This window comes from Tetrao urogallus (assembly GCF_951394365.1).
Source record: "Tetrao urogallus genome assembly, chromosome: 7".
NCBI lineage: Eukaryota > Metazoa > Chordata > Aves > Galliformes > Phasianidae > Tetrao > Tetrao urogallus.
Window position 1 is genome coordinate 36,708,021 of NC_136820.1, and position 72,089 is coordinate 36,780,109.

Sequence of the window (72,089 nt, forward strand, 5' to 3'; positions counted from 1 at the left end):
TGCCAAAGAACTGAGAAACATCAGATTTGCTGAACAGGAGGATGAACCTTACCTGCCCATGCTAATGCTCTGTTGCTGGGATAGAGCCTAGGCATCCTCTGTCCTTACCTAGGCAGTATTTCCTCACATTTTCCTTCAGCAAGAAGGCCTACTTTGGTAAAAATAATGATTGTCTCCTTTTCATGGTCACTTCAGTACAGATTTGGTGTTAGCCTGTGGTCAGGATGGGGAGGGGAGGGGCAGATCTGATGATGCACTGCACACTTCTTGCAAAGGAGCACGATGGCTTTTTCTGCAGAGCAAACGTGTTTTCCAACAACAACGTGAAGTGTGGAATTGAAACTGAAAAGATTGTTTAGGAGTAGTGAAAGGCTGTAGATTTTTCTTTATGTTATATCAAATGCCTGTGAGGAATTCATACTGGAATAGGCCAGTGCAGAAGTTATGGAAGCTGCTTCAACGGATGGAGTTTTAGGTGATATCCAGTGGAGTTTTATGGCCACAGAGAAGGGTTGCACAGTCCTGGCTGTGCACTGAAAACAAACAGATGATTTAAGATTTTGTTCTTTAAGGACAGTCTGGGGATATAAGACCTGAAGGAGGCATTCACAGATTGAAATCTATCCACCTGGAAAACTGAGCTCTGGATCTGAGCCAAATCCAGGATGCTTCAAGTTAAATAAATAAAAAAATCCTGTCTGGGCAGGGAATTATCCTTGCAGCTCATGTTCTGTCATCTGGGCCACTTCCCATTCAGCTCCAAATTTTAACAGTTGAAAAAAGCTTATGCTTGCTCTGCCTAGTCTTACAAGACAGGAAGAGGGAAATAAGATAGAGTAGGGGATACAAGAAGAATGTGTGTCAAGGAGAAAGGAAGTATCATGCTGATAAGGTCACTTATTGAGGAAACATTACAGTAAATGAGAAAATTGTGTCTATTTCCACTAGCATGGTGATGACAGGCAAAAAGAATAACAACAAAAAAATAACTTCAAGAAACTGAGGAGCATTACACATAAACAGCCCAGGTAGTAAAACAGAAGAAATGAGGAGAACCTTGATCTTCTGATAAAAGATATGAAATCAGCTTGTGTGGTATAACAGCAGGGAGAGTGTCTCTTCAGGGCTGTATGCTTGATGGAGGGCAGGAAGGAGAATGGTACTGCGGTGGTGATGGAAAGCATACCTCACTTTGGCAATGGGAAAGAAAGTAATTTTGATCTGTGTTTGTTGAACTGGTCATTGAGAATTTTGTATTGTGATGGCAGTCTCTAAATACGATTACAGCAGGGGTAATAATGACAATTTCGGAGAGGAACTTCAGCTCCTGTATTACTGAATGGGCACTGGCAATGGCCTACCTTTCCCTGGAGGTGGTAGCCAGCAGGCTTTTCTCCTTGACTTCATGAGCTGCAAAGCAGGGCAGCAGTTCTGCTGCAGAAGCAGACACGTGCTTGTGTTTCCCCTTGTCTTGTCTCCACATACCACTGAAAAGAGACTGGCCTCACCACTATGGCCCCCACACCTCAGATACTTATAGACCTGGATTAGATCCTCTCTCAGTCATCTTTTCTCAAGGCTGAACAGACCCAGTTCACTCAGCCTTTCTTCATAAGAGAGATGCTCCAGGCCCTTCACCATCTTTGTGGCCCTCTGCTGGACTCTTTCCAAGAGATCCCTGTCTTTTTTGTACTGGGGAGCCCAGAACTGGATGCAGTAATCCAGATGAGGCCTCACCAGGGCAGAGTAGAGGGGGAGGATCACCTCCCTCGACCTGCTGGACACGCTCTTTTTAATGCACCCCAGGATGCCATTGGCCTTTTTGGCCACGAGGGCACACTGCTGGCTCATGGCCAACCTGTCGTCCACCAGGACACTCAGGACCCTCTCTGCAGAGCTCCTCTCCAGCAGCTCATCCCCCAGCAGCTCATCCCCCAGCCATTTGCTAGTATGATGCCTGCATGCATGGACACAGGCCCCACAGGAGAAAAAAAACAAACAGACTCCTTGATAGCAAGGGTGACAGAATGGTCTATGGGCTGGCAGGGCCTTCCCCTGTCAGGGATAAGTGGCAAGCTTGTCGAGAATCATAGAATGGCTTGTGTTGGAAGGGACTCGAAGATCATCTAGTTCCAACCCCCTGCCGCAGGCAGGGTTGATGACCACTACTAGATCAAGCACTAGATAAGATTGCCCTGGGCCACATCCAGCTTGGTCTTGAACACCTCCAGGGATGGGACATCCAAAACATCTAAAAAGGGCACAAGCAGCCCGGGTTTTTGCAGTTCCTAGTGGACCATAGAATTTCGAATCTCTCAAATATTTCTGGATAAAGAATGGGAAAAATGGCCTTCTCTTTTAAAGCTGAAATACAGTCTGAAAGGCCATCCAGGGCATCAAATCATACCAAACAATTGATTTGCACTGGATCAACATCAGCCAGACTTGAAAAAGTTTTCATTCAGTCCTTAAGATCTCCCTTCAACTCATCCTCCTGGAAATTTATTGGTAGATGACTTCTAAGAGTCCTGCAGTTCCAATAACTCTCAATGCTCTCCTCCTCATTAGATGAGGACGATGAGGAAAGGAATGGTGAGGATGTGGCATCACTGTTGTGGGCTGCACGTCTCTGTCTCTTACACCTTCCTTTTGCTGTCGTCCGTTGAGCCACTGTTTTGTGTTCTGAGTAGCAAATGCAGAATCTATTTGGCCCTACGAGACAAAGAATAAAGTTTAGGAAGGCTTCATCTCTGATGGGATGAATTAGTGAGCTTTCAGGTGCAAGAAGAAAACTGCAGAAGCTGGAAAAAAGAAACTGAGCAGCTGAGGGACATCAAAACAAAGAGCAAAGCGTGGGTTAAGTGGAGAAAGAACTCACCACAGGAACCTTCCTCTTTTGTGCAAGGTCTGCTTGCAGCAGTGCTGGGGGTGTTGCACAAACCAAGACAGTGCAGACATTTTCCCTAACAGTGTTTTTGCTACATCCTCTCAGTTTGTTCAAGTTTACCTCCAGTTTCTAGGGAAGTATATGCATAATGGAAAAAAAAAAAAATAGAGGAGGAGCCCTCAGACATGATGTTAGCATGACATCAGCTGATCAGTTTCTGACTTCAGTTCCTAAGCCTTTTTTAGGACCTGATTCCAGACACGTTCCTCCTTCAGGCTCTCAGGAAATCCCCCAGCTTCCAGTATTTAAAATAAAGCTAACTTAGATGTCCCAGAGTAGAGAGAAGTGCCTGAGAATGTCAGAGTTTTTCTCTGCATTCAAGTGAAGCCTGAAAGTTCTTTTCAAATTCAACTTTCCAGTCTGCCAGCTCATTTCTGCACTGTTCTTGTGCATAGAGAACTTCAGCCCAAGAGCCTCAGATTTTCCAAGAAAGTTGTTGAGGAGGGCATGAAATGGAGGCGTTCCCCATAATGGAGTCACCACCCCATCTCCACCTTCATGCCCAAGGACTGGCATGATGAGGAGTTCATCCCCATCTGCTCCAGGGAGCAGGGCCAAGAAAAGGAGCGGGGGAACTTCCTGCAAAGAGGCTCCTACGTTATGTGACACAACAAGTAAAGCAAGGTGATAACTCTCCCTTCCAGCTTGAAGGTTTCTGAACCACTTCCTCTCCATCTCATGTGTTCTCACTGTTTGTTTTGCCCCACACCAGAGCTCCCCCTGGGCCTGCAGCTGTGGAGCTGGCTGCCTGTGGTGAGCTCTGCAGCCAGGCATCTCCTGCATCGCACAGCAACTGCACAGAACCCCACTAGGGGAAGCCCCCAGGGGCTGGGGAACCACAGGGCAGGGCAGAGAGCGCAGAGGAGAAAATGCTGCTCTTCTTTTTCACTCTGTGAAAGATGAGCTCAGGCACAAATAAATAATCACTACACTGTGCTTAGCTCTCAACAGCAAGGAAATAAGTGGAAGCAGCTAGAAGCCCTTTACAAACAGGAAGGCATCCCATCCCTGGCAACGTGCCATATGGTGAACAGTGTGACGCTGGGAACAGCTGAAGTCAGCCTAGGGGGGCTGCAGGGTTGTGAAAGAGCCGACATGCAGCTCCCTGTGATGGGAAGCTACGTGGAGCTCATTGCCAGCGGGAACATAGCTCCCAAAATGCACGTGGCTATGTGCTGGCCCAGCAGACACACAGCAGGCATGCTCTGCCTGGAGTTTCTGAAGAGCGTGCCTGGGTCTGCAAGGTGGAGGTGCAAGGTGGAGTCTGGATGAGATTCGTTTCACTGAAAAAAAGCACCTGTGTGCATGTTATAGATAAATGCATTAGGGAAACAAATACAGCTGGTCTACACTCCATGCCTTTCTCCATTTCTACCTTCTTGGTGCCCTTTGGGTGGATGCATCACTCTATGGCCTTGACTCATGAGATGGCAGTGGAACGATGGCATATTTGGATTTACAGCCTCATGGTCTGAGAGAAGAGGTGGAGTCACTGACAATGCTGGGAAAGTGGAAATAAATCATCTCTCATCCTTCCGCCAGCACAAACTGCGTAGTGGGGCTGCTTGGTGCTGGCTCATGAGCAGTGCAGGATCTGTCCCATGGTGGCCAGCTTCCTTGGGTACTCGGCATGGAAGCTGGTCCCAGCACAGGCCAATTCTGCTCTTCAACTCATTTTGGTGACTTCTTAGTTACGACAAGTCTTGTCCTGCACCAGCGGCTCTGACACTTCCAGCCTTTCTGCCTGGTTCCTCTCTCAGCAAAACTTCCCTTGCAGGGGCTGTAAGGAGGTAGAGCCATGCTGATATCACAGTGTTTGTGCTTATGTGATTATTGCTACTTGGAGAAGCACTGACATGTTGTGGTCCCTTCTCCAGGGAGAGGGGACAGCAGATAATTAAGCCATGGCTATTGGGCATGTCCCTGCCCCACAACACATCAAAGGATGCCTGAATGGGGGGAAAAAGGCTTCCTTCTTTAGTTTTTTCTAGGAGTAGCCTGGAGGGATAGAGAGGAGAAGACTCAGTGTTACAGGAAGGTGGAAATAATAGAAAACATTCCTGTGACGTAGCAAGGCTAGGTGTCAGAGCACTGGTGAGCAAGCCAAGGAGGATGGGTCCCACTTCTTGGGCAAATCAGCCAGATGTGAGCATGCAGGCTGAAGGGAGACAAGGTCTGCCACGGCTTTTATCTACCAGCCTCTGCTCTCCACCAGAACCGTGTGTCAGTGGGCAATGGGATGCAGAACAGCTCTTCTTTCCCCTGCTGCCTGTGGCCCCACAACACTGAGGTCAGGCAGTGAGCAGGAGGTGTCGCAAGTCCAACCTCTGCTCCACACGAGACAACTGTGAAGTCAGAACTGGTTCTTCAAGGGCCTGCACTTCCATGCTTCAAAAATTCATCAATTTATCTGTCCAAATACAAGTCTGCAAGCATAAGGTGACTGGCTTTATAAATTAGACTGGAAAATGTGCATGCAGCCTTATGTACCAGTTGGTCGCTGGTATCTCCAAAAGCCAGTTATGAAGATGTTATGTCATGGCAAGTGTGTGACTTCAAAGAAACAGTCAGAGCCTCGCGGGCTGGGGCTGGTGAGAGGAGAACCCAACAGGGATTGCTGCTGGGCTGAATCACCCATGCAGGCCAATATTCAGTCACTGCACATATTTCCCTGGTGCTTAAACTCTGCCTCATTTTGTAATCTTTCTAGGGCAGAGGTGATGTGGTCTGAGACAGCATGTGCAAGCAGAACACCACATTATCACTTCTGAGAAGACAAAATGTTTTCAGAAGACAAGATGTCTTCAAGTCTTCTGGTGCCAGTTGCTCCTGTGAGCACCTTGACTGCTATGATGGCTTTACACGTAGCATCAGTTCACTAAAACCACTTCCTAAACATAGATAAGACCTTTCCTGTTTAAAAAGGCATGATGAAGTACTGTAATATCAGTAGCAGAAAACCTGGAAGGAAAGTACCAACTGAAATATAAAGGCTGAGCACACAAAAAGTTGAAGTCTAAGAGAAAGCAAGTTCCAGCTTACGACTGAAGTTCACAAGGAGAGCCACGCTGCCTTGCCTGAATCCAGAATTTTTTGCTTTCCCAGGACACTGATGCATGAATGGCCCATTGCCCACCGTCTCCATCAGGCCTCCCCACCTTGTTTCATCCCTTAGGTAAGTGGGCTTTGTGACCATGTTGGGTCTTCTTTCACATGTCCTCCAGAGGTCTCTTCTGACCTCAGCCATTTAGTGATCCTGTCATTCTTAAGCCCACAGAGCTTGTGCTACCCAGAAGCATGCATGAGAAGAGACTCATGTCCACAAGCAGCCTACTCTGCAGCCTGCTGGTTGGCTCTCCCCATCACTGCCAGCAGATGAGGTGTGCATGGACACCTGCTGATGAGCACATGGGCCAGACAGATGCCAAGTCTGGCTGTTGGTGGCTGAATGTGCACCACTGCCCAAGTGCCTGCCCAGTAAATGCCATCTGAATGTCACCCCACACTCGTCACTGAGGCAGGAATATTTTGGCCCCATGTACAAGCTAATGGGTGCAGGAGGAAATACCAGGCCTCTCCGTAAGGTATGCACGCACAGTGACACACCTCGAGGCTTCCTCCTTCTATCTCATCTCTGCCTTCTTATCAGACGTGCTTATTCACATGCATTACACAGAAGAGATGGTTCTGCAGTCAGTGCTGGAGAACTGCTGCACAACTGGAAAACAAATCCTGGCTGTGATAGCAGTTGCATAAAAGTACGAAGTGAGCCAGAACTTCCTGAGCCTTTTTGTCATTATTTGTGTCATTTCCCTTCCCCAAAGTGTTGCTCTTTTGGCAAGATGAGTTATTGATGTGTTGCAGCCAAGTATGTTTTCATATTTCTGTGGGGAAGTCAGTCTGCCTCCAAGGGGTAGCCTGCCTTGCTTGAGTTTTTACTTTACGCATAAGTTTGTTCGATCGTCCCTGAAAATAACCCAGTGTGTACCTGGAAATGGCTTATGGCTAACTGCATGAGCAGTGACACCTGCAGTGCCAAGGGAGGGTGAGCGAAGGGAGAGCTGCAGGCAGGGGTGATGGGAAAAGCCTGGCAGTGGGAATCCTCACACTCATTTTGAGGACTTCCTTTTGCCACAGACGAGCTCACCTTCCTGTAACGATACCACCCCACTGCCCACGTTGCACAGGCACTGCCAGCTGTGGGTGTTGTGGGGTGGCCGCTTGTCTCCTCCCCAGTGAGTCACTGTGCCCCAGCACCATGCAGCAGGGCTATTCCTGAAGTAGCATGAGCACAGCCCAGGATCGTAATGAGCCACTCCCACGGTCTGTCTGAAGTTTTGGGGCGTTGTTGAGTTTTGTTGGCACGCAGTTTATAAAGGAGTTGTTTATGCATTGTTCCAATTATTAGCTTTGGATGGGGATGGTTTTAGAAATGCATCTTGCTGAGTTTTCCTCAGAGAAGAGAAATGGATGCTCTGGCTCCCAACAGTGCTTTGGTGCTTGTTTAAAGGGAACAGGTATCAGAGAAGACAGGCAAGAAAGCCCTTATTTCTGCATCATCCAAATGCTCCTGCAGGGCTCTGAGAGAGAGCATGGGGAAACTCTGCAAAGGGCAGCAGTGGAGGCTTCAGTCTCAGGTTGATCTCAGGACAAACTTGACTGCTAGCTCTTCTGTTCCTATGCTACCTGCAACCCAGAGCTGTGTGTTCTCTACATACATAATTTCCTCTGCAGCTGGTGTCAGTCTCCTTGCAGGTAAAAATGAAATGACACAATAGGAATTAGCACAAAGGCAACCTGCTGGCAGAATCCCACTGCATGGGACACAATAGCCATCCCTCTGGGTGGCAGTGTTCCTACCACTGCTTTTCATTCCTTCCCCATCATCGGTTCACTTCCATCGCTTCAAGTGCATGGGGAACAATCCCTGTGGGATACTCCTGAGAGATACAGTATGCAATGCATCATTCTGGAGAGAAATCCCTGCTTAGCTGCAGCTTGCAGCTCATCTAAAATATCATCCTCAACTATTAGTGCCAGCAGCACTGGTTGGTGTTTAGTGTACCTGAACAGCCATCTGTTGGTTGTGTACCAGGCCTCTGAAGGGGTGTTTATCATACAGGAAGACCACATTAAAAAAAAAAACAAGCAAAAAATTCAGCATAACACTTTTCAAGCAATAGTAAAAGTTTCGGTGCAACCTTTAATTCTTACATGCACCTCATTTTTGCAGTATCTTAGCACTCGATAAGCACTTGCATAACATCCAGCCACTATTTGGCAATGATAAACATCTTAACTTTATACAATGGAAACTGGGGAACATATTTTAAACTCACCACCCCCTAAAGTTGTTTCCTATTGGTTCTGTAAATCTCAGAGATCAAAAGGCAGCAGCAAGGTATCAGAAAATTGAACACTGTTCTCTCAAGAAAAATGTGAGTATCCAAACCATTATGGCACCTCTTCTTTAAGTCAGCTACATTGGAAATCTGATCCTCAAATATCCTGATAGCTGCAGCCAATGTAAATATGAAGGGTACTCCCCTGAACAGCTCTCCTCAAAGCTGATGGCCATCTAGAGATTTGCAGCCAGCATTGGGCAGCTTGGCTATTCCCATCTGGTTTGGGTTTTTTTTTTGCAGAAATTACCATCAGAACTTAAGTGGTGCATGTTGCCCACATCTGCTGTGCAAGATTCAGGCAGTCCAGAAGGAGTGTGGTGTTCCAAGAGTAAGGTTTTGTCAGAAGCATTAATTGTTGGTTCCAAGTCCAAAATCTGTTAACAGCACCCTCCACCCAACACTTCAGCATGTGGAACAATGCATGTAGTGTAACTGGGTTGTGGAAGGAGACATACAGGGTCACAGCCCCACACTGCTTTCAAAGAACACAGCGACCACTTCTCAAGGCACTGAGCTGGATTTATTCATTCGACCATATCAGTATCAAACTGGAAATAATCTGTTTAAGATTACATGTTAGAAAGGAGCAGCATTAAATAATGGATGTATGAAAAAGAGACTGTGCTTCAGAAAAGATTCAGTGTACAACATACATAGTATGCCATTTTAACAAAAATGCTTAAAAAGAGTCATCCTAAGCATCAAAGAGAGTTTTATAAAAGTTTACGTTCTCATCCCATGGGATGTACAGAACTATGCAGTTTGCATAGTTTTACTATCATCCAAAACATCGTGTTTCAAATGTATGAGGCACAGCAAGAACAATATAATTCCATTTCCATAGGAACATAAACACAGTCTGTCACTAATGACATGCTTTCCAAACCGTAGCGCTCACGCCAATCATACACAAATTTAAAGCATTAAAAAGCAAGAGACTGGAGATTGCCCACTGTTACCAATATGAACTGACACTTGCCCTACCCTTGAAAACTAGCTGAGATATCCTTGCAGTAGCTGCAACATTAAAAGCTGGTGGAGGCAGGGCCAACTTGCTGTGCCACTCCCAGAGCTATCAGATACAGCCAGATACTCCCTCTGCCCAAGGAGCAGGGGGACAGGGAAGATACAAAGCTAAAACATATCTGTAACCAAGTGATGCTTTGACTCCAGTGACACCTGATATAGAAACTAGCTCAGCTTGAGGAAGCTCCTGATTTACATTGAGAACAACCAGAAACTGGCCAGGTCTCAAGACTGAAAAAAGACTTTTTGGGGGAAGGTTTTCACTAAGGACAGCTCAGACAGACCACATCTTATGGCCCGCATGCTCTTTTTTTTTTTTTTTTTTTTTTTTTTTTTTTTTTTTCCTTTTTTCTTTCTTTTTTTTTTTTTATGGCAATACTTGTAAGCATATCATATAAGCTTTACAAAAGTGTAAGGCCCAGCACAGGAAGGTCCCCCAGAAGAAGACATTCCTGCAGTGTTCTTTTTGTTGTCTTCTTGTTGGTCAGCCAGTAGATGCACCAATACCATTGCTTGAGATCAGCTTATTAGAGTCCCTAAGGGCTTAGCTTAATCATCTGTGCAATTACAAACTATTCACATTTTACAGCCTACAATGGCAATATTTTTATGTACAGATTTGAAAATCAAGTCTTAAAATCAAGTTTTAAGAGGTAGAGGTCCATTTCTGACCTGCCGATAGAAAACATTATTGGGTCAGTCATATTCTAATGCTGGTGGTGCCCTAACAATATTGAAGTAACCAGCAAGAGCTCCAAGGTCTATGTAAAGTGATCTTTGCCTCTTTACCAGGTCTGACTCCTCCATGCTCCCAGTACACAATGAGGAATCTAAAAAGAAAAGACACAAAGCACGCCATTATTGCACAGATAGCGCATCAATGCAATTTCATAGTTAAAGGCATTATTGGAATGATTAGCCTAGCATTTGCTTTTATTTGTTTGTGGTTTAGAAAGCTTCATTTTTAAAGCCAACATAAAATAAATCTCATATAAAATAAAATGAAAGATAACAAATCAACCCATAAATCCAGGACAAAGAAAAGTAAGCAGCTTGGTACTGCAAATAGCAAGTGTGCTCAGTTGCAAAAAAAACCCTGTCTGCTGGCACAGCTAGAGAGAGCTTCCTCATTCTCTGTGCCACAGCGCTGAAGGAGAGTTTGGTGCAAGAAAAAACTGCTAGTTTTCTGACAGTCGAGAATTCCCCTTCATTACAGGGGACTTTTCATTTAAGTAAACGACATCCTCTTTGTGACAGTGTAGAACAAACCTGGGAATGTCTGTCTCCGATTATTTTCTTTTAAGTCAAGGTCTGAAGAAACTTTGCAGCTGCAGAACTCCCCTGAATACTTGTGCAATGAGTGTCTTGGAATCTCAAGCACCTAAATTAGAGTTCCAGTGTAATGGTCAAATATTCTTTCATCTTCAAAAGAATTGATTGAGATAGCCTGTGCTGGTCATAGGATTATGCACCCATGAGGCAAAATCCAGAAGGAGCAACACCACTATAGATGTAAAGGCAGTGATTACTTTAAATGTTTCATTTCAACAGTTACTCATTAGTGCACCCAAAATTTTGCACAGGTATCTCTTCAAGTAATTAAATGAATGCAATTAAATGAATCACTTGTCTGGGCTCATTTTATAAATGTCCTTTATCAGGGTGATCCTAATATATTTTAGAAGTAGAAGAAAAGCATTTTGAAGCCTGCTAGTAAGTTGCTGACACCAAAATTCCCTTGAGCTTGATACTATCTGAGGCCACATATTTATGGGCTTTTTCTTTTTGTTTGTTTGTTTGTTTAACTGGCTCATGTGTTATCCTTCATAGAGCAATTATCAATGCACAAGGGAGCTGAATTCCATCCTGCAGTCATTGCACTTTTTAAAACAAAGGGCTTGTGCTGTTGACAGCATCATTACAGTTAGATTTTGTGTGTGTGTCTTATCTTTAAGGAGGCATTAAGTATTTATTTTCATGGCAGCTGTTGAAACTTTGCTTGCTGAAAGACAAATCGCTGACATAAATAAAACACCTGTAATATAGGGATGCATTTAGTCATCTTGGGACAACAATCTATACTTAATGAAAAACTGCCCCAAATGACTGCCAAGGCCTTTTCATGAGCCAATTCTTCTGGAGCCGCAGAATTCAGGCTAAGTCCTCCTGCTGAAGTCAATGAGTGTTTTACATAACACCTAATGAGTGCTGGGTCTGACCTAATCTGATTGGGATTTCTACTGATCTCCTTCCAGAAGCTTTTTGAGTTTAGCTCATTTCCAAACACTTTGTCAAGCTGAAGTTTGACACAATGTAAAATCTACAGAGTGCAAGGTAAGGCTGCAAGGTAAGGTATTACTTACCTGTAATGTTTTCTGGCAACTGCAGCTCCTTCCTTGCAAGTAGCCTTTTCCTTTCAAACAGTGCTGAGTCCAAACTCTGGCAACGTGGCTGGTCTTCTGGGGGTGGGTGTAAAGCTTCATGTTTCAATAATTCTGCTGCAGACAGTCTATGGTTAGGATTCCTTTCTAGAGCTGCTTCTAACAACTCCCTCATGGAAGTGCTACAGTCTTCAGCAATGTCCTCTAAAGGGGGAGCTTGTTTGTGTATCTGTTGGAATAATAATAATAATAATAATAATAATAATAATAATAATAATAATAATAAAGACTACTGATACAGTTACTGCAATAACAATGGAAAAAGAAGTCACAAATAATCACCTTGGTGGTCTGGGAATTCCTCATTTACAACTTACCACCTCTCCAAGCTAGTATAATCAAGTAGAACATAATATGTAACAACAGCAAATCCACTTTTTTATCAGATGTTATCATAAATTTTAAAACTCAAAGCAATTCTAAGAAAGTATAAAATCCAGTGCAGCACAAATTCACCAGACTTCTGTACCACAGCATGTGAACTACAGAATCAAGCTCTGTTTTTATCTGCAGCTTCTAAGCAAAACAGACCAACAGTGGGACAGAGATGAACTTGTTCCAATCAAGTTTCACCCTGTTCTATCCCTGTTCTTGCAGGAAGCCCAAGGCTTGTCAACTTGTAACAAAACCGCAGAGATTACTCCAGCTCAGTTTCAGCCTTCCACTAAATGATCAAAACCTACTTCTTCCCTCCCTCCCCCAAAGCAAAAAGGATGATATCATCTCTCTGACAAATATTTTGACAGTCTTTATATGACTGAAGCTTTCCCAACAAGAGTACAGGAGCCTCTTCAATGAAAGCAGAGATATGGTTTTTCTAAGGGCACTCACAATATAGAGGTAGGATGGATATGCAGAACGAGGATATCTGTTCACCCAGGGCGGAATGCCAGTTTGCATGTGAATAATAGTAGCTCCCATGCTGTAGATGTCTGCTTTGGTTGTGTGGCCTCGGCACAGGATAACTTCGGGGCTCATGTAAATCTGTGAAACATAGCAAAAAAAAGACTATCAGCAGTGGAAAACAATAAGCAATGACCAGCCATGATATGCTGCGATTTGAAACACACACACGACAAATCCCTCTGATACCTGCAGCCTAGAGACCAAGCACCAGCTGGGGAACAGATTTTCTGCTCTGTTACACTGAACAATACACAACTGTTTGGGCAGAACTGGCTTTCTTAGTCTTCTCTCCACTCATTATCCAATAACCAGCACGGTGGGGAACCACCCTAAGAAATGGGGCAGCGAAGCACAAGCCAGGTCTAAGGTAAGGCACAGATTAAAAGTCAGCTCCTGCTGTGTGACCAAGCCCCAGAGCAGCTATTAAGGCAAGCGTCTCTCTCCCACTTCTTTCTAAACCAGAAATTCCTAAAACCTAAAACTAATTTCTAAACCAGAAATTCCTTGCCGTCCAAGTTATGGTTTCCATCCAAAATTTTCCACAGAAAAGCTGAGCTTTGTCAGAGCAGTTGAAGCACTCTGAGGGCACCTCCCTGCCGGCTGAGCTGGGGTGAGGAGAGCTGAGATGCCAGAGGCACTGCCTGCCCACCGCTGCCGAACACCTGGCCATGCGCAGGGGGAAGGTTTCAGCACCGAAATGCCCTGGTTGTCGCTCCTGGTTTCCACTTTTCCCTCACCCAATTGCCCTCTGAAGGAGCCAAACAGATCTTTAATTAGTTCATGTCATCCTGCCCCAAAGAATCACATTAAAAGCCATTAATTGAGACAAGGGCAGGAAGTTAAATCATCGCCGCATTGCTGGCCTGCTCACTACCAGATGGAGAATGGCCGCAAGGCTCACGCAAATACCATGGAATATTTCCCAGTAAATCACACATCACATCTGCAACCAGAGCTGTGGACTGGAAGCACACGCCCAGGAGCACGTCTGGAGCTGCTACTGACTCCTGTCCATTGCTCTCCTCAAAGCTGTGGTAGAAAGAGGCATCTGCCACAATTAAGTCTCACAAAGACCAAAGAGCAGAATCCCATTTTTATGAAATAAGTAATTACAACTGCATACAATGCAAACAATGCAACTACAGTGAAATCTGTACGGATGAAAAGCAGTTACTTTCATGAGGAAAAAGGATGCTGGAAGTATAACCTGTCTGCAGTTACAGTCAGAGTGTGAGAAAGGTCAAGACACACCCCGATTGCACAAGGACAAAAAGCAAACATGAGATGTGCACCCACACTGTGATTTCAGACTGATTTCGTCTGGCTTGAGCTCAGCTGCCATCAAGGTGGGCAGCCCAACCCCCGATCCTGTCACACTGCCACTGCTCTCTGCTGCTGGGCTGGCAACCCAGCCATATCAGCCTTTTTTTTTTTAAACACCGTGCTAGTTTTAGTTTAGCATTCTTGCAAATTAACCACACCCTCGATATTTAAATACCTCAGCAATATTTGCAGCTGAAGCTTGTGCAATTTAACAGTGACAGAAACATGGCACAGTACATAGCTAGTACCTAGACCCTCAGAGGAGAACACTAACTCCAACTGTGGCCTCCTGAGTGAAAACCAGCCCCGGCCAGTGCAAAAGGAGCCAGGAAGTTCCTATGAAGGAATCTGCACGGCATCCCCTAATAAGGGGATGTCATTACACAGCCATATGCAGAAACAGCCCTCCTGGACAACAGCTGCACCACTTCTTAAGGCTATGTAACGGAGGTATAAAGCTCAGGAGGACTCTGGAGCAAGAGATGAGATCTTACATGGAAGAAACAATGAGAAAACAGTGCTGTGCATCTGAAGAAAGCATTTGCGAATGACTGGACTCCACAAAGCTCAGCATGAGTGCTGTCAGTCTCGTGAGCACAAAAACTCATATGCTAGCATTCACAATGTTCCTGTAAGTCTTCGACTGGAATTTCAGCATCTCTTCTCCCAGTAATCTTTCCACAGCCTACTTGTCACCCAGCGTGCTGCAGCAGAGCACCAGATGGCCAGTTCTGAAAACCAGCTGCCCCTCTACACCACTCTGTAGGATACAGCACACCACAGGACCCTGCATGTTTTAGAGCTGCATGGACTGTCTGCTTCCTGTGGGCATGTCTGCAGGTGCTCAACAATGCAAATACATTTTTCTTTCTGAAAGGGAAGTTTAAGTGTTTCTCATAGTTGTGCTTCCCAACATTAACTTGAACTGTCCTCCAACAGCCAGGGTTGGACCATCACCTGCTCCACAAACCTGCAAACTGCCCATCTAAAACAACTCTATCCTTGGGAAATTATATAGCAGGGCTTCCATCCCATTTTTCCTATCATGTCCCTTCCAGTCCTTTTTTTTTTTTTGATTCTTATTAATAGCATGCACGCACCCACACAAATGATCAAAGCACATACATTAAATGCCAAAAAGCACATTACTTCCAACACAGTAAGCATTTTAAACTCTTAACTCCTCTGACAACACAAATGCCTGAGTATTTTCCCAAATATTCTGAAAACAAAAATCAAACAAGCTTGGCATTCTGTGAAATATGACTTTATCCTACCCTTCCAAGGAAGCAAGATGCTCTCTGTCAGTTACATGAGTATCTCCTCTGTACACATGCCTATGCTGTGAAAGAGCATCAAAATAGTAAGTGCCAACAGTTTAGCTGGAGTGTTTCCTGTAAACAGCCTCCTGTGGCAACAGAGAGCAAGCAAAGGCCCCTTTGTAGCAGCTATCCAAGCTAATTGCTGCTGCTTTGCTGTTTGCTAAATTGCCAGTCTGGAAACACCGTGGTATGAGAGTACTCAAATGGTGAGCAGGACCTCTCTGCGTGTTCAGAGTCCAAGTCATTGAGAATGTTTAAAGCCCCTGCCTCCTTTGCTGTAACACCTAAGCATTTTACCAGATAATCATCAACCACGCAGTACATAATCTCCATAGAACATAAGGACTACAGACATGTGGGAAATGCTAAAGAACCCACAGGTTTGTTGTTTCTGTGGTTTCAAAGGTGGAGTGCTCAGCAGGTCATCCCAGTCAATGGCTAGTATCTTGGGAGAAATCTTTGACAGAGCAAAGAACTAAATTCCAGTCTGAAGCATCTCTGACCAGCAGCTGGTGCACTGCAAACCACCCTCCCCAGCACACTGTTCCTTTGTTTGGCTTCAGAGCATCCCGACTTCCTCCTTGACTTCATGTTGAATAATCACTAACAGGTGGGACAGCAGGGAAGCTAACACAGCTTTCAAAGTGCAACACCTGACTCCACTCAGCAAGTTAAAAAAAAAACAAAACAAAACATTAAAAACTTACAAATAAATATTAACATCAAGTAATATATGTATTTACTCTCAAGCTCCAAAATTGAATGTGGGCATCACAGTAATAGGAGTGATACAACACACAGATTTTTTGTCCTCTTTTGTCTTACCTCTGTTCCTCTAAGGTCTTTGGGATAGTAAATGTCCTCAGTCATTTGAACACTTAAGCCAAAATCCACCAGCACGGCCTTAGTTGACATAAACACAATGTTGCTTGCTAAAAGAAAAACAAAAAAGTGGCATTTAAGGTTCTAGCATGTTGGGCATTTATTTCACAATGTGACTGTTTCATTTGGATGTTTGCCTGAAACAGGAGGCCAGCACAACCAGTCCCAACAGCCAGTCCTTCTGCTAGCCAGAACATGTCTGTTAGTGATCCAAGACCAATTTTTAATTATATCTCAGAAAATCAAGCAAGACTGGTTTGTTTAAAAGCAGAAATTAATGTCTGGTCATTTTTCTAACAAAACAAAACAAAAATAAAATAGAGTGAGAAACAGAGAAAATTGCTGAGGGCAAAGAATCAAGCTGGGGGACTGATGGAGATCTCTGCACAGCCAGTCTGCTGGCTTGCTCTGAAGAGCCTTCCTGTCTCCAGAGTTGTGAGCATGCTGTGCAACTATTGCTACAGACAACAAAACTGTGGTCACCAAGGGATTTCTTAACACAAGCAAAATAAATAAGAACTGAGGCCCCTCCACAGCCACCATACCTGTCAGCAACAGTGGCTCAGCATAATGAAAGAAGACAAATGCAAAAGTAAGAAAAGGCGGAGTTCCCTGTCTGAATAGCAGCACTATCTAGGAGCTTCATTCACCTTCCTTCATCAAACTCTGCCTAAGGCACAGTGTACTCAGAGACTTTCTCTGCAGCTGTATTTCTGATCAAATATTTATGAACGTAATGCTTCTTTTTAAGTCTTGAGAAATTCTTATTCATTTCTTCTGCAGCTACACATAAATCTCCAAGTTATGCAAGAGAAATATATTTTCCCCCCAAAGCAAACAGTGGAGTCAGGTGATTTCCCATCTTGACAGTGCCCGCCGATACAGTGGGAAGAAACAGAATTTCATTGCACTATACTGATTCCTCAAGTAATCTCCCAGAAAACTGCTTACTTACAAGTGCTATGAATAAATGAATAAATCAGTAATTTTAAGTATAACTATGAAGATACAGATTTTACACAGCACATAAAAAAATCACGTAGAATGCAGCATTGCCATTAAACGTGGCAAGTTTTGCTGCCTCCTTGGGATTGCATTAAACTCCAGCTTCTGTCAGGCTCTGCTTCACTTCTTGTGTGACACAGCTGAAAAAGCCCAACACTGACCCTACACTCAATTAGGCCACAACAACCCCAGGCAACATTACAGGCTTGGGGCAGAGTTTCTGAAAGACTGCGTGGAAGAAATGGGCCTGGCAGTGTTGGTCAATGCTCAGCTAAACACGAGCCAGCAGTGTGCCCAGGTGGCCAAGAAGGCCAATGGCATCCTGTTTTGTATCAGAAATAGCTGGCAGCAGGTGCAGGGAGGTGATTGTCCCCCTGTACTCAGCTCTCGTGATTTAACAGCTTGAAGGGTTAAAACAACCCACTGATCTACTGCTAAAATCCAACAGAAAGTGGTTCCTCCTTCTTGGCTCAAGGAAGCCTTTCTCTCACTAAAATCCCAATCCCCCATATGTCAGCATGACGGACTCAATAGAAGAGGATTCAATCAGGAAGAAATCAGATGTATGGGGACTTTTTCTACGTCAGGTATCTGAGGCAGAGAACTGGGTAGTATTCCAAATAAACCTTTTACTAACATAACAGAATAACAACTGTTGGAGTTGGAAGGGACCTTTAAAGGTCATTTGGTCCAACTCTCCTCCAAGGAACAGGGACACCTACAGCTTGATCAGGGTGCTCAGAGCCTTGTCCAGCCTCACCTTCAGTGTCTCCAGGGATGGGGCACCCACCATCTCTCCTGTTCCAGAAGGCACTGGTAATTCCTAATAATCATCCTGTCAACTAATTATTCTAACACTTTAAGTTGAATATTTCTATTTTACACACACAGAAAAAAAAATCTACTTTAAGCAAAAATAAATTTACAGAGGAAATATGTCTTAATTAGAAACACTCTTACTAGAGTGGCAGGCAGATTTTATCTGTTTGCAGTGGGGAGGAGATACTGGGAGGAATAGTATTCAATATTAAATTATATGCAGTGCATTAAAGCTGTATGATAAAGCAATTAAATATGATTCCAATAATTTTAGTTTTAGTATCAATATATTTTGATGATTTACACAAGTTAATGCCCAGGGGATTTTAAAAACAAACAAGTTGAAATTTGAAATAATTGTTAAAAGAAAAAAAAAAAAACAATAGAAATTATGTATTTAGTTCCAAAACGGAGTCAAACTGAGGAACAGCCATGTACAGGCACAGAACTACTAAAAGCAGGCACAAGAAGAAGACAGGAAAGATTTAGGTTGGATGTCGGGGAAGTTCTTTATCAAGAGCATGGTGAGGTGCTGGAACAGGCTGCCCAGAGAGGCTGTGGGATGCCCCAAGGTGTTCAATGCCAGGTTGGATGGGGCCCTGGGCAGCCTGGTCTAGTATTAAATGGGGAGGTTGGGGGCCCCGCCTGCAGCAGAGAGGTTGGAGTTTGAAGATCCTTGAGGTCCCTTCCAACCCAAGTCATTCTATAATTCTAGGAAGGGAAATATTTAGGGTAAATTTCCACAGAAAGAAGCAAACTTCTGGCTTAATGCACATGCACTCTGATAATTTCGCTCAAACTTCTTTTGATTTTTATTTCAAATCTGTATTGCTCAAGAAAGGCAAAGGACCGATGACTTTTGAATCATCCTCTCTATTAACATAGCAATAAATAGTGTATATAACTTATCTGAAGAACCGATCTTGTTATCTGTTGGCATGATCCAGTTTCTCCGTCCCTGTGATGCAAGGCTACGCACCCCACCTCTGTAGCAGGCTTTTAGGAGAGCCCCACCCTGATCTGGAACAGAGAGCACCCCCAAGGAACAGAGCACACTTACGTTTGATATCATGGTGGATAATCCTTTTGGAGTGGAGAAAGTCGAGCCCTTTCAGGATATGCTTTGTCACCCAAATTATTTCAAATTCTCGCATAGGCCCACAGCTCTCCAGCTTCTCCATGACAGATCCTCCCTCCCCAGCTTCCATGAAAAGATGAATGGTCTCATCCCACAGAATAGCTCCATATAATTCAGCAATGTTTTCATGACGGAAACATGCCTGTATTTCTACATCTGATGGTTTGAACTGTTCCACTGGCACCTAGGAGGTGGAAACAGAACCACATAAAAGCAGCTCAAAACCCAGGTTATTTATAGGTTTGTTTTCCTATAGATTAAAATGGAAGAAGGAAGTAAAGGGCTCTTAACTACTTGTTTAAATATGAAGCTTTATTTTGATCTTGTGCTTTATTCTTTTCTAATCCAGATACATCCTGTTCAAAAATAAGAGAATTTTTGGAATCTTGCCTTAATAAAAAGTGCAGTCTTCCAGAAAAAGCAATGTAGCAAGAGTTATTCCCGTCAAAAACGGGTGGTTGTTACGCAAAAGCTCTATGCAAACTTCCTGGTGAAGGAGATAAAAATCCCACTGCATTTTTAGCTAGCTTTGTGCAGCCTCATCTGCTCTACGAGAACTGTACACGCTTTTGACATGTGGATCAGTGCTTGCAGCACAACAATGCTCAGCACGGTCTGCAGACTGACAGTACTCCACACCGTTACTGACCTTGTTTAACTCCTTATCAGCCTTATTTTATGGCTTCTGAGAAAGGAAGTCTGCTCTAAAGTGAGCACTCAGCAACACTTTATTTATTTTAAAAGTACTAACGGCAGATTATTAAAGCAATAGGCAATGTTTGTTTACACTCAGGAAGGCTATTATCACTCTTTTTATTTTCTGCCCCTCAGGCTTGTGGCTGTGAAGCAATTAACACACTAATAATTTTAGTGCAGTGAGAAATACTTTTTGCACATTCAGAAACATTAGATAACTTTAACCCTGCAGTGGGTTATGCAGGACTGGCAAACTACATCCTTTTCTAGGCCCATAGGTTTGGCAGAAGGGCAGGACATACAACTCCCTGCCTATTCTGTTGCACATAGAAGGCAGGTACTTATTCACGAGTGGCGGGGTATAGACAAGCATACCACTTGAGTTTTTGCTGACCCTCAATTCAGAATAGTTCATTGAAAGGTGATGTTAGAAGAAAACACAGGCTTGCATTAACATAGAGGGGTGGTCAGCAATCTCCTAGAGACATCTCTCAAGCTTATGCTGAGTTAGTGTCCAAAACACCATGAGATCTGCACATAAGCTGAGGTCACTATGACATAAATGCCATTGCAGTAACAAAAACACATGTTTGAAAGCCTCAGTTGAAGGGTGGGATCCCAGAATCATCTGCAGAGGCAGGGTTTCGTTATCATCTCCAGCAGGGACATGATTCGATGTTGATACATTACTGCCACAATTACTGCAGGACAAGCATAAATTCTTCCATTTACCCCAGGCACAGCTGCAGAGGGTAGCAGGCCTGCCCACAGGATAGCTATACAGGCTTCCAGACACTTCCACAGCGCTTAAACTTTTTAAGTCTCAAGGCTGAAAACAAGTTAACAATTAAAAACATCCATTTCTCTTGCTTTACGTAGGCCAAAGGAACACAGGCAATATTCAGCCCAGTAGTGGAATGTAATGCAGACACATTTAAAAATACACTACATGCTCCATGTCACACAGTATCTGCACATAGATAAAGCTCCTGAACTAACATACCAGTTTACATGCCATCCGTTTCTTGGTTTCTCTATCTTGGGCCAAGTACACCTTCCCAAAAGCTCCTCGCGGAATAAAATCAGAGCCAATATTCCTATAAGTCAGCTTCCACGGAAACAGGAGCACATCCGAGTCAATCTGATAGCGGCCATTCTTGGGAGTGATCTGTGGAGTTAAGTTACAATGAAATAATAAATCACTCTGAAGTTAAAACTACATCAAGTCTAATTAATCTTATACATGGGATGGAAAAAAAATATATGTTGCTTATGAATGTACACAATGCACGCAATCTGTTCAGCAGTCTTTATTTAGAAACACCAAATGGGAACAGCATGTGAGGTGTGGCATCCATTCACAGCCCAGGCATCCACGTTTCTCTCAAGTGACTAACTCACAAAGTGTAAGTTGCAATTAATTGTCTTGAAACAACAACAACAGCAGCTGGGTTAATGAAATTACCCACCTCTTGTTATTAGATTTACCCGCACATGTTTGCCCTTCCTGCAATCTGCTAACTTGTTATGCCACATAGCTGTTACTCACAGGCTATCTTCTATGATGTGAGCAAGAGTTTCAGCATTTCCTAATATGAAATGGACTGCTAGAAGAATTTCAATTTTCCATCTCGTATCAGAATTTCTGCTGCTTACGAAGCAGTTGAAGAAGTCCGCTGTGATTTCACCAGCTACCTTCTTGCAGTTTTACTTTGCAGCTGAAAAGTGACTGGGAGTCGCACTATCTGTTTTAGGTGGTCATGCATAGAGAGCCTTGGGTCTCTGCACTGTCACCAGGGCAAGGAGGTTCCTCTACGAAGTGGTCCTGAGCATCCAAGTCAGTATCTTGCTCTGAATTGCCCTTTGGAAGAGCTCCTTCCCTCTGCACATGCCAGAGATCAAACTCCTAACTGTAGTGATGGAAGTCTTGCTTCAGGTTTGATGTTGGTTCTGAAGTCTCTTCATATTCTCTTAGCTAAAACAGCACTAATGTTTCCAAATATGCTTCTTATTAAATCAGGGATATACAGCATCACCACTAAACAGAATATTGTTAACCTGTTTACTGACGGGTAACCAAGATGCTTAAAGACATATAAAAGTAGATCAAAGATATTTATCACTGTCTGTCACATGGTCTCACTGTGCTCAGCTCTTCTGTGGCCCTTTGTAAGATAACAACATCTCAGAAGATTACCGGTTTTAGATTTAAGATGTCACGCACAGAATCTGTGCTTTACCTTGGTGGTTTTGATTTAGGAAAGTATCTAAAGCTGGCACTCATGACTAGTATTTAAATATGTGAAATAAGTTCATTCTTAGTTAACTTTTGGGACGATAAGTTCTTAAGTGATGTGGAGGGTGCCTTTTTAACACAAGCGCTTTGCTCAGGATGAGCAGAATGAGCCTCCCTGGTACTTATTAGAACCAAGGCAAAAATTGTACCAGCTCCTGCACCTCCCCTACGCACTTTTATGTTTCACAGGCAGAAAGTAGCTAGTCTGCATGTGTTACAACTGTCTAGTAAGCAACACGGATACAGAGTGGATCTGCAGAACAAAAGAGATCAACAAACAGCACGCTGTTCGCATTTCAGCAGGCTTTGCATCAGACTAGATCCTTGCCTGACACTGAACTGAACATTCTCCTGTGGCTGTAGCCTGCTGTCTTCCAGCTTAAAAAAACTCAGTGTGGGCACTCAGAGGCCCTTCGCAGTGCAGTCTGTGGGGTAAGCAGACAGCCAGGAATGCTCCTGACCCTGGCTAAGGAGCGGCAGCTACATGCAGTGCAGATGTGCCTGTTGAAATGCATCCATTGGTGAGGCCCTGCCTTCAGTCCTCAGTTGCTCAATGAGTCACGTGCACCTAATAACACCTGGTCCATACCAATTGTATGCATCTATAGAAATAATATCCAAGCAAAACAACTGTGAGTACATAAAACAGTGCCTACCCTAAGTATAGGACACATTTAATGTTAGTAATTGTCATTTCAGTGTTACAATTCAAGACGTGACCATTTTGCAATATTCCCTCAAAATCAGGATAACTCATTATGCTTTGCTGTTTCAGTGCTAAGAAACTGGCAAGGCTCAAGCAATGAATCCTCATGTACAAAACACACTGCATGCAAGAATTTTAGATGACAGATCTAGAACATACTAAGAAAACAGCAAGACAAAAATACATGAATAAACTTCCGTTTTATGATTGGTTGTTTCCAAAGCAACATTTTGATTTTACTAGCAGTTCAATGACACTAGTAGCCATAGGTGTTTATAGAAGAAAGGTCATTTTAGGAAAAAAATTATTAACATCTCTCAAGACACCGCATCTATGCTTGCATTTAGCATTGTGTGATATATTACACAATATTGTATTTCTAAACATTGCTGTTGATGTTAAACACCTTTTCTCCTTGTGTTACCATGTTTTGCAACCTTTTGTGCAGATAATGAATTCAGAATAGATTGCAGACCTTTACTTGGGAATTGAGCATAATGATCTCTGCTACTGCATGAGCAAAGGCACTGGAGAACTCCCAGATGCTCCTTGTAAGCCCTCACATCTGTGGCTTTTGCTTTCTTACTGCACGTATTAAACTTGCCTCCAGCACTGGGAAATGCCTTCTAATCTCCAGGCTACCAACACGCAACACAGACTGCATCTTTCTGAGCAGATGTTTCTTCACTGCTGCCTGGGACTGCAGGGGCTGGATCTGATGTCCCTAGGAATACCCTCCAGGCTCAAGCTTCCTGTTACTGCTCAGTCTGCCTGTTACAGCTGGGACTGGAAGTGATCTCCACTTAGATTCAGCAATAACTTGTAACACTATACCTACTAATTTTCAAGTGAAAAGAAAAAAGGCATACCATATTCAAGAGGATTCCAGATTCTTGCTGTCTGCATCCTTTAAATTGTTTTGCAGCGTTAGACACCTGATTTGCAAAAGCAAGCAGGTCTTCCACAGTCCCATATTTGACGGAGGACATCAAAGAGACCTCCCTCTCACAAAACAGTAAAGATTCTGCACGTTCTTCATTTTGATTTTCCTCTTCACACATCGTAATTAAGCTGTCCTCATAGACGGCAAGGTCTCCACCTGGATAAAGGTTTTCCATGATGTCTATCACTTCAGACATATTTAAATTAGTTAGCAACAAGTCAATTTCCTCTTTGCTATCACTACCCGTGCTCATATACTCCATTACTGTCCACTTTGCAAAACCACTCCTGAAAAAAAGAGAAATAAAACAAACCTGAGGACATTTTTTCATCTGAATCTACAGTAGCAAAGCAAGAAGGAAAAGAAGTGATCAGAGTGAGAGTAGTTCATTGTTACATGGTTAGATTTTTAAATTACTTCGTATTAAGAAAAGTCATAACGAGTAGAATGGGTATAGAGGAGAAGAAGAAAAAGTGTCCACTAACAACCTATTTTGGAAGTTATTTGTGAACTCTTCCAACCATTCAACTTTGGACTTTACATAAAATTTCTCAGTGGAGGTAGTGACACAGTAAGGAAGCATGAGCCAGTTATGCTTTGCTGGATATGCAAAAATGGAGCACCCTCAGTGCCACTGCAAGGACTCATCATTTGGAAATGGATGACAAACAGGGATATAAATGTATCATATTAATTTATCCCCAAGATTTTGTGAACAACTTATGTGATGTGTCCAGAAAGAGCAGAAGATCACAGAGCAAAGCTAATAAGCATCCACCACTAATAAACACCTGTTAGTATCACTGCATGAAGCACCATCCATCACCAGCTGAGATACAACACCCACCTTTTCTGCAAATGACTGACTAGAATTAGACTTGAACTGAAATTTTTACCAATTTACGAAAAAAGTCAGAAGTAGAGTTACTATGAAAGTAATGAACTTCTAAAGCAGTTTCAAGCACTTTACTATTCCTACTATCCCTTACTATTCCTAATAACAACTTTTAAGATACATCTCGGCCATTTGGCTGAAATGGAATTTAGCTCTAAGGAACTGGATTCAGCATCCCAAGAAGTCCTTTCTCGTCCCAGATTCCCAGATTGAACCAGAGTTATTCTACCCAAGTGAAAGGCATGTACACGATCAGCCATTACCATTCTTACACACACAGTTTTCAACACGTAAATGTCTAAGTGAACTTACCTTATATTTATCCCAGTTACATCACACAAAATCATCAAAAAGGTCTCAATATAATGGGTAAAGACGTCATGTTTCTCCAACCCGTATTTACCACCAATGATAGATTCAAAGTGTTCCTTTGCAGTCTATTAAAAAAGGCAAAACAAATAAAGCCATGGCACACCAGCTCAAGCAGAAGGACTGGTTTATGCTCATATGATCATTTGTTTCACAGGCTTCATGGAAAGTAAAAGTAGTAATCACAAGGCTGAGTGAGATAACAGGGGATTTTTTGCAGAAAAAGATGACAGCTAAAAAGAGTCAAGCTGCTGTATGATCACCCAGATTTCCAGGTACTACTGCAAAGTAAGTTTTCCATGGTTAGGTCTGGAGTTTTATTCTCTCTGCCTCATGCTTGATGATAGCAAAGAAGAGACGAATCTTCTTTTCCTCCAGTAGCACATACCCCATTCAGAGAGCTCTCATTTCCCTTTTTCATAAACCACCTATTCTCAGTAAAAGATGACGAGCAAACAAAAAAATACTTACAAAAGAAAAAAAGAAAAGAAATAAGCACAACCTATTTATCTCAGGCACCACCAGCAGACTCAGTCCCCCGAGGTCATGAAGCAATGCAGCTTGCCCAGATACAGTTTCTGGTTATGATCACTATCTTACGTCCCCGCAAGGACGAGGAAGCTTTGCGGCACATATTTCTCATGGGCTGGAAGATGCTTACGTCAGCTCTAACGTCGAAGAAAAATGAGTAAATTGGTGCAGCTGGCAGAGAAATTCAGACCATGTGCTGCAAGCTCAAGAGGCAGGACAGGAAAACTCAGCATGGGCAGAACAAAAAATGGCATGAGAGAGCTGCGGTACCACATCCCCCCTTCCAAAGCCCTATGATGGGCTCAGCAGCCTGCAGTCTACATGCTGGCACCCAGTATCAGGGCATGGAGGGGGAACCCCCAAGCATTTATCTAGCAGGGTGCTGAGAGGGGTCAGGGTTTTGTCAGCCTACACCTATACAAGAACTAGCAGAAGCCCAAGCTGTTATCTAATCCCTAGCATCTCACCCTACCACGCTACTACCCTAAAAGCCTACAAGTGGTTACTCTCAATCATAGAGGAGATTTCTAGCCTTTGCCCCACAGCTGGGCTTTTATTTGTTGCTTTTATGATGCCGAATTATTGGGAGTAAAGAGAAAAGCATCAGCCAGTCTACTAACGGGAACTGTGGGGCTGCTTCTGAAGAGCAAGGCTGGGTTACACACCAACCTCGGGGGACTTTGTGCAGAAAAACACAAGCCTCCAGAGGCCCGTCCCTTGTGGGCAGAGACAAGTGAGCGCCACAATTAAACTAATTCACTCCTTGATAATACTTTCATACCATAGACCACAGTGCAGCTGACAGCAAACGCAGCTCTCCATAAGCTCTGTGCCTCAACATGTTCCCAAACCACAGCGTGAAGCTAACAGTACTCTCAATTCCATACCAACGCTTGTGTTGGGCACTTAAATAAAGCTGTAGGTCTTTCTGTACAACCCAGGTATCCGTCACTAATCACGAGAAATCACGGCACTAATACTGTTCTACCTGTGTTCTCAGCTGGATTCAGGTTTTATCTCAGCTTGATCTCTCAGGTCAGTTGCTACAGCACGGGACTGCTTCTCCAATTCTGTCATTATTTCAACACCATCACATGAGCCGCCTGCCGGCCAAGAATTTATTTTTCCCGTTTATGACGAACGGCATTTCCTTAAAACGATCTTTCTGAGAAAAAGATCTCCTTAACGCGTCCTCATACCCGCCCCTCGCAAACACCAGCAACAGCACAGCGGGGAGCGCAGCTCCGACGGCGCTGACCCGCTCACCCGCAGGACAGGGCTCCGCCGCCCCTCCCGCTCCGCAGCGCCTCAGGTGCCGGCAGGTGCCGCCCGCCCAAGACCCCCGCGCCCCCCCCCCGCGCCGGGCTTACCTGCGGGGCGCCGGCAGCCTCCCGCCCGTCCTCCCGCCCGCTCTCAGCCGGCGCCGCGGCCGCTCGGCCCGCAGCGGGAAGCCCCGGGGGCGGGCGGGGCGCGGGGCGGGCTCCGGCCGCGGTTTCTATTTCGCTTTACGGGAAGGCGGGAGTCAGCGCCGCCCCGCCGGGACGCGCCGCCGGAGCTCGGAAAAGCGGCGCGGTGTTTTCCGCACCCCACGCAGCGGCGGAGCGCAGCCTGGGGAGCTGTGTCTCGTCCCGCCGGCAGCGCTGTGAGTCGTGCCGCAGCGTGTCGCAGCCCCACGCGACCCAGAGCGCTGCACCCGTTCGGAACGCGAGCACGGTGTAAGCGTTAGCTAAATAAAAGTTGAGCTGGAAGTCTGGTGGAATTTAGGACAACAACGTGTAGGATTTGATGGCGGCATTCGGATTAAAATGCTCCGGGTGCCGGTACTGTTAGCTTGGCAGTTGATGCAGGGCAGCGCTTTGCTTCTCGTCCCAGCGGCGGTAACTCCGGCAGGGCTGTGCTGACCCGCGGCCTCTGCCGGTGTTTCATCGCGGAGGGAATGGCGCCTCTGGTCGCCGACCCTGCACCTCGAGCAGCCGTGGGGCGGAACCGCCACACCATCCCAGGAGACAAGCACTGCCTTTTCTGTCTATTATCTGCATTATAAAGGACTGTCCATATTTGCGTCCATTACAAAGCTTTCATTACAGACGTTTGGGACAGGCTCCCCTCAGGGCTTCAGTGTTGGGGCATGCGTGGCTTTTTTTCTGTTTGTTAGCCAGACACACTGAGTGCCCTGTCTGAAGGTCACAGGTACATCCCCTGCTATTCAAAACAGTTCAAAGTATGGCGCAAGTGGTGTTCTGGAGTGCTCAGGGACCACGATGCACCAGGACAGCAGCAGGACAGAGCATGCAGAACCCTTCCAGCAGCACTGACCTCTGCTTTCTCCTCCAAAACACACAGGTGATAAATACGTTGGCAAACCTCCACTAAGAAATACGTACCTTCTGTGTCAGGTTTGAACTTGTTCAGTGGTGCTATTCTGGGTGGGATGCCATCCAGAGGGACCTAGACAGGCTGCTCAGTAGGTACAGGAGAACCTCATGAGGTTCAGCAAAGCCAAGTGCAAGGTGTTGCGCCTGGGTCGAGCCAACCCCAATAAATGCATGCTTAGGGAGGTAAAGATGGAACACAGCTCTGCTGGAAAGGACCTGGGGGTACTGGTAGACAGCATATGGACATGAGCCCTAGCAGCCGTGTAAGGCAACTGTATCCTGGGCTGCATCAAAAGAAGCGTGCTAAGCAGGGCAAGGGAGGTGATCCTGCCTTTTCACTCTGCAGAGTGAGACCTCACCTGGAGTATTACATCCATTTGTGGAGTCCTCAGTACAGGAGAGATGTAGACCTGTTGGAGTGCATCCTGAAGAGGGCCACAAAAATGATGCCAGAGATAGAACACTTCTCCTACAAGGACAGGCTAGGAAAGCTGTTGCTGTGCAGCCTAAAGAAGAGAAGGCTCTGGGGGATAGACTCTTTAATGGGGCTATGTCAGGGTAGGATGGGGGAAATGGTTTCAAACTAAAATAAGGGAGATTTATATTGGATATAGGGAATAAGTTTTTACACTAAGAGTGGTGAGGCACTGGCATAGGTTGCCCAGGCTGTTGAGCAACTTGATGCAGCTGTAGGTGTCCCTATTCATTGCAGGGAAGTCGGACCAGATGACCTTTAAGGATCCCTTCCACCTCAAATGATTCTAGGTTAAGGCTGAGTAACACATCCTTCACGCACAGCAGCTAGCACACTGGTTTTCCTCCAAGAACATGCCTGCGTTGTTAGTTTTCCTAAACCCACAATTAATTTTAATGAAACCATTTTCTTTTTTTAAACCAGCTTCAAAGGAGGAAAGAGGAGGAGTTTCTCCCTCCCCACATCAATGAATTTGGGAAGGATGTGATGTAGGATTCCTGAGGAAGCTTGTGTACTTGTTACGGACACGTGGAGGAAACCGGAGTTCACGCTCTGTGAAATAGGGTATTAATTCAAAGGCAGTGTTTTACAAGCAGTCTTCTGGGTCATCCAGGGATACAAAATCAGGGTAAGTTACACGACCATAGTCCCCACAGGACATACGAGAGTGCAGCTCGCCAAAGAGCGCTGCTAAGCAGGCACTAACCTCACCCCTAACCTACGCTACCGGTGTGCCCACAGGTCTTATGTATGTGACTGCTCGGGCGCGTTTTATTTTACTTTTTAATTAATCGCTCAGATGAAAGCTACGCAGGCTCTCCAGGCCCACTTTTCCGCCCACGTTTCCCTCCCCCCAGGCCGACACGACTCCTGCCGAGAGACGCGCGGAGGCGCCGGGTTGAGCCCCGCCGGCCGCCGTAGGCCGGGCGCTGTGCGCGCGTGCGCGATGCCGGCAGCCGGCACGGAACGGCCGGGCGATGGCGCAGCGCGCGGGAGGGCGAGCTCTGTGCCTGCTGCGGGGCCGCTTGCTGCCCCCCGGCCCGGCGGCCGCACGCCTCGGCTCCTCGGGGCCCGCGCTGCAGCGGGCGGGCGGCGCCGAGGAGGCAGGTGAGGCGGTGCGGGCCGCGCCGCGCTCCCCGCTCGCCTCGGGCTGTCGTGTGTCCTCTTGGGGGGCGGGCGGACGGGCGGTGACGCTCCGGGAGAGGCCGCGGGGCGTCCGCTGGTCGCGGCGTCCCGGCTGAGACCGGCCGAGGGCGGCGGGGTCGGCGTGTGATCTCCCGGCTCGGAGTGCAGCCGGGAGAGCGGGGCCCGCCGCCCGGCCTGGGCATACTGCGTGCGTGGAGGCCGGAGGTGGGTTAAGCGGAGATGGCCGTCCCGCTGAGCAACCCAGGGGTTTAGCTGCGCCTTCAGGACGAGTCACGGAGCAGAGAGGGCTGAGCGGTGTGCCGTAGCCGTGGTGTGCAGCTCGGTCCCTGCAGCCAGCCTGTGCCCGTGCGCCTGTGTCAGAGCTGGAAAGGCCTTAGGCGGCCACGTGTATGCTCGTGTTTCTGAGCCTGAGAGGCATTCTGTAGTTCTGTAGCGGGGAAGGCTGGGCTGTAGTATGACAGTCACACAGAAAAAAACACAATTCTGTGCTGTTTCTGTCCCTGGATTAACAAACATGCAGCAAGTTGGGTGAAGGAGCACGTCCAGATTTCAGTTAATCCTCTTGTTTTGGTGTGTGCGTTAGGTCGTTTGTCTCACCTGGTTTGCTTTGCTCCGTGCTATGTGAACAGGTATGTTGGCATCACAGAGGGCAGCATTAGGGTGCATTGAGCACCGCTGGGGACCAGTAGCAGTGCAGGTGAGCACCTGTTTGGTGACTGCAAGGCTATGACACAAACCTGAAACATTGTACAGAGGAAGAAAGAAAGCAATGAGGACTGCATCTCAAGCATTTTAAATGAACACATTCATCTGAGGACTGTCTACTGTTGATACTCAGTGACTTGTGCCTCTTCATTATTTTGATGAGCGGTGCTATGTACAGCTAAGCTGTGGAAACAGCTGCTTTGTGTTTACAAGCTTGTGTAAAAGGCAGAAAGAAACTGTAGAATTTTTTTTTTTTTTTTTTTTTTTTTTTACATAAGTATAGATGCTAACAGGTTTGGTTAGAAGATTTTCTTCAATCCGCAAAGTCAGAAAGAAAGCAGCCTATTGAATCTTTGTAGCAAGTGGTAGCTACAGGGAAATAGCTGCATGCTCTCTGTCTTCCCAATCTTGAATTATGAATGGTAGTGTGAACAGGAAGCCTTCGACATGTAACATGGTGTGGTCATTTGATTATTTGAGTTGTGCAGGTTTGCAATTATAATTCAGGTTTGGGATGTGTTTTCTGTATTTCTGGATATTCCAGCATATCTTATTTCCATGCTGATTTTGTTGACTGTCAGTAGCAGTATAGATTGCCAGTAGTGTGGCAAGGTGTGACTGATCTGCGGGTTATTTGAAGTGAGTTGATGAAAATACAGTACAGAAAGAAAATTTTGTGTAGGAGTTTGCTGTAAAGGAAGATGATGAGTTGTAAAAATAACCAAGTGTAGAATTGTTCCAAAGGTGAAAGTGCTGTTTTTGTGGTGGCAAAGAGGCATTATCTTTTTAGAGCAGCTTGCTAACAGTGTAGCTCTGTCTGGTGCTGATGCTGGACTCACGTGCTGAGTTTCTAATGGTGAGTAGCAAAGCAGAGACCAAAGATTCCTCATATCATCAGATGTCCTGTGGTATCGAGGAAGGTCAATATTGTTTCCATCCTACATTTTCTATTCTTTATTCTTAGAAAATGTATACATTTGTGAGAGAAATACACTTCTGAATGTATTTCTTTCTCTCTGGAGTATTCTGTTTTGCTGTGATCCTCCCAGAGTGCAAGAGCAAACCCAGAGCAGAGAACAAAAATCAGTTTTATATATTTGTGTAGAAGGAAAACTTGATGGTTGTTTCTTCTTACAGATGCTGAACTCAGTAGCAGGAAGAAGACGTTCACTGAGGTTCAAACAGAACGATTGGAACAGGCAGATCGGAGTGTGTTAATTAAGTGCCCATCAAAACTTAATGAAAAAAAATTACTGCAGTATTTATCCAGTCATGGAAACATTGACAATTACTTCTTTTTTGAAAATCGTGTAAGTATCTGACAATACAAACTAGAATCTAAACTTGGATGAAAAGAAACACAATCATTTGGTCAAGCCTTCATACATCTAAGTTATGCATATTAAACAAAATATATTCAACTAGTTTTTGTCTTTATTATTGTTTACAAGATGTTGCACAACGAATTTGTGTGTTTAAATTCCTAAGCAATGCCTGTTTTTAAGTGAATCTCGCCAAAGATTTTGTGCCAAATGTTTGAAATTTTAATGTTGCACTGCTGATTGTCTGAAAAATAGAGCTAACCCTTTGTTATGCTTCTTTTTGAAGGTAGATTTAGTGCTTACTATCAAGAATAACATAGCTTAAATTTTTTTGACGTTTTGTATAAAATTATCTTAAAATTATTAACATGCAGAAGCCACCATTCAGCTTCAGGACTCTTACTAATATGCCATAGTATTCCCAGGCAGATCTGAATAACGTGAGTGCAATCAGTTCAATGCTCATATGCATTTATCTAACATTGTTTCCATTTTTAATATTTTAGGGTATTCATGCTTTAATAGAATTTTCAGAGAAGAGCAGTGTAGCCTCACTACAGGCTGTTACTGGAATTCCAAGGGCTGCTGAGCATCATGTTGTCCCATATAAATCCAGACTTTTTACTTTCACACTGAAAAACCCCGGTAGTCAAGCTGCTGAAGAAAGGCCAGTCAACCTCTCTCCTCAGTCTCACATTCCAGTGAATGAGCTTATTCCAAAGCTTTGTCATGCAGACAGTGTAAGTATAAGTTCTCTCAAATGAAAACAAACCTTGTCCATGTAACATTTGTAAGTGGTCGTGTGAAGCTTTTAAAGCATTTTTTTTTCTGTTAAAAAAATAACCCCTGTTAGAATTGTGGCAATGGCTGTCATGCATTGAAACAAATAGAAAAAAAAGACTGATGCTTACAGTAATTTTGTCTATAGGAAATAAACTTGTTTGAATCTAAAATTGTTTAAGTGCAGTGATAGTAAGTGGATGAAAATATATATCGGTAGGCAGAAGATGGGTCACTATGCTTTAGCAATGTTTATTTTCTTAAATAGGTAAGCAGTCAAATGTACACTCTGCTGGATGAGTATCAACTTACAGAAGAAAACATCAAGCTCCGATACCTGGCCTGTTCTCTGGTTCGGGATTTTGCACGCGCGTATTTTCCAGACAGCACTGTAAAGCCATTTGGCTCTTCAGTGAACACCTTTGGCAAATTGGGGTGTGATGTGGACATGTTTCTGGACTTCCGTGATATACAGAAGCATCCTACAAAAATGGTAAGATGATGCTGGCGGCTCCAGTCCTCATTCTTTGTAATAAGAAGAAAATAATTTGCTGGTTGTGCAGACTTTGTGTGTACTGTCAGGCTGAAGAAAACCTTCATCCTCCAAAGCTAATTCAGCAATACCAGACCTTCCAGTCCTGCTGCTTTTTTCTTTTCTGGAGCTGCTGGACTTGACCAATACTGGGCTGTGATTGTTAGGGTCCTCTCTATCCTGATACATAATAATCTTATGCATGTGTGTGCGTGTGCATTTTGAGAGTGCTGTCAGATTGTTTTTCCTCAGATTAAAAAGTTACTGTAACAGTGCTACAGAAACATTACCTACAAGGGTGTGTGGAGGTGTTGGGACCTGCTGGGGTAATGTTGGTGGATAATTGCAGTTAGCGCTGTTCACGTTTGCAGTGTCTGTCCGGAAACAATTTATAGTGTTAGCATCATATGGTTTCACTGAGAAGGGAATTGGTTTGGGTTACTAATGGAAGGAACCTGAGGGTGTGCTGGGAGTAGGACCTAGGAGTGAAACAGGAGCTGAGCCAAATAATAATGCGGACGTCCTTAGTTGTCGCACTTTCCATAATGTACTTTGTAATTATTTGATTATCTCATTGATAACACTGCAGTAAGCACCAAGACAAGTGATGCTTACTAAGCAAGTGTAGAGGCTTGAAATTGAAATATGTTCACTTGAATTTGCTTACCAAATGCAGAATTTCCATCTGTATCTTGAGAAGTTGGATGGTTACACAAGACTGCCAATAAGCAATACTCAGGGAACAGCATTGCTTTCTTCAGCACACGTATTAAATTTTATCTTAACTGTGTCTTCACCCATGCGAGGATGTGGAAATCTCTGCTGTGTATCCCTGTATTGGGATTCAGGCAGCTTCAGATTGTAAAGGTTATTTAGAATGGGTTGTATCTTAGTCCTGGTGCATGTAGGCAATTCCTTTTGAATTGGAGAAGGAAATACGAAAGGAGGTGAGAATTGGGACACTTTGAAAGCTGATTTGCTCAGCTTTTCTGTGCTACTTCTGTTTTGCCCTGTTTTTGATTTTTAAAGAAATATGCCTTCAATTCAGAGTTTTCATTTTTATTGCAGTGATTGATTATAATGAAAGACATGTCAGCAGAAAGACAGGATCACTGAGAGTTTGTTGGAAGGGTTAAAATCCAAGAACCCTTTACATTTAGTTGCCTCTTGAGTTTTGGGGAAAAAAATCCAAGTATAAAATGCCTGTTTTCAAAGCACATATTGTAACTAGCTGAATTTGGTATTGATGCTCTGCAGCAGTAAAATCCTTCTTTCATGTCATACTTTCAAAAGAAAACTTGTACTCTGAAGGCAGTCTCGCAATGAAGAAGATGAATTCAGAATTACAAAACAGGCCTAAGGAAGAAAGGCAGTGGGTCATGATGAATCTTAGGTGTGAAAACATCTTTCCCACAGTTTAACATTTGTTTTAATCCTTTTTATATGCATATATCTGTTGTTCAGTCAGACTGGTATTAGAAACTGTGTTGGATTGGTAAGCATATGATTTCTCTGAGCACATGTACTTCAGCAGGGCATTAATCCCAGTTCTGAGAAAAATGAGTATACCTAAAATGTATGACTTAATGTGTGAAAGCTGGAAGAGAGATCATCGAATTGGTCACTGTTCTGCAGAAGTCCTAACTGTTTTGTTTTGTTTTGTTTTTAAAAAAATCTTTTTAAACTGGTGAGGGTCTGGAGCACAGGGCTGATGAAGAGCGGCTGAGGGAGCTGGGATTGTTCAGTCTGGAGAAGAGGAGGCTCAGGGGAGACCTCACTGCACTGTACAACCTCCTGAAGGGAAGTTGTGGTGAAGAGGGATTTGGCCTCTTCTCCCAGGCAATGAGCAGGACACGGGGTAATGGCCGCAAGTTGTATCAGAGGAGGTTTAGATTAGACATAAGGAAGAACTTTTTCTCTCAGAGTGGTCAGGCACTGGAATGGCTGCCCAGGGAGGTGGTGGAGTCGCCGTCCCTGGCAGTGTTCAAGAGGCGTCTGGATGACGTGCTGCGTGATGTGGTTTAGTGCTGGTGGTGGCAGTGGTGATGAGGAGGCGGTTGGACTGGATGATCTTGTAGGTCGTTTCCAACCTTGTGAGTCTATGATTCCTGTATTAACACCATGAAAAAGAACATTTGGCTGTTGATGTCATTTATCCTGAGAGGTCAACTTTTTGTTTGTGGTTTTGAAAAACATTTGCAAATCAAGAAGGGAGGCAAGTGTAATCACCGCTGCCCATTTTTAAATATTTTTTCTCTTTTGTTGTTTTTTATGTTTTGAATTTTGAAGTGATGTCATGCCTCGATATCATGGAGTATTAGAGAACGATTAATAAGTTCAGCTTAAATTGAATGATTCGTGTCACTGCATTCCTATTTTGTAAGATCAGTGGAACAGAAATTCTCACTTTAACATCGCTGTGCTTGAGATCAGCTTCTAAAATAGTTTTGAAATCAAGGTATAGAACAAGGAGATTTTCTTTTGATTGACATAATGAACGATGTCATTCTAATGACAGATTTCCTAGACAATAGAAATTCCCTTAGTTTTTTTTGTAATTAGCATTTCTTTACACGTTCTTAGATGCCTCAGATCACAAGGACAACTAGTTCATGGTTGCTCTCCCAGTATTTAGCCTTTCTAGAGACGTTTCAGTCCACATCATCAGTACTTCAGTAATTAGTTCCCTTCCCAAGATCAGATTATCAGCACAGCATTTGTTTCCAACTTCTGGTGGTTTGGCAGATCAGTGAATGACTTAAAGCAGAGTTCTGTGATAAGTTTAGAGTAACAACAGGTGTTTGAGAATAATATTTAAGCTACCAAGGGTAATGAATTTACCCCCAAAGTAGTAGTTTGTTCAAACCTGTTTTGAGTGGCGTGGTAGGAACTGATGGAGAATCACAAGTGGTGTCAGTACTTCGTTCTCCCACAAGAGGAACCAAAACTCCATCTGTAAGTTCTGCCAACTAAGAGCGTCTGTTTCATCATGAAAAAGTCCATCCAGCTTCTAAGATATCGAGCTGCTGCCCAGGATGCCTATGTGTCAGCCAAGTCCCTCTATATTTTTTCTCCTGTTACCTCTCTCAGAGTTCATAGTTGCAGGCTGCTTTGAGCCAGCACTGCTGTAGCATGAAGCTGCACAGCCCAGTGGGGTTAGGGACCACTCTTCTGATACGCTCACACATATGCTAGCTCTGTTGGCAGCAAGGAAAGGTTACCTTCGTTGTTATCACGGGGACATAAATTTCAGTTCCTGAGGTGTAACTGTAGGAAGGGTTGCAAGGTCTGTGCTTTCTGAACTGTTTTGCCGGTCTGCATTCTTTGCACTGGCATGGTGACAACAAGTGACCACCTTTACTTGTCTCCTGGAGGACTAATTAAGTCACCATGTAATGCTCTTTGTATTGTGTGAATTCATGTTCTATTCATCGTATGCTTCAGAGGGGAGGATAAGCCACTATCAAGCATCAGGTCAGCAAGCAAAATTAGCTGAGGCTTAAAAACTGGGAGAGTATAAAGAGAACAGATTTTGTAGGTTGTTTTACTGGGATGTAAACTGCACGTGACAATTCAAAATTCAAAGATCCACAGGGAAATTTACGTCTGATGTCAGAAGGCAGCTGCTCTGGTGTGATTACTTTAAATCTTAAGGAAACTAACCTTCATCTTGAAGCAGCAAGCAACTCGTGTGCTGATTTTTTTATTTTATTTTTAAATAAAAAGGCATTTTCCTTTATACTTGTACTAACTGGTACACTGTACTTTGAGGTTATGAAATAGAATTACTGGTGGTTTGAAGTTGGCAAGTTACAGTTTGGTTGTGTTTTGTCCCTCCTGCCTTGTAATACCTTCTTCAGTCAACATATGTGCCATCTTGAGAATTCCACATGAATTGTTTTAGGTAATGTAGTGGCATTGCACCCTCATCAGAATAGCCAACTTCACAGTAAGTTACTCACTATCAGCGTGGGAAAAATTGAATCACTGAGAAAAGAATTGTACAAGAAAAAGCAGTATGGTTTAACTTTTTACAAGTTCTGCAGACTGCTTTGGAAAATCCACTGTACTACACTGCTACTCTACAAACTCTTGTAATCTTGCAGAAGTATTCTTAAATTTCTCTTTAGTTCCAGAACTAACAGTTTACTTTTCAAAATCTTTCGTTAGAAAAAAGGTCCCTTTGAAATGGAGTATCAGATGAAAAGATTGCCATCGGAAAGATTGGCAACTCAGAAGATTCTTTCTATAATTGGTGACTGTCTTGACAATTTTGGTCCTGGGTATTCAAATGTACAGAAGATACTCAACGCTCGCTGCCCCCTGGTGAAATTCTCCCATCAACCAACAGGATTCCAGTGCGACCTGTCAGTGAGCAACAGGTAAGACCTGGTTTTAAATGGTTCAGGGTGAATACTAAGTTCTGGAAACTTGTCATGAGAAGTTTTCAGCCAACTCAGTTCCGTGTTTTTTATCAAATATGAATGCTGGGTCTGAAAGGGATATTTTTGCCTATTAGAATTTTGTTCCCCAGTGTGTTAAATATCGGTTTCTCCAGTGTAGTAAGTAATTGCTAGCAAAAACTGAAAAACTGCCTTCCCAATAAGGTTGTCTTGTAAGGAACTGAAAGCAGACATGGTTCTTCAGTCATCTCTTCATGTACATGTATATGCAAAGCCTTGTTTGGATTGCTTTCCAAATTAAGCAGCCATATATCATGATAATTGTAATTATCAGCTGATTTGCAGTCATTGGATTTCAAGTTATTTTGGGTTCTGCATCCTTTTTACTGGCAAAAGATTTGGAATACTGCATTAACGTTGTGCATTAGAAAGCAGCCTAAAGTTTTACTGTCATTTGTACCATTCACAGCAGCACCCAGTAGAGGGAGCAGGCATCTCACAAATTGTTCTCTGCATCTTTTTTCCTTTTCAGCTTGCTCCCATGTTTTTAGGTAATCAGTGGCTGATAGTCAAGCATTTGATTTATTTGTTTTGCAGTCACTTACTTTATTAAGAAATAACCACCTGAATCCAGTATCCATCTGTTTTTAATTCTGTGATGTACGCATCACAGAGTTAAAAACAAGTACGTCCCCATTTTCGTTTGTTAGGGGATGGTAAAACACAAGTGATTGTCTTTCAAAATTCTTTTCAACTCACCTTCTACTACAGATTTTGTCATTTGCACACATCAGATGCAGTCAGGTCAGTCAGACTGAATTTTCTGAATTACCCCACATTCTGTTTCAGAATATACAGGAGTTCTGTGATATTTAAATGTGATATATATATTAGGACCAGAGGGAATGGCTTCAAGCTACGGCAGGGGAGATTCAGGCTGGACATCAGGAAGTACTACTTTTCAGAAAGGGTGGTCAGGCACTGGAATGGACTGCCCAGGGAGGTGGTGGAGTCACCGAGCCTGGGGGTGTTCAAGGAAAGGCTGGATGTTGTGTTGAGGGACATGGTTTAGTGGGAGCTATTGGGAATAGGTGAACGGTTGGACTGGATGAGCTTTTAGGTCTTTTCCAACCTTGGTGATTCTATGATTCTATGATTTGCTCAGTATTGTCACAACATTAACATTTTTTTTTAATGTTTGGCCACAGTGAGAGTCAGCATAGGTTTCTTGGCAGATTTTTTTTTTTTTCTTTTTAATTCTCTGCAAAAGATGGTTTTGTGGGACTGTGTTAGTATTGTTACCTGGAGAAATAAGAAATCTTTGTGGACACAAGGAGAACCTCACAATTGAAACTTTAGAAGTGCAGGTATTAGAAGGCTTTGATGCAGCAGCCATCCCCAAATGCCTTGGTGAATTTTTAGAGGAATTGAGTGCAAGACTGGAAGTAAGAGCAGGGTAGTTCAGCAAGCACTTTAAACTAGCTTTGCAATGTAAGTCTTGCTCTCACATCCTCCTTCCATTTATTATCTGCTCTATATTGTCCTCCCATTTGTACACTATAAGAAAGTTTGTACAACCATTTGATGAAACAGAGCTGATCCATCTGAAAACTTCTGTCCTTCCAGGTTAGTTGTTTTGCAGCAGGACCTGGATTTGGATAGTTATTATGAACAACTGTCAGCACAATGGATGTGGTAACACAGAAATAAGAGTGAGCACCTGGGAGCAAAGCTGCTGCTTTCAGCTGCAGTGTCTGCTTGTGTTTGTTTGAAGAATTTGCTGAACAACTTCAAATTTCTTCCAGTCACACCAATAACGTTTTAAATACTTCAAAATTGTTTTCAAACAAGATTAAGTGCATTTTATGCTGTCACAAACTGAATGACATCCAACTTCAAACATTAGTTGTTGGAAAATCAATAAATTGTTAAGTCTTTAGAGTGAGATTGTAAGATAAGTTTATTTTGTATTTTTTGTATTGATTTTTTTCCCCCTCTATGTTAGGATAGGGATGTTCTCTAGTACAGTCCAAAGGCAATTATGGCTAAATTATGTGGTTTTGGCCTCGACTGTGTATAGATCTAACTCCAAACACATCTTTTTTCTTTTCCACTATCCTGTGGAACAAGGAAACAGGAAACAGCACAAGTGCAGTATTATTGTTTACCTTTAACTGTATCCTTTTTATTATTGGCAGTTTTCAGATACATTATCCTGGACAATTTCAGACACTTTCATCTGTTTTGTTTGTTTGTTTTCCATGAATAAAAGTTATGTGTGGATTTTTGTTTGTTTCTTTGTTTTTATATTGATGCTCTCTTCCCTTACAACTGATAATTTGTGCTGAACAGCCAGCGCTGGCATCATCATAATAATTGCATAATTATTTACGTCTTACAATTCTTTTTTCTTCCTCAGCATTGCTATAAGGTGTTCAGAACTCCTGTATATTTATGGCTGTTTAGATCCCCGTGTGAGAGCTCTGGTGTTCAGTTTACGATGCTGGGCCCGTGTTCATGGGCTTACAAACAGTGTGCCTGGTACCTGGATTACAAACTTCTCTTTAACCATGATGATCATGTTTTTTCTGCAAAAGAGATCGCCACCTATCATTCCAACACTAGATCAACTTAAAGAGCTGGCAGGTAAGAGCAACTGTTTGTGAAAGAGCTGGAGGCATTTCTCACAATTATTGTAACTTTGTAAGGTTAGGAATAAACCCAAGCCATTCCTCTGTGCTCTCAAGTAGCAATATGTATTGCCTGTGCCTGATGTTTGAGGGAACGTGTAAGTTTCATATGTACTTTTTGTAAAAGTAATTTATCCTAAAATGCAAACCACATCAGTTTTCAGTACAGTGCTTAATTCTGCTCACAGTGCCTTGGACAACTTAAAATCATTTATGTTCCCAGTGCTCTCACGCTGTTTCTTTTTGTTGTTCATTTTGCAGCAGACTCGTAAGATTTCAAATGTCTCTGCAGGTTTTAAGGATTTTGTGCAGATTGTTATATGTGCCAGGGGAAGTTTAGGTTGGAGATCAGGAAAACTTCTTTACAGAAAGGGTTGTTAAGCACTGGAATAGGCTCCCCAAGGAGGTGGTTGGGTCACCATCCATGGATGTGTTTAAAAACTGTTTGGATGTGGTGCTGAGGGACATGATTTAGTGGTGGGTTGTTAGAGTTAGGGTAGTACGGGTAAGTTGTGGTTGGACTTGGTGATCTTGAAGCTCTTTTCCAACCTGAGTGATTCTGTGATTCTACAATTCTGTGTTTTGTTTTAAAGACACCAAATGTACTTGTATTCCCACACTATTTGTAATGTCCTTGAGACTATTCAGGGCAATTGCAAATAATTTTTTACCTTAATAAGCAAGTTGTTCTGACTGTCGTAATATTTCAATTTCAGAGCGTGTTATCTTCAGCTAATTGAACAAAGCATGGAAAATGACATCCCAAATTCTTGATTCCTTGCTTTTTTCCACAGCTTACTGACGGGCTTCCTTGGAAGCTTTGAGAAGATGATCTGCCTTCTGTTGCTTTAAAATCATTTGAATGTTTCCATTAGCAGTTAACCAACAGACTCTCGAAAATGAAGCACTTGTATACGCAGAATAACAAAACAGCTATTTATGAAATTTTTACAAGACATTCCTAATAGCTTTTCTGAAAAAGAGGATGGACGCCTGAGTGTAGCTGTTGATGCCTTTGTGTAGTTATTAACCTCGGAAAACTTTACTGGCTTAGTGTATTATAAAGCTGTGTATGCAGAGATACCATGTTTGTTGCTTCAACTTCAGAGATATATAGATGTCATACACCTTATTCCTGTAGGTTTTTGAAAATACAATTTCCCTTAGTTTGTCCAAAGATTTGTTTTTCTTTTTAAATCTTTAACCATTTAATTTGAATCTTAGCCTTAAAGTTTGTTATGAATTTGTAATTTGCATTACTTAATACGATATTTTCATTGAAATCAGTCGTGTCTTATATCTGAATTTTGTTATGCACAATGGCATTTTACTTTTTATCTGTTCAAAATACGCTTGCACTTTTTGTTTCAGATGAAAAAGACAAACATGTAATTGGAGGGTATGATTGCTCATTTGTGAGCGACTTCAGCAAGGTTAAGCCTACAAAAAACACGGAAACGCTTGGTAGGTAAATCTTCATTACCTTTGCTTTTTCTGAGCGTGCTGAAAATAAACATCTCCGTAATGCTTAATGCTGGTTCGCTTTCTCTCCCTCAGATGAGTTGCTGTGTGACTTTTTTCAATACTTTGGAAACTTCGACTTCAGAAAGAATTCCATAAATCTTCGAAAGGTAAATGAATTTTAATTTCTCATCATTATCAATTAAGCTTCTACTGTCTTCAGTTTGAGAAACTGCCTGTGTTAAACGACTGCTTTCATTTTTAAGTATGTATGCAGTGTGCATTCAAATTGGTTGTTTCCAGAAACTGAGTCCTCTGCTTGAGGGAAGAGCTTTCTCCTCAAACCCTGATTGCTTATGGTAACATTCTTAACAGTGCTGTGTCAGTACTTGTATATGTTGGAAAGCAGAAACTATGATGCTAAGTCTTTATGATTCTTTTGTGACCACCCTATATAAAAAGTGACTGTTTTAAAAAGCAGGAACTTTTAAAATGTCACAATATTTGTCATAGCAAAAGTCAGTGACAAACATAGCACACTTAAAAACTTTGCATTTCAAGCTGTGAGTACAAATCCAAACAGTGTCCACATTAAAATTTAAACTGAGTTTTGAAACTTGCTTTTTACACTTCTGTTTCTTGCTGCAGTTACCATCAACCTTCAGTTAGCCTAGTTACAACTCAGTGAGCATGACAGATAACATGACTGTATGCTTACCAAGAGGTCTGCACTGTAATCTTGTTTTCTTTATATAATTAAGTCGTGCTCTTTGGGGATTTCTGTGTGTGTATGTATATGAAAGCATAATAGAGACATATATGCAAATGCAATAACTACTAATACCTGTTCCTGCTGGGCTTCTTGCAGACTGAGGGGTTTCATTGCTTTGTTGCTGTGTGGTCACTCCTGGTTGTGTTTCATTTCCTACTTTAGCACTAACAGTTTCTGGCATAAAAGTTGTTTGTTTTTCTGATATAGATCAATCTGGAAACTAAGTAAGCTGGATAACTGTTGTTTGCCACTACGCCTCAAAAGGCAAGTTAGAAAATAAAAAATAAAAAATAAAAAATAAAATAAAAAATAAAAAAACCAAAACAACACCATAACAAACCTCCTTGTGCTGATCCTGAACTGGACAAGGGAAATGTCTGCGTTGTGGATGTTCTTCTGTTTAACTAGCTTCTGTCCTAGCCCTGGAGCAAGGGTATGCAGCGTGCATGTGAACACTTCTGGACTAGCATTAGCTGCTAGGTTCCTGCTAGGGCATGCAGTGGAAGGCTTGTAGAGATGCTGTAATGCAGAGCAAGTCACCTGAGGAGTGCTGATAAGCAGTGTGATGGAAGTGTGTATAACTAGCAAACTACATAGTTGACAATAACTTGTATTTTACCATACTAACTGCATAAAAGTGGACCGTGGTCTAAATAGCTCTGTACTTAAATGACAAACTAAACTGGGGAGAATTTCAGCCAGGGCAGTAATCTTGCTTTATTGTACCAGCTCTTAGTGAGCACTGTAAGAGAAATGATTTGAACAGGTGAAGCTCATGAAGTCATTTATCAGACTAGGCTGTGCACGTTAACTTGATACTCATGCTGCCCATACACAGAGATAGGAGTAGATTGCAGCAAGTGGAGTTTGAGGTTTGTGGAAAAGCAAATGGGAGAACAGCCAAAAAGACAGGGTGAGTTGTTGTAGTACATTCTTTGCCTTGAAGGAAATCTAAGTTCAGTGTGGCAAGGAAAGCAACCACAAAGAGGATTTAGAGAACAGGAGTCATGCACTCAGATTGGCAGGAAAATTAACTTGATTAATGATGCCTATTTTTTTCCCCAGAAAGTGGTCTTCTGAGTCAGAAAACTCTCAATGTAGTCACTTGAGTGATTTGTTCCTTGCTCAGCGTATGATGCATATGTGCAACTTTTTCTTCACACTATCTGCAGGGAAAGGAAGTAAATAAACCTGAGTCGTCTCCTCTTTATATCTGGAATCCTTTTGAACAAGACCTTAATATCAGCAAGAATGTTAATCAGCCACAGCTGGAGAAATTTGTAGCTGTGGCCAGAGAAAGTGCCTGGATTTTACAGAAGGAAGATAAAACTCAGCAGACGATCAATAAGGAACCCTGGGGACTGGCAGCTGTACTGATACCATTTGGAAAAAGCAATCCAAACACGATGAAGAGTAGGACAAAGGGAATGGGAAGTGAAACAATCAAAAGCCTCTTGGACTCTTTAAAGTTAAGTGATGCAAACAACGTACAGAAAGCAATGGGAAAGTGACTTTCAGCACAGAAACACAGTAGCTGCTGTTCTGTTTTAGGAATTGAATGTGGCACAGTTTGAAGAATATTGCTTTTAATATTTCTTTTGTGGTGAAATGGAGAGTTGGGTGACCTCTGATTGTCATTGTGATGTTTTTTTTACAGGTCTACTTTCTGTACATCATCTCCTCCTTTACTCTTCACTTTTCCTTGTGTTTTGTGAATGAAGAGCATTAAAATGCAAATTTTACAGGTACATTTTGGAAGTAGACTTTGGTCACTCTTCAAAAAAGAAAAAAAACGAACGAAAAGAGGAGCATGGGAAAAAGCCACTGGGAATTGTTTCAGTTAGTTCTTTTTGGTTAAGTAAAAGCTCAAGAAGTAACCACCTTTCAGTGAAAGCACATCTTAAAAGAAGATGAATTTTGAACCACTGCTTCTGCTGCAGTCACATGCAGGAAGCCAGTAAAAGTAAAGTGCACGTGTCTATTTTTGTAATTGTTTTCAATTCATGGGGCTAGAGCTAAGACAAAAATAAAGAGGATGGAATTAGATAACAGGGTTTACAGTTTTGTAGGTTATTGCTCTCCAAGGATAGAGTACCTGTTTTGTGTTGGAAAAGTGGGTGTGCTCGTGTTTACCACCTGTTCTCAGACTTCTTCAACCAAATCTTTATTTTTTTTTGCAGATAGTGCTTGTTCCGACTCATCAGCTCATGTTTCTGATTTTGCCTTCAATTTAAGCTTGTACTTCAGGTTCCAGTAGGGGACTTTTTTTGGTGCCCTTCTGGCCTTATCAACTCTCCTGAAAGTTGCTGCCTACTGGACAGCACCAAAACCTTCCTCTCGCTATCTCTGCTTCTCTTTTTGTCCTTTTTGGGATTTCACAGGAAATCCTGTAACACACTTGAGCCACAGACCTGTCTTACTTTTCAGGTATTCAGTGGAGTGCTGACTGTCCATGTTGCAGATCAGCTAGGCCAGCAAGAGTCAACTTTTCTCACTGCCTTGAAGAAAGCATTGAGTTCTCTGTGCTTATACCATAAGAGAGTGTTTTTGGAGGAGTATAGAGAGGGCTGGAAGGAATGAAGATAGAAAGAGAAATGGAAAGAGAGCAGACAAAGTACAGATTTTCAGGTAGATTTGTGATTATTCTGCCTGTCCATTTTGTGCCACCGATGCATTAAAACTAACTGGCAAGCATGATAAGAACAATTACACAGATTGTTATTTTGACTCTTAAAGAAGTACTGTACAAGAATTACTGTAAATCAGAGATTGTCCTACAGATGCAATATTCATGTTTATGATAACTTTCATTTTCAGTATTTCTAGATTCTTTAATGCTGTTCTGGTATATGCTTTGTTGTGGGCTTTTCTTTTTGTTTGTTGGAACTGGTGTTACCCTGTCTCTTTTCCCTGAGATATATTTATTAGAGATCATAAAGGAAGTAATGTGTAATTCCAGAGTATCTGTAAAAACACTGCTCGATAAGGAGTTCAGCAGTTAACAGTCTAAACAGACTTTGAGGGACAGATCAATGCTACATTAATTTATTTGAGTTTTAAAATAATATTCATATGTGTCCATTTCACACTGCTAGATGTTCTATCAAAGAATGACTTACAGATTTATTATCTTAGTCACAGGAATTAATTCTTCTATTAACTTTCCTGAGCCTTGAAATTCAAACTTAGCTTTCTACTTAAAATCTCTGTGCTAGTGTATAAGCTATGACCTTTTTGGGAGGCTGGATGAAGTTTACTGTAACTTATTATTGGTGCTAATACAGATCTTTTCATAGCAAGCTTATGGATGCGGTAAGCAGTCTGTTGCTAACTTAAACTTTATAGAACTAAGATATGTTTTCTTCTGTTTCCTAAGGAGTAGACTTGAAAGCTTTTTGAAGCATCTGAAGATTAGGTGACGCTTCAGTACTTGTGAGTTGTCTCTTTCCCTGTTGAATAGAACAGGTAACGGATCCCCACATAGAGACGGTGTGGTAGAGAGTCTCTGGCAAGGATTAAGGGGAAGGATAGCAAACAGATTTTGTTGTTGGTTTCTGCTATCAGTCATCCATCCATAGCGACAGAGGTGAGGTGTTCCACAAGCAATTAAGATAAATCTCTGGATCGGTAACTCATCCTTTTGGGAGACTTAAACTTCCCAGATATAAACTGGGAATATATGAGTACTGCGACAGGTAAGTCTGTGAAATTCCTAAAGGACGCTGAAGATAACTTCTTGTCACAAGTGCTTAGCCAGCTAGGAAAGCTGCCCTTCTAGAACTGTCTTTTGAGCATAAGGAAAGTCCTGTGGGAGGTGTGATGGTAGGTGGCTGTCTGAGCCACAGCGATCATTAAATAGCTGAGTTCAAAAGAGGTCAGCAGAGTTACCACCCTGGATCTTAAGAGAGCAAACTTTAAGCTGCTCAGAGAGCTAGTCAGCAGCTCTCCCTGGCAATCTGCTTTAGAGAGTTCAGGAGCTCTGTGAGAGCTGCTCACTTCTTAAGAACCACCTTTTAAAAACATGGGAGCAAGCAATCCCATTGTGTCAAGCAAATAGAAGAGAATATCAGCTTTGCTGAACAGGGAGCTCCTTTTGGAACATGGGCAGAAAAATAACCTATGATCTCTGGAAGCAAGGTCAGGGAGATTAAAAGAGCTACAGTTCACAGTTGTAGAGAGAAAATAAGAAAAGCCAGAGCCCAGCTTGAGTTGACACTGGCCATTGTGTCAGCAAAAAAGGATTTTTTAAGTGTCTCAACAGCAAGAGGAGATCTAAGGAAAACTGTTGGGCTGATACTTGATGAAGATCGTTACCTAACAAACTGGAATGAGGAAAAAGCAGAGACATCTAATGCACTTTTCGCCCTGGCTTTTAATATTAATGATAGTTCTTGGGTTGCTGGTCCTGTGAGTTGGAGGGACACGATTCGTGACTATGGGAGCATGATCTGTGGTCACCATAAGTGTAAGAGAATAGTTGCATCAGCACAGTGCTCGTAGTTTGTAGGACATGACAGGGTTCACTCCAGAGCGAAGGACCTCTCAATTTACTGAAGGTCTTACATATCTGGGGAGTGGGTGTATCAACAGCAAACGTACTGGGAATGCTGAACCGGAAGGTGCTGCTGGCTCTCTGGAGGGATGAGGCCTGAAGCAGGCGCATTGTAACCGAGCACTGGGCAACCAACCATCAACAGCGTGATGTTCTACAAAGTAAAATGCTGGATTCTGCAGCTGGTACAGAGCAGTGCTGGACTCGGGTACACGAGGAGGTGGGTGGCTGGAGAGCAGCTCAGCACGAGGGGCCTGGGGCTGCTGTGACAGCAGGCTCAGCGTGAGCCAGCAGCGCCCCCTGGTAGTCAAGGGAGTAAATGTATTTTTGGGATTCATTGCGCACAGCATAGCCAGCCAGCCAAAGGAGGTAACTCTCACTATTTGGTGTTGGTGAAGCCTCACCTGAAATACTGTGTGCAGTTCTGGGCTGTATGATGTTAAAACTACATTGAGGTGCTTTGAGAGGAAGGCACCAAAGGTGACAGGGCTGGAAGGGATGTCCTGTGAGGAGGGGCTGAGGCCACTTTTCTCAACAGGAGTTGAGAAAACAGGAGGCCAAGAGGTGACCTCAGTGCTCTCTGCAGCTCTCTAAGGATGGGGAAAAAGAGGGAGGTGCTGGGCTGTGCTTCTGGGAACTGATGGCATTAGGAAAATTCCATTACCCTGAGCGTGGTCAAACACTGGAACAGCCTTCCTTTCCTTAGCAAGGTGGTTGATGCCCTGTGCTTGTCTCTGTTGAAGAGACACATGGATAATACCTTCAATATGCTCTAACATTGGGTTAGCCCTGATGTGGTCAGATAGCTGAATACTGTGGTCTTTGTAGGTCTTTTCCAACTGAATTCTATTGCAGTGCAATACTAAGAGAACGGCATAACAGAAACAGAAGCATACAGCCCTCTGTTACAGCTTATACCTACTTGCATTATATTCACACTGGTTTGATGTCACATAGAAAGACTATAACAATTTTGACACTTAGACATAAGATGCTTGTAGTCAAACACCAATAAACTTTGTATTTTGTTTATACAGTTGAATAACTCTGAAACACGACTTTGGGTCAAAATGGTTTATTTGTAAATGTACATTGGCATTCAAGCTGCTTAGAATTCCTTAAAAGGCAAGGCAAAACGTGGTTGCTATATATGCAGAGCTTTTCAGCATCACGTTTCTGTTTAGACTGTCTGTCTTTTCTGGGAATAGTTCTGAACAATTGTCCTGGCTGCAGTCCGACTTCTGAATAGAAAAGCTAGAAGTCCAAAGCATTGCTGCAGCAATGAAAGTGCACAGGTGCTTGTTTCAGGTGCCTGCAGGTTCAGGGCGCTGGAGGCCAGCTGCTGAGCAGAGCCTGCAGGAACAGTTCTCTTTGGCAATATGAATCAGCCTGTCAGCTTCCTTGGAAGAAGCTGAGGGCAGGGTGTGGAGGGCAGCTGATCAGCTTCTGCCAGACACAGCCTGCAGTCAAGGGAAAAGCAGTGAAACCACCTGTGAGAAGAGGATCCCTGCCTTGAGGGGGTGTATGTAGCAAATCAAGAGGATGATGTGATTATAATTTCCTGAAGGCAGCAGCCTTACTGCACTGATATGTTTAGAAGCCATCAATATGGTTCTGTCAGTAAAAACAAGGGTTGGATGTTTGTCAAAAAGAGTGGAGATGGTCTGTACTTAAAAGTTTGTGGGCTCTAAACAATGTCTCAGCAAGAGTGAGGCAGTAAGTTTTAGTTCTCAAACTTGTTGCTGATACATGTGTCCTCCCCAGCAATGTAGAGTAAGGAGCATAAGTAAATTAAACACATTTTTGACCCTCTGCCCCTTCCCCTCACTGGGAGTACTTTTTAGTGCAATCTTACATTCCCTGACTCTTAATTGGTGAGAGAAATTGGAAACATTTCAAAGTTCCTTGCCCTGAAAAAATGCTCTCTGGGACATTAACTTCAAGTTCACACTTGTTGCCAGGTTTGCTTTTTTTCTTGTTGTTTTTTTTTTTTGTTTTTTTTTTTTTTTTCCTTTTCTGTACATTTTGATGCTCACGAGAGTTTCAGGAGTGGGTTCTGCTGCAATTGCTACTATTCCACTATTCCTCTGGGGCTTCATGGGACTCCAAAGCTGTGATCTTCAGCCTTTGGCTGTGTGAGGACCTGTCCATAATGCTCTTGGCTGAGACACAGTCACAGTGTTGGGTCTTCTTAGGTGGTGCTTTTTGTCTGCCTCAGTTGTGGTTTTGTCCTTTGGACTTCAGATCCTGGGATAAATCAGGTTGGAAGGGACCTTTGGACCTATTCAGCCTCCTGCTCTGATAGGATTAGCTGTGAGCTCCAACCAAGTTGCTCAGGCCCATATCTAGCCAGGTCTTGAAAATTTCTGTGGGCGAGGACTGTACAAGCTTCCCAGACAGCCTGTTCCACTGCTGGACTTCCCTTAGCACCCTGCTCAGCAGGACTGTAATACATTCTCACCATCCTGTCACTCCTACCATCTTCTTTTCTCAGCCTGAGAGCCATGCTCTCAGGCAGACTGTTGTCCAACCCAAATGCCCAAGCCACTCCTTCACAAAAGGGGCAATCCTCTTCATCCCCAGGTCTTCCCCCCTTCCCTCCTGAGGAGCGTGTCCATCCATCACCATCATCTTGCTGTTCCAGTGTTGCTGTACCAACAGCATGAATTCCTCCCACTTGTTCCCCAGGGCTGCACACATTTGCATCCACACATTTGAGGCAGCTTTCGTCTTTTTGATATTCTTGAAATCTCTCTTGTTCCCATCAGCCTGCATCCTTACTTTCAATCACTGCCTCACTTAACTGGTGCTTACAGTAGCCCTCTCTTTACTGCTCACAGCTGAAAGCTGCTCTCACCAGCTTGGCCGAGTTACAGCCACTCATATGAGCCCGATTAGGACATTCAAATACAGCCTAAACATTAATTTTTAAAAGGATCTGGAGGAAAACCAGGGGCTGTAAACACAAGGTTGCCATGACAGAAAAGCAGCATATTGCACGCTTCTGAGCTAGCTTCGCCTGTACTGTGGCATCTGCAGGGCTGCACAGCACCATATGGAGACATTGGTTCAGGTATGTACCTTTGGAGCAGGAAAGATAGGCAGAGAATATTTCAATAATTTTGCCAACAAACTAATTACGGGTCTGTGCCGAGTTCAGCTGAAGCAAGTTCAGGATTTCTAGCCTGAGTTGCTTTTGAGATCTGATGAATCAACAATCAGGAAGCTTTTTAAGTGAAATCAGCTTGTTCACTGGAAAACTGTGTTCCAAAGACTATCTTGCTTATCACTGAATTACCTCCAAGACTCTCTTCTAGTACAGAAGTCTTCCAGACACTGTGGATAATTCGAGGCTCCTTGAAAACAAGGATTAAGATTCACACAAGGCTAACCTGGGCCTGGAGGTAAACTCACATGCTGCTGAAGTTGCCTTCTTTGCTACTCCGACATGAACTGAGGACTAGATGATCTCCAGAGATCCCTTCCAACCCTTACAATTCTGTGGTTCTGTGTGATTCTGTGAATAGATGGTGCCTAGTTCTCTACAACTAATAGGCAGCTTGTTTGATGCCACTATGAAATCCTCAATTACAAGTGGATTTTTAACCACTTCAAATCTGAAATCATTTGGTATCACTGTGGGAGTACAGTTCTCTGCCAAGTTTGTTCTGCAGGAGGAGATCACAGCAGGTGCATGAATGCCTTTCTCCTCACTAATTCCTTGTGGGATCTCTCCAGTACTATCATGATCATGAATACCCTTCCCTCCTACTTCTTTTTTTACTGTCCATTCTCTTTTCACTGTTCCAATGCTCCATTACCCTTAAAGTTCTTCTGCATGTTTGTATGTAATTTCCTATGTTCAAGTTTTAGGCCCTTACTCCTTGTGCTATACACTATCAAGGAGAACCTGGCCTCATCCATTTGCCTCCCACCTCCCTTTAGTTATTTATAAACATTTATCAGATCCCCTTTCATTCTTCTTTTACCTAAGCTGAACAGATGTGGGTTATTCAGCCTTTCCTTATATGAGCGATGCTCTAAGACATTTATCATCTTTGTGGTCCTATGCTGGACTCCTCCTAGGAGATCCCTGTCTTTTTTGAACTGGGGAGCCCAGAACTGGACACAGTAGTCCAAATGTGGCCTTGCCTGGACAGAGTAAGGGGGCAGGATCAGCTCCCTCGACCTGCTGCCCCTGCTCTTTTTAATGAACCCCAGGTCCCACAAGGGCAAACTGCTGGCTCATGTCCAACCTGTTGTCCACAAGAACGTCCAGATCCTTCTCCAGAGCTCCTCTCCAGCAGGTCATCCCATTTCGGTGTGTCTAATCTGATTTGATCATTAAACAGTAGTTTTTCATTTGGCCCAACATAATGAAACATATTCAAACATAATGTTTTGGGGACCAGCAGTGAATAAAGCTATGTTCAAGGAAAGTGGGGTAGTATTTAGAGCATTGCACTCCCATTGCACTGCAACTTTCTACAGCCTGATCTCCTGCGTGGACTGACATTTCATACTGCCTTTTCTGTGGCCTACAGAGAGATCAATTAACCAGGCATGGTGGGCCTCACCAATTCTTATGCATATTTTCAAGAATTTTGTCCATCTAAGACATTTGTCTAACACTATCTGTAGTATTAGAAAACAGAAATTTGGTGCGAGCTCTTTGAGGCACTTGACCCTTTGAAAAAGATTTCTGTTTTCTACTGTTATTATGGGGAACATTATGTTCAATTTGTTTTACAGAAAGCCTTCAGAGATGGGTTTTTGTTTCCATGCTGAGCTCTCTTGTGCATACAAATTTGTAGTAAATGTAAACAGTGCAGCCCTATATTGGAATCTTGCATGGATCAACTCCCAGAATATGTCTTGTAGGTATTATCATCACAGCCCGACGGGGGAAGTCAACGCACAACAAATTACGAAGGCATCGGCTCCCACTCGTGTTGCTCACTCTGTAGGGTGGAACAATTCCTGTAATTCTGTATCTCTTTTTCTTATGTTGGACAGAAGCAAAACTGCAGGAACTGCTGTTCCTGCGGGGAGGACTTTACGTTAGACATTGGATTGTTAGATGGAAAAGCACTATTATTTAAATACTTTCCATATATTTACATCTAAACTTAGATTTTCTGAAGTCTTTTTCTAGGAGCTATCACTGGAGATTTTTAGGGTGAGAGAAAGAACCAGAAGAGTTTATATAGGTCTCAAGATAAATGGTAATTACTATCTTATTATTCATCAAAAATAATGACATAGTGGAAAGAAATACGTACAACAAACTGTCAATAAAAAGTAAAGTGCTTTGTCCCCTTGAAAAAATTCCTCCATTAATTTTCTGTAGTCCTCCCAGTGATGCAGTGCTTTTCTAAAAGGATGGGATTTGAGAGAGCATACTGAAAGGGTAATCACAAATTAAATATATGCAACTGTGAGTATTTATGCAGTAAGCAAAAAAGAAACATCAGTGACTCCAGCCTGAAATGGGATTCAGGGATTTAGTGACTCCAGAAATACAGTATAGAGAATGGCTTTGTACATCTTTAGGTGATTTGTGCCTCTTTATTTTGAAAATTATCTCTAGACACACAACAAAAGCGTGTTTGCTCTAATTGCTTGATACAGGAGCTTGGAAAGGAAGATCTCATTTGAAACGACCATAATCTCTTTGGTGGAGACACTAAAGACCTTAGCTACTCTAGCTCTGCAATGAAGTCCATCTTTAAGAGGCTTTGCCTTGCACTTGGCTTAGGAACTTGGAATATTACCTTTCTGAATTACCCTAAAAAACCAGTGCTTACAGATAGGACCAGACTTTCACCCTTCTCCCACACAGAGTATTTGCTTTTAGGTCCTCTCTTTAGAGTAGACAATATTCTCAATCTCTAAAGTGTTTTGCAGCAATTAATTTTATATTTCCTCTGGGAGATAACACAGTAAGATGATCTCTGTTTTTGTTCAGTAAGTTGCTGTTCTCTTGTGGTGTTGGTCTATTCTTCAGTACGATAAAGTAAACTATCTGGTGCTTTCCTTCCTGAGATGTAGGCAGTTTTTGTTGCATACTGAAATGAGAATGCATTTCCCAAAGCAATGCTTTTAACTATTGATCTCAGAACCCCTGATGGTCTAGAAAACTACATCTAAAGAACTTGCAAAAACGAAAAGCAAGAAAACAATGCTAAGAAAGCTGAGCTACGTGTTGGCCAGCTTAAATTCCCACAACAAAGGTGTTTATCTTTCAGGATCTTCCAAACAAAACAAAGGTCAAAGTGATCTCTATTGAGTTGTCATTAGAGATGGAGCATTTCTTGCATTCCAAGATCACTTTATGATTAATATTTTGTCCAAGTAAATGGTGATATGTGAATGCTATGTCACTCATAAAACATGGTTTCTGATGGAGAAAGCAGAATTATTTTTTTGGATGTCTGACAAACTCTGAATGATATCTCTTAATGGTGAGAGAATTATTATTGTCGAGCAGACTATCTAGAGTTTCTGACCTCTGCCCTGGCAAAAAACTTGCATTTATCCTTATAAATTATATAGGGAGAATACAGACATCTCTGTTTGTCTTGATTTAGTTTTATCCCACAAGTATAGGGTTACAAGTATGCGGCAGTTAGGCATAAATGATATGATTTTATGCTCCAAATGCTGATAAGAGAGAAGCTTCAAATCACATAGGTTAATGCAGATTTCATTCAGAGACACCTAGTCAGAATCTCCTAGACTTTTCCAGACCTACCAACTATTGCTGCAGAAGTCTATAAATACTCAGGGCTGCCAGCTGCTTGCTCCCAGTAGGAATGGATGCCTTCTTCTGAAGTTAATCTTTCTGATTCAGTGGGGACCTCTCATTGCCAAGCTGACCCAGGGGCTTCTGAAGTCATCTGTTTGTTTTATGTGATCCTTAAGCCTGAGAAGGCAAACTGTCCTCCCTATTCCCCATTCCCAGCAAGTTTTTTCCTCCTGACTCCAATAACAGCAGGACACAACCCTGACATTTTTCTCAGATGCAGAGATAGCAGCAGATGATGTTATAGTGTGGCCACTGCCACTCCTCATATTTGCACAAATTATGTAAATGTATGGGGTGTGGTGAATGTTTTTCTCTAGAATCTTTATTCTGTTTTTCTAAAAAGATTGATGAACTTTTTTTTTTTTTCTTCTGGAGTTCAGTAAGCTGGAGCTTTCAAAGTTGTGCTTCACTTGCTCCCATGTTTGTACTGGCAGAAAGAAGATTTTAAAGCTGAGCCTTTTCCTGCTGGGTGTTTTTCTTCTCTGTGATAAACAGAAAATATGCAGTTGGTGTCATGATAGCAGTAGGTGCAGGATTCAACTAACACTTCCCAGCAGAAAATTCCCTGTCTTGCCAGGACATTGAGGAGACGCAAGAATGATTCATTTCTCTGATAACACAGCAGGAACACAGGTCCAATTGTTTTCTATGTAGGTCAGAATGGGGTATATTGGCATCTCTGTTTGCAGACTTTACAAAGAAGTCTGGGAATGGGAAGCATTGCAGAAAAAAACCCGTGCTGCTAATACTTAAATTGTTCCCCTGGCAGAGGTAGGCTATAAACAATTTGCTGTCAAGTACTTGCTGTCTAGCTGGCATAGCTGGACGCTGTCTGTACATGAGGAGGTTTAGTTCTTCAGGTTAAACAGCTCATTTACTCTTTACCCAACCTCTTTGATTAAAATCTGGGTCCATGTCAAGGAAGGCCCCTAGAAATACTCAATCACGCTGTTCCACTGTGTCTACCTGACAGCAGTTTATGTTCGTGGAGATACTTCGTGTACTTAAGAGTCAGGGGAAATTAGCAGGTTACTTGGCTCTGGCTTTTCATTGCATCTCTGTGCCTTTTAAAGTCTACAATAGTGCATCAGAAACCTGTTCATCTGTCAGTTTGGTTTTAACCTATCCAGTCAATGCCAGCTTCACCTATTGGCAGGAAGCGATGTTGGGAATAATCGTGTTGTTTAATGTATTGTGATGCTTTATTGGATGCCTCACTGCACGTTGTCACAGCACGCCTTCTTGTGGGAGTCCTCTGGCTCTCCCCTGCTGTCTCTTCCTTCCAGGAAAGCCGTTGGCATTTGAAGATCAAGAGGTAAGCTTTTATCTTTGTCCCTGTGTAAGTGTGCCATGGGAGGCAGCTGGGGCTGCTTTCGTTTGGTTGCTTTGGATGACACCATCCACTCTTCAGAGCATGGAGTGCTTCTGCATGTTTCCCTGCAGTCACCTCCAGCACCAGTTTCCAGGTTTGTTCATCATGGTTCTCTGTTACCATCAGCTACATAAACAGAAGCACTAGAAATGATACTGCTCTATGCTCTACACCCAGGACAAACCAAGACATGTATTATGCCCTCCTGGTCTGGGCACAGAAGTCTTTCCTAAACGATGCATCTCCTTGATGCAGACTGTCAGATTCTTCTTGTAACACTGGGAGAAATGCACAACGCCTTATGGCATTGGGTGAGTGTGTTATGGCAAGGATTGCAGCCAGAGCCATGTTTGATTAGGCCCTGCATCGTACACAATTAAAGAAACATTTACTTTGTCCCCATACCTTGAGATCTGAATAGATTTTGAAGCAGTTGGAGGCAGTGTTCCAAGATCAGATCATACACTCATTTGTTTTTCTCAAGAAAGGAGGAAATAAATCCTGATGGCTGGACATGATGTTGTCTGATGATCCTACTTTTTCTTGGCATGTTTATCAGCACAATCTGGACTTTTTGGAGACTGTTCTCCTCCCTCCATCAGACCTAACCATTTATAGCAATTCTTTTCTCAGAGGTACAGTTAATTATTTTATGAAGATCTGTCTCATAGAGGAAAAATAGCAAGTGAGGCAATAATAAATTTAAAATTAAAGATGTTAAATTGCAACACAATTCAGAAGGAAAGTGGGTGATAACTGACATTTTTATTTCAGCCTCAACATAAGAATTTGATTTAATCTACTTTTTCTTATTGGTGAGGCTTAATTTAAAAAAAGCCAAGGAATTTCTGTCTACCTGTCTGCAGGTCAGTGCTCTCCTCCAGAGAAAAGCAGACTGAAGCCCTGGGCTGTATGATTGTGGAAGCAGCTGTAGCTTGAGAGCTTTCAACAGAAGTCACCGGTTGAAGGTCTTGATTGTTACTGATTGTGAAAAAGGGCATAAATATGTATAATATATAATATAAATTCCAATATTGGGAAAGTTTTTGGTTTCTGCTACAGTGCTCTTGCACAAAATGCACTCAAACAGTCCAAACAGAACACCAAGATCAGGCACAGCAAAGCATCTGCATGTAAATGCAACTTGAATTTTCAAAGGGCTTCAGTGTTGAAACCCAACCCTTGTAGGCATCTTTGAGAAACTACTGTCAGTATCAATGACACAGCAGTTTATGCTGGGAAGAAGAAACAGGGCATGTCTTCTGTGGAAGCATCATGCTGTGATGAATGGCCAGTAGGTCTGGTGAGTCAGTCATCCATCCAGGCTGCTCTTTGTTTCTGTAAATGAGCTAGTGTGTATCTGGGAGAATGGGAACTCATCTGGAATCTGAAAACTAATCCAAGAAATAGCTCAGTTGGTGCTGTGACAAAAATGTAATCGTTTCAGATGTTCAGATAATGGTGATGCTTTTAATATAACAGGATATTATAACCTTGTTTAACACTACCACTACTGTTTGTTGCTGAAAGGAGGGGGAAAAAAAGGAATGTAGATCATGAGATACACTTTAATCTTCCTGTTTTGATATCTAACATAGGGATAAGGAGTAGGAGATAGGACGGAAAATGACCTTTTGGTAAAACTTTGCCGCTTGAACTTTAATTATCAGGTTTAAAGATTGTATTTGAATATGAGTGGTATAATAATTAAACTCTATTAAGCTATTTTGTATGCATCTATTTAAAACAGAAATTTAAATAAAGCTATTTTTTAAAGTAGCTTATTAGATTTGGTCTGTTTTCTATTAAGGTAAGTGAGGTCCACCTTATTTTTCTTCATTGACACTCAAGGGTGCTGCTGACAAGGTGGTCAGAATCCCATAAAGCTCAAGACTGGATTTCTGGCCTGCTCATAAAGGCTTTCTTATTCCTTCCTCACAGATCTAGAGCAGTGTATATGTGTCTGTGGGAAAGCTTGTTGCTGTGACATAACAGCATATTGCAGAATTAGAGAATCGTTAAGGTTGGAAAACTCTAAGATCAGCTAGTCCAACCCCAGCCCATCACCCGTGCCCACTAAAGCTCATCAGTGCCACTGATACCCCATCAGTACAGTTTTCAGAAACAAGCTCCTCCCTACAATGGGCAAAAAGCCTTGAAATTTGCAGAACACTGTGTTACAGCTGTGGGGTTAGTATGGTTTTTGCACCCCGTTGAGTTTGGGTGTTGAATCAGGAGCAAGCTGTCACGGACTTATAATTTTTGATCTGTGTTCCAGCACCTTCAGCTCTTCTACAGAAAGCCTGATTTTGCACAGCAGCAAGCAAAGCAGCAGCTTACTTTTGATGGAAAATGTAGGAGAAAAGCTGTGAAGTGCAAGGAAGTCTATAGGTAGTCTGTTATAATCCCTCTGACATTAAATATTTGGAGAACTGAAACAGCCTAGAACCACGGCATCCGTGGTGCATTTGTCACAGAACTAGGCTGAACTAGGCCAAACCCTGGCACAAGCTCAAGGCCGTTCTGCTGCTAACATGGGCCCCCTCCACAGCAGCTGAAAGCCTTTTTTCAGTGCCTGGCAAGTACAGCATCTCCCCTCTTTTTTGTGGATAATCGGTGGACACAGAGTAGGCGAATTTAGCTGAAAGGGGACTGTGGAAGCCTGCAGCTCCTCTGCTCCTGCTTAGGGTTCAATTTCAGTTGTGAGATGCCAGGCTGGAGAGCTCTTTTTGTACCTGGAAATAGAAATGCTGGCCCAGAGAAGTGAATAAATCCATTAACACGAAAAGTGACTAATTCACACATTCACATCTCCTCCACAAATGCTGTAGGAGTGTTTCTGTGCTGCCGGAGCCCTGCTGGGGATACAATGCACAGCACGTTTTCTCCAGGTATGGCACTGGAGGGAAAAAGTTCATCTGCAAACTGACAGTGCACAAACTGCTTATTCTGTTGTCATGGTTCTATGTTTTTGTTTTTGTTTTTGTTTTGTTTTTTGTTTCTGGGTTTCAGTATTCCACATCAAAACATCATGTAGTATACGGGGCATTAAAGTATCACTGCCCCAATTCCAAGTACCTATCCCTGTATGTTACAGAAGTCACGGGATCTGGCCCTTCCGGTTGGGGGGGGCGCTCTCTTGCTGCCTGGCAGTGGGTGCTGGAGGGTGCTTTCCTAGCCATTCCAAGCCTTTTCAGGTTTGACTCGGTTCCGGGAACTCTCTCTCTCTCTCTCTCTCATCTTGCCTGATTCATTAGTCTCAATTTCAATTAAATTGTATATATTGTGCTATCTTGTATTCCAATATTATAGTAAAATAAGTTTTCCTCCATAGATTGGTGCCGCTGCTCTTTTCCTCCCTTCCTTCCTCCCCATTTTTGTGGGACTGGGGTGGGGGGGGAGGGCAGAGGCCTGTCGCCCCTGTCACGGACATAGATTGATCTGGTCAACTCCGTGACAGGTTTTTGGCGCCCAACGTGGGGCACGAGCTGCTTTTTAGCTGTTAGAACGGATCTTTTTTTCTCTCTGCTCTTAGAGAGCTTCGTTAGGGAGCATTATCAGTAGTTCAAGTTTCTGTGCTGGAAAACCTGACCTTGAAAGATTAGGCGTACTGCCAGTGTTCTGGGATATTTGTAAACTTTGAGCACTACTTAGTCTGGGTAGTGCCTTTTTTTTTTTTTTTTTTTTTTTTTTTCCCCGCTCTTGTTAGCTTCAATACATTAACCCCTTTTTAGCAGGCACGTCTGATGAACCCACTCGTTATCGTGGGGGCGCTGTGTAAAGGATTTAAAGCAATGGTGTTACTCACAACCTACTGGCCAATAATCCATCTTGCACTTACGTGTGTTGGAATTGCGTCCGTATATAGGTACATAATGGCACTGATGGAGACACCTATGTTTTACCTACTTGCAATGTGGTATGATTTGAATTTTGACATTTACATCCCGGAAGGAATGGTTAATTTCACAAACAACTATATCCCAGAAGGAATGGCTAATTTCACAAACAGCTACATCCCAAATGGAATAGCTAATTTTACAAACAACACAATGTTCAGACCAGTCTCCGGGTTTTCTTTTCGGTTTGTAAAACGTTTTTCGAATCTTGAATTAATACTCATGTTGTTGTTCGTGTCATCAATTCTCCTGAATGTATTCCTAAGCATTCGTAATAAGGAGTCTCCTCAAAAACTAGAGAATGATGACTGGCAGGGGATATGGAGAGGTTTAGGAAAGGTCTTAGAAGCATGGGGACCCGCAGTGTCATGGGATTTTACTCTTGAACACCTGTGGGATCCTGAGAAACTAAGCCAGTATTTGAGTCAGGGACTATGCGGCTTACATAAATCTAAGGAGGTACAACTTATTTGGGGTTTGGCTTGTGCTTACCGTGCCCTATATAATACCATTCTGGAGAGAGAGAGTTTCCGAGCTGAGGTTCAAGCCAAAGGGGAAAATCCCCAAGTCAAATCTAATCAATCACAGGAGACACCAGTAACAATACCGGTTGCTCCTGTGGAGGGCAAGAAATGGAAACGAGTGTCTTCGCGTCTTGAACGAAAAAGAGAAGAAGAGGAGGAGGAGGAGGAAGATCCAGGCGAGGGGCCCTCCTCAGAACCACCACCATCGCAAAAGGCAAAAGGGAAAACTAAGAGACATGCAGAAGAAAGTGATGAAGAGGAAGTCTCTATTACTACTCGCCGGCCTCTAAAGATGACTGAAATCCAAGGTTCAAGAAAGGAGTTTACACGGCGCCCGAATGAAACTCTTGTTTCCTGGCTGGTTCGTTGTTGGGACAGTGGGGCCCATAGCTTGTCTCTGGATGGTAATGAAGCTCGCCAACTAGGTGCCATTGCCAGAGATCCAGCTATTGACAGAGGAATTAGTCGATGTTCGGATGAGGCTGCCTCCCTCTGGGAACGAGTGTTAATAGCCGTGAAGGAAAAGTATCCCTTCAAAAATGGCTTGAAGATTGCGATGAAAAAGTGGGATACAGTGGAAAAGGGTATCCAGTATTTGAGGGAAATAGGCGTGGTGGAAATGTTGTATGACCCTAACTTTGTTCCTAACCACCCACAACAAAACCGCGACCCTGAAAAGGTGAGGACGACGCCTGAGATATGGCAGAAAATCGTGACAACAGCACCGGACAAATATGCCGCTACACTAACATCAGCATGTGACAGATACCAAGAACAACAGAGAACGCCCTTAGTTTATGAATTAATTGTTACGCTCCAAAACTACGAACAATTGCTGTCCCCAATTCATGCTGCTGTGGCTGCTATATCAAAAATGACGGAGCAAGTATCTCAACTGATTAACCGTGACAAACCTGTAGCAGTATCAGAAACGCTTGATGAAGATCAGGATAATCAAACGAGTCTAGCGAAGGATGTGAAGGAGGTGAAGGAGATGATGAAATTTATGCGAGCCCACCTAATCAAAGACGATGAACCTTCCTTCTCACGTGCACCATCAAAAATCTCGGCTGTTAGAGGCAAACGTTCTCCAGCTCAAGTAAGGGATAATACACCGCGAATTGTCTTATGGTATTACCTACGTGACCATGGAGAAGACATGAGGAAGTGGCACCGTGAACCTACTGCTGTACTGCGAGCACGGGTGAAAGAATTACAAGGCAGATCAACCACCAGTGCAGTTGCTCCAGTTACCACAGGTAATGAATAGGGGGGCCCTGCCCTCAGTCAGGGGGGGGAAAGGGATAATAGAGTATATTGGACTGTGTGGATTCGATGGCCTGGCACATCAGAACCACTGAAATATAAGGCCCTGGTGGACACTGGTGCACAGTGCACTCTGATGCCCTCGAGTCATGAAGGGACAGAATCAATCCATATTTCTGGAGTGACCGGGGGCTCTCAAGAATTGACTGTGTTGGAGGCTGAGATAAGCCTCACTGGTAAGGACTGGCAGAAACATCCTATTGTGACGGGCCCAGGGGCTCCATGTATACTAGGTATTGATTATCTCAGAAGGGGGCATTTCAAGGATCCTAAGGGGTATCGATGGGCCTTTGGAATAGCTGCTGTGGACACAGACAACATTAAGCAGCTGTCTGTTTTGCCTGGCCTGTCAGAAGATCCGTCTGTTGTGGGGCTGCTGCGAGTAAAAGAGCAACAGGTACCGATTGCCACAAAAACGGTGCACAGGCGGCAGTACCGCACCAACAGGGATTCCTTGCTCCCCATTCATAAGTTGATTCGTCAACTAGAGAGCCAGGGAGTGATCAGCAAAACTCACTCGCCTTTTAACAGCCCCATATGGCCAGTGCGTAAAGCCAGTGGAGAATGGAGGCTGACGGTGGACTACCGTGGCCTGAATGAAGTCACACCCCCACTGAGTGCTGCTGTGCCGGACATGTTAGAACTCCAGTATGAACTGGAGTCAAAAGCGGCCAAATGGTATGCCACCATTGACATTGCTAATGCCTTCTTTTCCATTCCTTTGGCCAAAGAATGTAAGCCACAGTTTGCTTTCACATGGAGGGGCATTCAGTATACCTGGAACCGTTTGCCCCAGGGGTGGAAACACAGCCCGACCATTTGCCATGGGTTGATCCAAACTGTATTGGAACAGGGCAGTGCTCCTGAGCACCTGCAGTACATTGATGATATCATTGTGTGGGGCGATACAGCAGAAGGAGTCTTCACGAAAGGAGAGCAAATAATCCAAATTCTTCTGAGTGCTGGTTTTGCTATTAAGCGAAGCAAAGTGAAAGGACCTGCCCAGGAGATTCAGTTCCTAGGTATAAAGTGGCAAGATGGTCGTCGTCACATCCCGACAGATGTGATCGACAAAATCACTGCTATGTCTCCACCCACTAGCAAAAGAGAGACACAATCTTTTCTGGGTGCAGTGGGCTTTTGGAGAATGCATGTTCCAAACTACAGCCTCATTGTAAGCCCCCTTTATTATGTGACACGAATGAGAAATGAGTTTACATGGGGCCCTGAGCAGCAGCAGGCTTTTGAACAGATTAAACAGGAGATAGCCCGTGCCGTGGCCCTAGGGCCAGTACGGACGGGACAGGGTATAAAGAACATCCTCTACACTGCTGCTGGAGAGAACGGTCCCACTTGGAGTTTGTGGCAAAGAGCCTCAGGAGAGACCCGAGGCCGACCCCTGGGATTCTGGAGTCGAGCCTACAGGGGGTCGGAAGAGGGCTACACTCCAACTGAGAAGGAGATCTTAGCCGCTTATGAGGGGGTTCGGGCTGCTTCTGAAGTAGTCGGTACTGAAACACAGCTCCTTCTGGCACCTCGACTGCCAGTGCTGAACTGGATGTTTAAAGGAAAAGTTCCCTCCACCCATCATGCTACTGATGCCACTTGGAGCAAGTGGATTGCACTGATTACACAACGAGCACGGATGGGGAACCTCAGCCGTCCAGGAATCCTAGAGGTCATCATGGACTGGCCTGAAAGTAAAAAGTTTGGAACACCACCAGGAGAAGAAATAGCTCGTGCTAAAGAGGCCCCACCATACAATGAACTACCAGAGAACGAAAAGAAATATGCCTTGTTCACAGATGGATCGTGTCGTATTGTGGGGAAGCATCGCAGGTGGAAATCTGCTGTGTGGAGCCCCACACGACAAGTTGCAGAGGCCACTGAAGGGAAAGGAGAATCAAGCCAATTTGCAGAGGTAAAGGCAGTCCAACTGGCCTTAGATGTCGCTGAACGGGAGAGGTGGCCAATGCTCTATCTCTACACTGACTCATGGATGGTAGCAAATGCCTTATGGGGGTGGTTACAGCAGTGGGAGCAAAATAACTGGCAAAGAAGGGGTAAACCTATTTGGGCTGCTGAACTGTGGAAAGACATTGCTGCCCGAACAAAGAATATGGTTGTGAAGGTGCGCCATGTAGATGCTCATGTGCCCAAGAGTCGGGCTACTGAAGAACAGCAAAATAACCATCAGGTAGACCAAGCTGCCAGAATTGAGGTGGCTCAAATAGACCTGGACTGGCAGAACAAGGGTGAATTATTTCTGGCTCGGTGGGCCCATGAGACCTCAGGTCATCAAGGGAGAGATGCAACATACAAATGGGCCAGAGACCGAGGGGTGGACTTAACTATGGATGCCATTGCACAGGTTATTCATAACTGTGAAACATGTGCCATCATCAAACAAGCCAAGAGGATGAAACCTCTCTGGGAGGAAGGGCGATGGCAAAAGTATAAATATGGGGAGGCATGGCAGGTTGATTATATCACCTTGCCACGATCTCGCAATGGTAAGCATTATGTGCTTACTATGGTGGAGGCAACCACTGGGTGGCTTGAAACATATGCAGTACCCCATGCTACCGCCCGAAACACCATACTGGGTCTCGAGAAACAAGTCCTGTGGCGACATGGCACCCCAGAAAGAATTGAGTCAGATAATGGGACTCATTTCAAAAATTCTCTTGTAAATACTTGGGCCAAAGATCATGGCATTGAGTGGATTTACCATATTCCCTATCATGCACCAGCCTCTGGTAAAATTGAACGATACAATGGATTGTTAAAAACGATGCTAAAAGCATTGGGTGGCGGAACATTTAAACACTGGGAGAAGCATTTAGCAGAAGCTACCTGGTTAGTCAATACCAGAGGATCTATCAATCGTGATGGTCCTAACCAATCCAGTTCCCTACATACCGTAGAGGGAGATAAAGTCCCTGTTGTACATGTAAAGAACATGTTAGGAAAGGCAGTTTGGGTTCTTCCAGCTTCTGGAAAGGGCAAACCTCTCCGTGGTACAGTTTTTGCCCAGGGACCAGGATCCACTTGGTGGGTGATGCAGAAGAATGGGGATGTTCAGTGTGTACCACAAGGAAACTTGATGCCAGGGGAGTGCAGTCAGTAATTCTATGTATATATATATATATATATATATAGCCATGTGTGAGTAATGCATTTTAATCATCTTTTGTTTGTTTGTATATATATGTGTATAAATTTCAAGCATGATGTAATGATGTAGAATAAGGGGTGGAATGTCATGGTTCTATGTTTTTGTTTTTGTTTTTGTTTTGTTTTTTGTTTCTGGGTTTCAGTATTCCACATCAAAACATCATGTAGTATACGGGGCATTAAAGTATCACTGCCCCAATTCCAAGTACCTATCCCTGTATGTTACAGAAGTCACGGGATCTGGCCCTTCCGGTTGGGGGGGGCGCTCTCTTGCTGCCTGGCAGTGGGTGCTGGAGGGTGCTTTCCTAGCCATTCCAAGCCTTTTCAGGTTTGACTCGGTTCCGGGAACTCTCTCTCTCTCTCTCTCTCATCTTGCCTGATTCATTAGTCTCAATTTCAATTAAATTGTATATATTGTGCTATCTTGTATTCCAATATTATAGTAAAATAAGTTTTCCTCCATAGATTGGTGCCGCTGCTCTTTTCCTCCCTTCCTTCCTCCCCATTTTTGTGGGACTGGGGTGGGGGGGGAGGGCAGAGGCCTGTCGCCCCTGTCACGGACATAGATTGATCTGGTCAACTCCGTGACATCTGTTTTCTTCCTTTTAAGGCATTTACACAGCTTGAAGTGATTTTTTTGGGTTTTGTTTTTTGTTTTTTGTTTTTCCAACACCAGAGAGCATGGGCAGACAATGTGAGAGTGACTGTATCACCCGTCACATCACGGAGCCCTGTGCCTGAAAGCAGGGATGTCTGATGGACACGGGCTGTGATCTGCCTGCTACGAGCACTTGGATTTTGGAACTGCCTTCTGTCTACTTCCTCCTGCACCTCCCTGTTTATTCAGTACTGGATTGCTGCATCACTGACATCTTTGTGGTGTTAAGTTCATGTCCTGGGCAGATTTTGTCCTTCTGAACATTCAACAGCTGGGAGAAGGACAGATCCTGAAAGCCAGATGATGGCAAAGAGTCACCTCCTGTTGTGCATGCACTACTTGCTGCCTTCTTCATACTGAGCACCTTGCCAGCACAATTCCGCTTCAGAAATTTTGAGTTTACCTCCAGCAATAATAAAAGAAACCTATCTGCATAGCCTTTAACCATAGCCAGTCTCTGACAATGGCAAAGGTAGCGGGCTGGAAAGCTTTCTGGTCCATAGCAGGTTGGGACAGCACATCACAGGAGTCTGTGTTACACTGAGAAAGACATTGGGTGGTCTGCTCCCAGGAGTAGCAAGTCGGTGGGTGGGGAGATGCTGTAGATCATAACTTTGGATGACTTCAGTGCATCACAGAAGACTGAACTTCACACTGCTGTTCCCTGTCAAAAAACATTTACTGCTTAGCTGCACCCTGGCTGAGACTCGTTCCAGTTGGATGAAGGTGCCCGTGGTGCCACAGGGGTCAGGCTGCCTTGAAGGGGCCCGTGGTCCATGAAGCTGAGCATATCCACCCTCCTGTGTGCTCCCAGCCAAGCAGCGAGTGTGTTGGTTGGCTTTGCTGGAGTGTGTTTAGAAATGTTCCGTCACAGCGCTTGGAAAACCTTGAAGAGCAAAGAGTATATTCGGCCCTTCCAGTAAAAACATCTCCTAAAAGAAGAAGATAAATCACTTCTTTATGCAGTAGGCTCACTTTCCAGAAAGGCAGTCTGCCACCAATATTTGGTGGGAGGGATATCAGAGGCTGCTCATACAGGGAGGTGATCTTCCAGAATGAAATTATGCATCTGTTCTGCCTGCTACTGACCTCCTGACATAAGCCCTCACTCCCTCGGCTCAGCTTCTTTCTCTCAGAGTGAGTCTGTGTTACTGTGCAAAAAAATTTACATAATTTCTGAGACAAAATAGATGCTTCTGTTAGAAGCACACGTCTAAGGTGCCAATCCCTGCAAAGCTCTGCCTGACCTTTCCTCCTGAACCTGAAGCGTGAGGTTGCTGGTTAGAGAGGGCTTTGCTGAAGTCCCAAACAAGCTGTGAAACCCTTCCCATCACTCCACAGCTTTCTCTTAAGTGGAACTTGAAAAAGATTCTTCCTGGGAGGCTTGTTCATTCTCTTGCAAACACCAACCAGAAAACAATACAATTTGTTTTGCTGAATTCCCATTATTTCAGGGTGACTTTTCAAGCCCTGTTAAGTACACCTGGTAGCAGAACTGTTTAGTCCTTGTGAAGACCTATAGACTTTTTCATTTGGCCTGAGAGTTGATGAAGTCCAGGATATGAGATAATCCCTCCTTGCCAACAAAAAGCTGTTCTATCATTCATTAAAAAGTCTTTGTACCAAAAATTGAATGGAGAAATAAAAATCATATCAGTTTTAATCTGGGTCATACAGAATTGCAAAATGGGTGAGGTTGGCAGTCATCTGCAACCTTATTGTGGGTGGTCTCTAGCCCATTGTCCAGGCCACTAATAAAGCTGCCCAGGTATTAACTCCTGGGGTACACCTCTGGCATAATGCTGGATTCTTGTCACAAATCACATCCCTCTGAGCCCAGCAGTTCGGCCAGTTCTCAGTCCATCTGACTGTCTATCTAGCCTATACTTCTTCAGCTTAACTATGAAGTTGGTAAGAGAGAGAGTATCAAAAGTCTTACTGAAGTCTGCATAAATAACATCTACCTCATCTACCAAGCCAGCCATCTCATTCTGGAAGACTACCAGATTGATCAAGTGTAAGTTTCCTTTCATAAATCCATGCTGACTATTTGCAGTCACCTTCTTGTTCTTCATAGGTCTGGAAACGGTTTTCAGGATCAGTTGCTCCAGCACCTTCCCAGGATTGAAATGAAGCTAACTGGTCTGTAGCTCCCAAAATCTTTGTTCTTGTCCTTTTTAGAGGAGTGTTTTCTTTCTTCCAGTCTTCAGCAGCCTCTTCTGATTGCCCTGACCTTTCAAAGATGATTGAGAGTGGCCTTGCACTGACATAGGCCAGTTTCCTCAGCATCCCATGACATCCCAAGGACTTGTGTATGTCCAGCTTGTTCAATTTGATGGTCTCCAGAGGCCCATTCCAACTCCTATGATTCTATGTTCTATTGTATGTTCCCTAATTTCCTTACATACCTCTCTGGTGTAGCTTTGAAAACTTCAGCTTCATTTTCCAAAGGAGGAGCTATGGTGAAGGTTTTCTATTAACCTCATGCCAGCACTCAAGCCACTGCTGATGTTGTCAGATCCCCAGGAAGGAGGACTGCCACATCTCTGCAGCGAGAAGGTGGAACGGTGCTTCTTAAACACACAGATTTAACCTGCAGCCCAGCGTGTGCCTTGCAGTACGGCAGGATTTCCCTGAAAGATTAATGATGTTAAAATGTGCTAATGGAAGATGTGAGCTGCTTTTAGCTGCACAACTTGCCACCAGTGCTGTAAAAAAGTAAAAGTGATGCTTGGGGGAGATGCTGTGCTGGTTTTGGGGCCATGAGTGTGGTACGGGGTGCTGCCGCCTCCCAAAATTCCTGCCTCATGCTTCAGCAGAGCAGGCGTGCTCTGAAATGACAGTTTTTCCAAACAACTCAATTTGCCCCCTCAAGCAGAAGAAGGTTCTCCACATTAGAAACCATGGCAGGTTTTTCAGAAATGCAGTTCTGGCCTCTGCCTGTCCATCCGCATAGCCCCCAGCTGATGGCAAGAAGCACAAGTTCATTCCCTGTGCCTCTCTGCCTGTACTCACACCCTCCCGGGAACCAGACTTCTCCCCATCTTCCAATTGGGTGCCAAAATCTGTCCATGCCCCATGCTAGCACTTTTCTCCTCCCCAGCTTTTTCATGGAGACTTCATTCTTCTTGTAGTTTCACCCACTATGGGACAATTGGATTTTGTGGGTTCCCATATGCTGGGAATAATATCTCCTTGGAGATATTATTCACTGCTCTGAGACATGAATAAAGAACAAAAATTTGGCAACCTACACCCCACTGCCAGTGACAATGAGCATGGGCCACGGGGCTGCTCCAGGGTGCTGTGGGCTGCATTTGGCACAAAGCAAATGCCTAAGGCACAGGGCACAGACAACAGGATGGGCACATAAGATCCTCCAACAGGTAGAAGAGCAGCTCTCTGGTTTCAAGCCCATGCCCCTGATAATTTGCCACTCTTGTTGAAAGAATCAAGTTAAATGCCATGCTCTGGAGCACGCCACTTTAATTTGGAGACGGAGAGGATCCTACCAATAGACCTGAACAGAAGATGGGAGGAATCCCATACGTAATGGTTTTTCTCCATTAACAGAAAATGATTTAAATGGTGTCAATCTCTATTAATATACATACTACTGAAGAGTAACTTCAACAGAACCCAGCTGTCAGGGTTATATTATATAGGGTTATATTAATAAGGTTAATCCCTATTCATTCTTTTAAGCTTTTCCAGGTGGAAGAGAGGAAAGTGAAATAGTAAATATGGGCTATTAAAATACACAATTTAGGCTGAATTCTTTTTTGGGGAGTGTCACACTTCAAGCTGCTAGCCCCCCAAACCATCTAACACCATAAATAAATGAAGGTGAAGCAAAGACCAGTGCAGAGGGAACTGGTGGGGCAGCAAACAGACAGGAGATGTGAATGGCTGTGCTCCTCAGCAGGAACATTGCTCTGCAGTGCTGCATTGCAGATGTAAAGGGCCCAGATCCACACAGGCCCTTGCTCTGCCCTGCCCTGCCTGCAGAGCAGCACAGCAAGCAGCTGCCTGGGCTCTGAGGTTGATCATGTCTGACTTTCTGTGGCCACATGCAGTGGAGAGAGATGATTAAAGCAAACTCCAGTGCTTTCTGGCTCTCCTTGGTACAGGGATGCTGATAAGCGGTGACAGGAGCACCGCTGCTGTCCTTTTCCGTGGTGGCTATGGGAGATGGGAGTACAGATCATGGCAGTGAGTGCGGCTTCTTGCAGCGTGATCACAGAATCATAGAACATCCCGAGTTGAGGGGACACACGTGGATCACTGCGTTCCACCCCTGGCTCCGCACAGGACCACCCAAAATTCAAACCACGAATATCATGCCTGCCACATAACATAAACAATTGTGGTGGTGAGGGAATGTTTGTGCGGGTCCACAGACACCACTGGTTTCACCTGCTTTCTGAGATGAAACAGATTGGGTCTTTTGCTTTGGGGAGGTGGAGGAAGGGTCCATGTGGGGCTGCATCGGGATGTGCTGGGTTTGCTCTGTGACACACTCTTCAGACCCATGTCACTTTACAAGTGTCACGTGGTGATTCACAGTGCCCTCTTGGATCTTCTGTATGCAGCCCCTTCACTTACCTAATGCATCAGCTGTGGGAACCACATGCTGCTCCTGGAGATCCTGGTGGGAAATCCCTACGCAGCACACAGAAATGCAGTAAGAACCCAGAATCCTGCAGCCAGTTTTGAAATCAAAGAGCCTGTGGGCACGTGAACTGTTTCTTCATGGAATCACAGAATTGGAGGGGTTGGAAGGGACCTCTGAGAATCTGAGAATGGAGTCCAACCCCCTGCTAAAGCAGGCTCCCTGCTGTAAGTTGTCATGGGCACATCTGCGTGTCAGCTGTGAGTGAGCTGGAGGGCATCAGGCATGTGCTTGTTGTACCTTGTGGCAGGGCAAGGTGGGCCCAGGGGCGTTGGCAGCACTGTGTTGGGATGGAGAAACAGCACGCGTGTTGTTGGGGCTGGCAGCAGAAAATTGGCTCAGGGTTTGGTTCACAAAACCACAGTCTCAGTTGGCGGTTGCAGTGCTGACATGGCCAGCGGGAAGGTGGTTGTACTCCAGTTTTAAAAAATACATGTGACATTTTCCTGCCTTCAAAGACATTGATCTGCAAAGGCGCTGTGTTTGCAGGAGTACACTCTCTCCCTTTAGCAGGGGAGGGTTTTTTAGTGAAGCTTCTCATCTAACATCAGTGCCATATGGGACACCGAGCAGCAGAAAAACACGGAAAAACCGCAGCAAAGGGCGGCACATTTTGCTTTGAAACTTCAGTAGCTGGTAACAGAGAGAAAACTGTGTTAATATGAGGTCCAGCACATCCAGATTTGGCAGCAGGAACTGCCCAGTGGAGTTTTAAATGTTTTATATATTTAAGAACAGATGTGAAACTAAAGTTTTGTTATTGCTGGGCATTTCTCAGCTATTCTTTGCCATGAGATGTTTCATATGTTTTATACTCCGACGCACTTTCCCTCCCATTGCTACAGCCTTGAAACATTTACATTATAACTTCACTTTGTAGAAGTGGAAAAAGAAGTGTACTACGTCTCTCCCATCATCCTCGACTCTCTCTTCTTTCCATTTCATGCACATATACAATAATGTGATCCAAAAGGCTGTTCTGGGTTCTTCCTCAATCTTTGTCACATATTTCTACAATACATTTCTACAATGTTACTACAAAAAAAAGCAATCATAGCCTGATTGGTATAAATGCCTTTCTTTAGTTAGGACAAAAATGTAGCTGTTTCAAAGCTGATTTATATTTCTAACTGAAGCCCAGAACCTTAATCTCTCCTACTGTTTCCTCATCTGAGCTATGCTTGGCTGTGTGCAGAGCAAGGAATTAGGGTTAAGGTGGCAGTCAGAAGGAAGAAGGATCAATTGTTCCCATTGCAAAAGTAAACAGCAGTAAGTGCTTAATTATTACTGTAACTTGTTATCAAGTGGATGCTCAGACTGCTCCAAAGAGCCTTTCCTGTGGATGAGCAGCATGGGCTGCCACCAGACCAATCTGTGTCCTATCCCTCTTTTCAAATGCTTGTGTTTCTTGTTAGTGGCAAGTGGTGAGGACAAGCTCTTTGAATGCTTTCCAGGGAGATTATGTCCTGTGCTTGCTGTGAGCTCCTCGGCTAAGCATTCCAAAGTAGATGGACTTTGCCAAAAGGACAAGAGACCATGCAACATCTGGCAGACCTGCTGTGTCCGCAGGAGCCAGCCCTTTCCCTCAGTCCTTCCTGGGGATGCAGAAAGTCACAGGTCCCCACAGAGACGAGGATGTACTCCTCTGCAGCAAAACAGGGCTGTTGTGGCCGCAAGTTGTATCAGAGGAGGTTTAGATTAGACACAAGGAAGAACTTTTTCTCTCAGAGTGGTCAGGCACTGGAATGGCTGCCCAGGGAGGTGGTGGAGTCGCCGTCCCTGGCAGTGTTCAAGAGGTGTCTGGATGACGTGCTGCGTGATGTGGTTTAGTGCTGGTGGTGGCAGTGATGATGAGGAGACAGTTGGACTGGATGATCCTGTAGGTCATTTCCAACCTTGTGATTCTATGATTCCATGATTCTATGGTGATGAATGACATTCCTGTGCTTGCAATAGCTCCATGGGTGGTGAGACTAGGACAATTGCCCTGTGATATATGGCTGTCTCATATATCCCACAGATGTTGGTTTTTTTCCTTTCAAATTTTTTTCCCAAGTTTTCTTAGTTTTGACGACTAAATGTAACCAGAATCAGGAGAACTTCCACAGCTGTTGGTGAACTTGGCTGTGACATTCATTCTGCACTTCCCAGAGGATGTTCCTGTACGGGTGGTAAGGACACTGTGTAAACCCAGGCTGCTAAACTGCAGGTTAGCTGTGAATGCAGCAGAGAAGAAAAGAGCTGAACTTGGACAAGAGGCACACCCTCTGTTTTGGCAAGAAGCAGTTCAAATTCTTACTCTGATTTATGCTAGTTTATAGAAAAGGCTGTATCCAGCTCTGGAAGCATGTGGTAGTATTTAACTGTATAAAACTTGGATTCAGCTTCAAGTGCTGCATGTGGGCAGATCAAAGCAAATAAACTATATATTTTATATAGGGAATATCTGCGATGAAGAAACAAGTCCACTCCAGCAATAGCCAAAGGCTATTGCTCAAACAAAGGCTGACAAGGAAACTTTGCTCTGCTTGCTTGTTTTTAAAGGAGACTGTTTACTGGAGCCACTGCATTCATACAGATTGCAAAGTCCTGTGCAGGTTGCAGGGGTGGCTGATACAAGGCAGGCAGATGGGGGCTGTCCCTGACTGTGCTGGATGGCAGCTCCCCACTGGGGACACTCGCTGCCAAGTCCTTTCCTTCTCAGGCAAGCATTATGGAAAACACCTCCCTCCTGGTGCCGTCAGGCTGACAGAACGAGCTGTGGCCATGCTTTTCCAAAATGGGAAGAGT

At 43.6% G+C, this 72,089-nt stretch overlaps 2 protein-coding genes across 2 annotated transcripts; one reads left to right on the plus strand and one right to left on the minus strand.

Moving 5' to 3' along the window:
• Positions 1-10,074: 10,074 nt before the first annotated feature.
• MAP3K8 (mitogen-activated protein kinase kinase kinase 8) lies at positions 10,075-25,157 on the minus strand (the record flags this gene model as incomplete). The annotated part of the gene is made up of 8 exons (XM_079538618.1): positions 25,063-25,157; positions 23,782-24,142; positions 20,914-21,078; positions 19,137-19,398; positions 16,196-16,302; positions 12,651-12,803; positions 11,742-11,988; positions 10,075-10,208 (listed from the first exon to the last, which is right to left on the minus strand). The coding sequence occupies exons 1-8, from the start codon at positions 25,095-25,097 to the stop codon at positions 10,075-10,077; spliced, it is 1,464 nt and encodes a 487-aa protein (XP_079394744.1). The 5' UTR covers positions 25,098-25,157.
• Positions 25,158-29,477: 4,320 nt separating this feature from the next.
• On the plus strand, positions 29,478-43,822 carry MTPAP (mitochondrial poly(A) polymerase; the record flags this gene model as incomplete). Its single annotated transcript, XM_079538243.1, has 9 exons — positions 29,478-29,607; positions 31,489-31,661; positions 32,180-32,413; positions 32,722-32,946; positions 37,156-37,367; positions 39,808-40,034; positions 41,450-41,542; positions 41,636-41,709; positions 43,484-43,822. 9 exons carry the CDS (start codon positions 29,478-29,480, stop codon positions 43,820-43,822), a joined length of 1,707 nt encoding a protein of 568 aa, XP_079394369.1.
• Between the last annotated feature and the right edge of the window lie 28,267 nt (positions 43,823-72,089).